This window comes from Hemiscyllium ocellatum, chromosome 45 (genome assembly GCF_020745735.1).
Source record: "Hemiscyllium ocellatum isolate sHemOce1 chromosome 45, sHemOce1.pat.X.cur, whole genome shotgun sequence".
Classification (NCBI taxonomy): Eukaryota; Metazoa; Chordata; class Chondrichthyes; order Orectolobiformes; family Hemiscylliidae; genus Hemiscyllium; species Hemiscyllium ocellatum.
Window position 1 is genome coordinate 26860877 of NC_083445.1, and position 72089 is coordinate 26932965.

Genomic DNA, 72089 nt, shown 5'->3' on the forward strand with positions numbered 1-72089 from the left:
GAAACTCTTTGCATTCACCTTAATCTTCTCAGGCAAGGTTATCTCTTGCCCACTTTGCTTCTTCCTGATTTCCTTCTTCAGTAAACTCCTGTATCATTATATATCTCCGCGGATTCTCTTGATCCCAGCTTCCTGCACCTGAGCCATGTCTCCTTGTCTTTTTTTCCTCTAGTCAGAGCATCAACATATCTTTTGATACAATGTTTCCTATTCCAAGAGCCAACCTTGCTCTTCATACACTCAGAAAAATACAGACCTTGAACGTTTAAAGGTCTTCCATTTGCCGGCAGTCCATTTGCCTTCATAGAAACTATTCCAATCAATTTGATTCCATCAAATTTTGACCTGACCCAATTAAGATCTTTGAAGCTATTTCCCAGTACATGCTCGTGTGTTGTCCCTTCCCGAGGATAACCCTTTATGCACTGCTTGAGGAAACATTCCTGAACACACTGAATAAATTCGAACCCCATCCATGCCTTTAATGCCCTGGCAGTCCCAATCTATGTTAGGAAATCTAAAAGCCCCCAGACTGACAACCCCATTACGCCTGCAAGCCGCTCCAGTTTCTCTGTATTATTGGTCTTCAAATTCCTGTTTATTATTTGGTGGCATTTGTACCACTCTGATAACGTCACCATCCCTTTCTTCTTTCTCAGCTACACCCACAAAGCCTCAATGGATGACCCTTCCATTATTCCATGTCAAACTACTGCTTTCATACTCACCTTAATCAAAAATGGAACTGCTCCTCCCCTCTTTGAACCACCTTTCTTCTACCTAAAGCTCATGTGCCCTGGCACATTAAGCTGTCATTCCTGTTCCTCCCTGAGCCATGTTTCTGTAATGGTGATAATATTCCATAAATAGTTGATCCATAGTTGGCAGCTGGGCACTTCGACAAGTAATATTACTCAACTCAATTTTATGTTACGAAATGCTAGAGAAAAAAATGTGTAGATCTTTTCATTTCTTTCATAAAGTATGATGCATCAAGTTGTTTTCAAGTCTTAATTGATCATACATAATTCAGCTTTTTTATACACTTAATATCTCATCGATGAAAAACAAAATAAGCAATTAAAGAAATTAGAAGAAACAAATGTTTAATAAAGTCGATTTGGATTTGCTGATTTCTGTAGGCTTCTTTATTCTTTTCTTTGTGATTCATTGTGTAATTTCATGAATACATTTTTGTCTGTTTTAAAATCAAGTAGTCAACTTAGCTAACTTAATCTGGATAATTTTCACTGTATACTTATCGAAACAAGTTGCAAAGTTATGGTTGGAGCTGCCGGCTTAAGAATGTTTTGAGTGCTCTGGCTTAGTCCATAACAGATTGGGGCTCTTTGCGGGATTTTAAACAGCGATTAGTCAGTGCTCGTGTCTTTATTTCGGGTGTGGTTTGTTTGAGTAGACAGAGCTTGGAATAGGAAATGGCTCTTTCAGTCGCGAAAAATTTTCCTGTTCCTGAGTGAATACTGACGAAAAGTATTCATTCAGTGTCTCCCCAATCTCTTCAGCCTCCACAAGCAACTGCAATCATTTATAAACTTCCAAGTACAAGTTGGCAGCAGACAAGTCCCTTCAATACTCCCTCACTCCCACCCCCAACATACCTTCCATTCCTCAATAGCCACAAAACAGTCTGGGGTTACTCTGCACCTTAATGCGATCTCCAATAAACCACCTCCCCTTGATACAGTGACTTGAACAACAGGAAAAGTGTCATCCAATCAGACGGAGCTGAACATACTGATCTGCCTGTGTGGGGTCAGTTCCCTGAATGGTCATTCCCAACCAGCACAGGGTTTAGTCAGAAATAACTTTGCACAAAGTGAACACAGACGAACAGTCTTTCCCACTCACCTCCACTTTCCAATCATCCAGGGAACAAGGAGCATGTGACAACATTCCAAAGGGGCGGAGTGGCTAAAATTAGATGGTGAGGTCTTGCATTGATGTAACTACAACAAGTCCCGTAATAACTGTTGGAATGTGTATATCCATCTAAATCCGTCCCTTCGGTGTCAATCACAATCACTGTTTGGACAGGCATCCTGTGTGCCAATCAGTACAACGATGGTCCATGCCTGAGGATATATCACCGTCTAAAGATTAATCCTATCCTTTTGGTAGTGTGTTGCTGATGGACTATGGATCAACTGGTGACCCTGATATAGATCCAACTCGCCAAGTCCCTCAATACTGAACATCAGGTCAGCTGGAGATCACAGTAACAGGGCTGGCTTTTCCTCCTTATGGTCTGATGTTCTTGATCCTGATTGGATCTGTGGAGTAACACCACCATATCAAATATCTGAAATTGCGCATAATTCACCACAAACCAACTTGTTTTCATCAGCAAAACAATCCTGTTGTATCACCCAATCTCCAGCGTTCTTAGCCCTGTGGAGCAGGACAAGAACAGAGATTTCCCAAAGCTGACAGAGTACTGCACTCCATGGTGTGACACTATGGCCTCACAGTGAATCGGTCTCAAAATATATCCAGGGGATTCATCTCCAAAATGTCAGTGTCAACTAAATAACCGCAGTGATAATCGAACATAATTATCCAAATCGATATCCAAAGACCTAAGTTACATTCCAAAACGAAGGCACATGAGAGGCCCTGCACAGAGACCACTATCGTGCAGGGAACATCAAAGGGTTTCAACAACAAAGGGCAGGGAGGGAAACCTGCAGTTGGACAAAGATGTTTGATCCTCTGTGGGAGAGCTGCTACTCCCACACTCCAGATCTCAGTGTTTCTCCTGTTGGACAGTACGGTGCATCTTTTCACAAATGACACAACTTACATGTCTGTCTGACAATCAAATAATGGAACAGTACACATCACAATTGGAACCCTGTGCTCAACAACCCTCGCAGTGATCTGTCCTCACAAATATTGTGTCCGCATCCAACCACTGATTTTTGAAACTCACAGGGTAGTGAATGCATTCTGTGCTGATGCTCATTGATCACTCAATAATGACCTGTCCCATGCAATTATTGCCTACATTATATCTGGGCACCCATATAGAACAAGCTGCCTGAGCAAGATCCACCAACACAATACCTTGGTATCAAGGAATGGGGAACACCAGGTTCAGAGAGCTGGGTTGTCACAAACCCATTTGACAGATACCAGGCTTTGAACTCCCACAGAGAGAGAGAGAGAGAGAGAGAGAGAGGGGTTTTTCTAAACACTTCCTAGACCAGCCAGGGCCGGTGCTCAGCCAAACCCCATCAACGTGGCCTCAGTACAAACCCATTGGGCACAGAGCAGAGAAACAGACAATGCTGCACATTACTGAGGGGCCTCCTCATTGACAACCTCTTCACTTCAAACTCAGTAAGTGAGGACACTGTCACCTGGCATCAGGATTTCCCTTGCTAAAAGGAAAAAAAAAATACTTATCAGTCATTGAGTGGAAATAGGTATGAACCAACACAGAGTATTATACACGTTGATTTGTTGCAAGACTTACCAGGAATACCAACAACAGCAAGGATGGTGCAGTATACTTTAGCGACCATTTGTCTTGGATGATGCAGTCTGTTCCTGCTGCTGGCAATCTGTCAGAATGGGGGATCTCTTTTGGAGCTGAAGCTGATACCGCTCCAGTGTCTTTATTTTATATTGTGTGGTATCCCCACTGTGAAACTATGATTACACCTGCCTTTTTAAAATCATTTTGAACAAACAGATTACGATAACAAGTTTCTTTTAATGATATTATATCATTGAGATTCAAGCTCGTAATTGAATCCCACGAAGACTGGATTAATCTTATCCTGTTAGGTCTCATTTGTTAATCACAATTTGTCTTCAAACATCACTCCTTACATTATTTCACATTTTATCCATCCCGCCAATATCTAAATATCATTTGATATCCTTTTCCATGATGCCCTTCATTTTGCTGAGGCCGTTCAGTTATTCAATCCCCCATGTTGTCGAGCTTCTTGAGAGCTGTTCTACTGCACAGTGTTATCCCATTTCTTTCCTTGTTCATTCAGTTTTCCAACTCATTTGGGAAATTCTGTCCATAAACGAGCACTCTGACAAAAAAGCTGAAGCTGATACTGACCACATCAGTAGCTGGAACTTACACGAGGTAACATTTCTTCAAATCAGAGACAAACACAGAAACTAATTCTGAAACTGCACTTCAGAATTCTAGAAAGCCAGAATCATACAGAACACTAGAGGCACTGTGGCCTGTCATGGTTTCCCAGCCAAATATACACTAAATTTACATCAGTCCCAATTTCCAGCGTTTGGACCATAGCCTTCAATGTTAAACCATTTCAAGTGCTCATCCAATAACTTTTCTGAGTTTTCCCATCTGAATTGCAGGTTCCTATCATTCTCGAGGTGAGAAGATCTTGCCTTGTGTCCCCTCGAAACCTCCTGCCTTTCTGCCTCAAATGATGTTCCCTTGTCATTGGCCTTTGGACGAAACGGTGTATCTGCTTTCTATTCACCCTGCCCATGCCCCTTCCAGTCTAAGAAATCCCTGTCTCATTTATAAAGAAAGCAGCCTGTGCTTATCCAGCCTCCCTCTTCCCAGATAAACTCCCACAGTCCAAGCAACGTTCTGAAAAATTCTTCAATACTATCATATCCTCCCTGTGGTGCTATGACCAGAATTGTACACAATACTCCAACTGTGGCCTAGCCAAAGACATGTACAACTCCAACATCACCTCCCTGCCCTTACAATATTTCCCTCAGCTAATAAAGGCAACTGCCCCATGTGTCTTCTTAACTACACTATTAACCTTATCTTTCAGCTGCAGGGATCTGTTAACAAGCTCCTCAAGATCTTTCCGTTTCTCTGAGCTTCTTCATGTCCCACCATTAATTGAGTGCTCCCTTGTCTTGTTACTTCTGTTAACGCCCATCACTCACACTTACCAGAATTAAATACCATCCCCTGCTTATCTGTCCATTTGATCAATCTGTCTGTATCTCTCTGTCACCTCAGGCTTTATTCCTCACTGAGCACTGTGTCAATATTTGTATCATCCACAAATTTGCCCATCATCCCCAGCTACACGCCACCTGTATCCAAATACACACAAACTCTCACACACACATTCTCCTTTTCACACACGCACGTGCACACTCTCTCTCACATACATGCACACGCGCACATATATCCACACAATGTACAGACACATACGCACAACTGCACACACATGTTAGTACATGACCACATGTACACAACGCTTTCACACTCATGCACTCACCCACTGTCTTTCTCACACACACCCAGGCACACATGCACACATTCTTTCTCTCTCTCTCACACACACACACATATGCACTCACACATACACACACATACAGTCACATACACACACAAACACACACACAAACTACAACATCTTTTTAAGAATATCACAAGCAAGAAGCATCTGGTACAGACCCTGTGGTACATCACTCGATATCCGCCTCTAACTACACAAACAGTCTTCTACCAACATCTCTGACTGGGCAAATATTGGAGCAAACTGACCAATTTAATCTCGATGCCATGCACTTGTCCCTTCATTATCAATCTCCCATGTGGTGCCCTGTCAAAGGCTTTGCTGAAATCCATATAAACAACGTCATTTGCCCTATCTTCATCGATACAGCTGGTCAACTCCACGAAAATCTCCACCAGATTTGTTAAGCATGACCTTCCTCTGACAAGGCCACACTGACTATCCCTAACTGGCATGAACTTTTCCAGATGGATATTAAAATTCTCTCCTTCAGAACTGTTCCCTAACACTGATGCTACACTCACTGGTCTGCTACTCCTGTTCTATCTCTGCCATCCTCCTTGAAAAGTGGAACCACATCAGCTGTCCTCCCGTCCTCTGGCACATCCTCCGTGGGCAGTGAGTATTTAAGCATTTGGGTCAGTGTCACTGTAATTTCCTCACTCATCTCATTGGTTATAGCTCCTCTGCAACTCAAGATTAGTCCACTTTTAAGCTCACCAAACCTACGATACATGGCCACATGTATAAATCTGCTCAAGCGAGACTGAAAGCAAGGTTGTTTATTTTTGCAGTAACCCTTCCCAAAGCTGTTACAGGATGGGTTGGAACTGCAGCCCACCACTCTCTGGATTAGTCACTCTGTTCAGGTGCACATCTTTCCTGATGGATGCAGGAAAAGGTTTGATGCAGCACCCAAACAAGGCAGGAGTGAGGGGGCAGGCCTGCCTGCTTTTCTGATTCCTATCCATTGTGCGAGACTGCACAAACAATGTTTGTGTAGAGCGGTCAGAGACAATTGAGGAATCCCATCCTCAAAGCCCATTTTGGAGACCACATCCCATGTGCGATATCCTTCTCCGGGTACAGGCTGATGAGGCAGGCGTCATCTTTTTTAAATCAACGATGTACTTTATTAATTAAAAATCTATTTGTACAGAAACATAGTCACAAAGGCAGTTCAGTTCTTCACAGTTTCATATCAAATAAACAAACAAAACATTAGTATTCAACTCTATCCAAAACCCCAAAGACCTCTCTTAAAAAAATAATACTAATATTTACATGGAGTTGAGACAGTGGGAGGGTCCAATAACTGAACGGACTTTCCCCACTGCAGATGGCAGCAGCTGCTCCAAGCTTTAGTGCGTCCCTCAGCACGGAGTCCGGGATCTTCACATGTGCCAGCCTGGAACACTCAGTCACGCCCAACTCTCTGTTTTGGAAGACCAACATGCTTTGGGCAGATCAAAGAGCGTACTGCATTGTATTGTTGGTCGTCTCGTTCCGGTTGGTGTTTGTCTTGGTCCCCCGGGAAACAGGCCATCGAGCACAGAGTCCTGCAGCACAGAGCAAGCCTCAGCAAAAACCACTGCATCTTTCTCCAAACTGACATTGCAAAGGCACATGGGGCAGGGGGCACATTTTTGAAGTAATTATTTCAATAGACCTTCGTAACCAATTGCTTATAAAAGTTTTTGTGTACTGTTTATATCCTTGAGCCTATGCTTGGATGAGACTTAGTGGATAATCTGAAGTTCAGATTCTCAGAAATTACGGTGGGAGATTTGTTACCAAGTTGTTTCTGCCATCATATAACTGTAGACAATTCTTTTCGTAAGTAAGGTTAGTATGGATATGGGTTAAATTTTAATTCTTTAACTGCTCCTTAGGGCCTACATGATTAAACCTTACCTACAAAAGTCAGGTCTTGAAAGAGATCTAGCAATTTCATCTCAAACAGACCCTGACCAGATTGTGCATTCTTTGGGCAGTTCTTAGCTTCCACTGTATTGTCCTTGACCACTTCAACAAAACTAATTGGCTTATCTCGTTTCCCCACAGCCTTTTCCTCACCCACAATGCTGTGACTTCAAGTGGTCTACTTTATAACCATGAAAGCATCTGAGCATTTTAATTCTCTTTCTCCCTTAGGGGTTTCCATTTTCTCCTGTGATAAGCCTACTTTACTATCTTCAATGAGGTCTCCTGTTCCCTTACCAACTGAGAATTTCTCTTTTCCCACATTTCTATTCTTCACAAATTGAAATTGATGTTGGAAGAATCATTGATTCATGAACCAAATCATAACCATCAGCCATTTCAGTTGCTAATCTCACCATCTTTAATTTTCTGTGCATTTTCAGCTCCTCAGGAAGTAAATTTTGTGAACTTCTCCAAAGTAATCGTCTCTCGAGGAGCATCATATGATGGATCTAATTTCAATGCCGTTATCAAAATCAAAACTATCAGAATTACTTTGTTTGATCCTTTCAAACTAAATATACATTTGACCACTTCCCTGCTTAGTTCCTGAAATGCTGTCTGTAGACTTCTGGTCCTAGCTCATGTGCACTGAAGATGGCATTTTTTACCTCCTCATACTCCCTGATACCTGCTCTGAATGTGATGCAAATGCCTCACCAGCTCTATCTGCCAACCTTGCTTGAATCAACAATGCACAAATAAAAGGACAGGGTTGACGAAGATAAACCATTTCCAGTGATTGAGGATTCTAGAAGTAGGGAGCAATGACTGAGAATTGGGTCCAGACAAGGTAAGGACTGGAGAGATATGAGGAAGCATTTCTACACACAAAGAGTGGTTAATGTTTAGAAATCTTTTCCACAATGCCAGTGGATGCTGGATAAGTTGGTGATAATAAATATGAGATAGGTTCCTTTTTGTTCTACAAAGGTGTTAAAGGGCTATAGGCCATAAGCTGGTGTGTGGAGTTAGGCCACACTTGGATGGAACAGGCTCGGGAATGCATAACTAACTCATTTTTATATTCCTCACTGGGATGTGGGTGACACTGGCTTATATGAGATGTATTGACCATCCCTAATTGCCCAGAAGTGTTTGGAGCATGCATAGGCCAGGGCAGATAAGAACAACAGCTTCTGTCCCAAAAGAACATTAATGAACCAAATAGATGATTCCCCAAAACAATCGTTGCTAAACTCTTAATTCCAGATGTTTTGCTCAGTTGAGTTTAGATTTTAATTGGTGGGATTCAAACCCAGCTCCCAGAAAATGACCTGGGTTTCTAGATTAATAGTCTTGTGATAACATCGCTACATCATGCCGCCTGACCCCCACCCCGCACCCGTATCGCTAACACTCTGTAAATTGTAATTCTATTGAGGTACGTGAAGGTATACACTGGATTGATAACAACTGATTCACTTTACGTTGATTATTATTAACTTTGAATTGAATTTAATGTCTTTTAAAAAATTAAATCGAAACTATATATTCTTATCACATAGAGTCTGTGTGTGTCTGTGAGTGAGTAATTGCCTTTTTCGTTGTGGTAAATAATTATAATTTGTAGAGTCATAATGTTATATAGAATGGAAACAGACCCATTAATCTAACTCATAGGATCCAAACATGTATCCTAAACCAGTCTATTCCCATTTGCCAACATTTGGCCGAAATCCCTCGGAACCTTTCTTATTCATGTATCCAGGCAGATCACTACCTCCTCTGGCACCTCATTCCATCCATGTACCAAGGGGAATCAGCAAAAAGGGAGGATTCTGGCATATTTCATTTTGATTACACTTTCTGGATTGAAAGAGATCACCCAAATAGCGATGACAGTCGGAGCATCAGGGATTTATGAACATTGAAGGTTTGGAGGGCTTGAAACAGTTTAGAGAGAGGGGAATAGTTTAGAGCTCATAGCAGGTTACACAGAGGGAGCGTATTGATGTGCTGATTTACAAAGAATGGGAGGGTTTCAGGGAGTGGGGGAACAACATTTAAAACACATCTGGATGGGTGTGTGAATATGAAGGGTTTGGAGGGATTTGGGCTGGATGCTGGCAGGTGGGACTAGATTGGGTTGGGACATTTGTTCGACATAGACACGTTGTACCGAAGGATCCGTTTCCGTCCTGTCCATCTCTATGAATCCATGACTTTGTGACTCACCACATAAACACAGCGGCTACACAAGCAGGTCAGAGGCTAGAAGTAATGTCACAGGAAGCACCCCTCCTGACTCCTCGCAACCTGGCCATTATTTGTAAGGCACAAGTCAGCAGTGTGATGGAATACTCCCCACTTGCATGGATGGGTACAGCGATACTAAAGAAGCTCAGCACCATCAAAGACAAAGCAACCTGCTCAATGTGCACCATGTCTACAAACATCCTCTCCCTCCACCAATAACGCTCGATCGCATAAGTACGAACCATCTGCAGGCTGCACGGCAGAAACTCAGCAACAATCCTCATACAGCACCTTCCAAATTCATGATGACTGAAATCTTGAACCAAGAACAATACAGTACAGCACCAGGTCCTTTGGCACTCCAAGCCTGCCCTTCGTATTAACACTGTCTCCACTTCCAGGATCTTTACCCTTCTATCACCTTCCTATTTATGGATTCGTACAGGTATTTATTGAATGATGTTGCCGTGTCCGCTCCCACCAACTCCTTTGGCAGTACATTTTGGGCAACCACACTTGGAATTTTGTGTTCAGTTCTGGTCACTTCATTGTAGAAAAGATGTGGAAGCTTTATAGAGTGAACAGAGGAGATTTACCCGAATACTGGCTAGACCGGAGGGCATGTCTTTTGACGAAAGGTTGAGGCAGCCTGGGCTTTTTTTACTGGAGTGAAAAGGGATGAGAGACGGATTAATAGAGGTGTACAAGATGTTAAGTGACGTAGATAGAGTGAACAGAGAGAAACGTGTTCCCATGACAAAAATATCTATCATGGGGGGATATAATTTTAAGGTAATTGGAGGAATTCTTGGGGGGAGATGTCAGAGGTAAGTTCTTTACTCAGAGAGTGGTAGGTGCGAGGTATGAACTGCCAGCAGTGGTTGTAGAGTCAGATATATTAGTGACATTTTAGCGACTCTTGATTAGGCACATGGAGGCTAGTACAATGATGGTTTTGTATGTTAGTCTGATCTTAGAGTAGGATAAAAAAAACAGCACAACGTCGAGGGCTGAATGGCCTCCACTGCGTCGTACTTTTCTATGTTCTATATTGGACAGACATGCAATTGAACATTTGCGAGTGAGGGGTGGAAATGAAGCATTTCTGTTGCAGCATTATTGTTACTCTGCCGTGAAATATGGGAAGTTTGGAAAAGTCAGGTTGCACCTGAACTTCAACAAAACCAGCGGGGAATGTTCCAATGTTGATTGCGTGCAATAGGATAAAGATGTCGAGGTACAATAGCTGACGAAGCCCAGAGAATGTAGAAGAAAAGGCAAGTCCGTCTTACAGGCAGAGCATATGTAATCAAGTTAAGACAGATGTGACTTCAGAAGCTTCGATAATATTTACTTCAATGCATGTCTAACGAATAAGATGGATGGTTTAAGGGGGCTGACTATCACAAGTGGATATGACAACAGAGTTATCAAAAAAATGTTTCATAGAGGGGCAGCACTGGCCGCTCAGTATTCGATGCCATAGAATCTTCAGGCAAAATTTGAAAGCAGCAGTGGCTTCGCATATTTGTCAAAGATGCAATAAGAACAATAATGAAGAATTGTATCTTCGAAGGCTTTTCAATTAAATCCAGATGGTTAGAGCTCAACAATAAACAGGAAAAATCACAGGTGTTATGTATGTACTATAGACGCCCAAACAGTCAGGAAGAGACAGAGTCAGATATGTGGGCACATGTTGCAGATGTGTCAAAATAATACAACAGTGACAGGAGGGAAATTGTTATTCTCAATAGTAACTTGAACAGATAAAATCCAAAAAACCTTAGCGGGCCTATTGTTTTTTTTAAATCCCCCCAGGAGGGCTTCTCAGTTCAACTTGCAGTAATTCAACGAAGAGAGTGGATGGTACCAAACAAGTGGGAGAAGTGTCAGTCGGAGAGTATTCCAGGGAAAGTGAACTTCAAACTATAGGATATAAGGTACTCTTATGAAAAGGGCTGTTACATCAAAGGAGACCATTATTTCATCCTCGTCGATCTTAGTGGCTTTGATGGTTTTCAGGAATTCTTGGGTCGAGTGGATGGAGTGGCGTGAGTCTTCTCCTAAGTGTTTTAGTTTTTGGTATAGCTCTTTGGTCAATCTGTAAGTTGGTGTTCCAGATAGCACGACTATGGGTCTGAGGGAGGCTCATGGTTTATGACTTTTGGGTAATCATAGAAGCCTGATGTGTTGGATCTGTCTGGTTTCATTTATTTGAAGTCATTCTTCTTTATTTTTTTCTCCCAATTTCTGAAGGTTTTGGAGAAGGGCTGTGATTCGGTTCTCTACTTGTGGGGTCGGGTCTATCGCCACTTGTTGGTAAGTGTTGGCATCTGCAAGTAGTGTGTTCGCTTTTTCAAAGTAGTGTATTTGATTTAAATTGGCTGTCAAGTATCCTTTGCCTGCAGGTAGGATAACAATGTTCTTATCCTTTTTTTAATCTTTCCGTATTTTCCTTCCTTGTGTATTGAGTGTGTTTCAATCATTTTGTCTGCTTAATGTTGGTGTGATTACCCCTCTGATAGTTTACTCTGTTTCTTCTGTGAGTTGGTTGTCTTTTAGTGTTGTTTCTAATGCTGTTTAGAAATCTTTCTTGTCCGCATCCATAATCCTCTTACTGAGACGGCTTTTTCAGTGTCTGTCATGGGTCAGTCAGATAAGTCTTTTTTAATCCATGCTTCTGTGTTTTCAGTGTTGCTACTTTGTATAAGTTTGTCTAGTTTTTTTTCTGCAGGTGTAGTTTCTTTTCATTTTCGGTGATGTCGCTGTCTAATATCGATGGCTTGTTGTACTCGGTCTGTCCATTCATGGCCTTTTGCATGATAAAGTAAAGATTTTTGATGAAACATTTCCTGGTTGTATTTATGGAGGCTGTTTAGAGCATCATTAATCATTTCTCTCAGCATTCTGCGGCCGTTTTGCTCTGCCTATCTTTTGGTTAGTGGGGTGTATTGATGACTTTTGTATTTAAGGCATTTAGGTAGTACCTGTTTTCTTCGTCATTTGTGCAGGAAGTACAACTGTGTGCAGGTGACACTGTCGGATGGCATTCCTTTCCCAATTTTGGGCCATTTCACTAAAGAGGAGGAAAACAACAACAAACTGCCATTCCTGGATGACACAGTCGAGTGAACAGCCAATGGGGAACTTCAAACCAGCGTCTACAGAGAAAACAAAACACATATGAACCAAATATGAACTGCAGAAGCAATTATCCCAACATCCAGAAGCAAAGCTCCATCAGAGCAATATTTCAATGAGCGAACACACAATGCAGCACCGAGGAACTACGCAGAGCAGAGGAAAATCACATATTATCCATTCAAAAAGAATAGGTACCCAGTGAACACAGTCAGCTGATTTCTTAACAACAAACCCAAACAAGCAGACAAAACACATCCAAGACCCTTGGCTACTCTCCCCTACATCAAAGACATCTCAGAAATGACTGCCAGAAAACTCAGATCCCTTGGCATCATGGTAGCCCACAAACCCACAAACATAATAAACCAGCAGCTAATGAACTTGAAAGAACCTATACAGACAACAAACAAAATTAATGTCAGTTACAAAATACCTGTAACAAACATTTCATGGGACAAGCAGGCAGCTACAAGGATACAAGAACGTCGACTAGCCACAAAAGGGTATGACCCTCTCTCACTAGTATCCTTACATCCAGTTAAGGAAGGACACCACTTCGACTGGGACAGCACATCCATCCTAGGACAAGCCAAACAGGGGCATGCATGAGAATTACTAGAAGCATGGCATTCCAACCAGAACTCTATCAACAAACATGTCGAGTTAGACCCCATCTACCACCCCTGGGAAAAAGAGCAGGAAATGACATCACCACAGGAAGCAACATCACCAATCCAAAGAACCCAACCAGATAAATAGAAAGCAAGAATCATCAGCAGTGCTTCGTCTGGAGGCCCACTGAAGTTATTACCTAGTAAGGTGATGAAACGTCTGGAAATGAACTTACCAGCTCAGCAAGCAAACCTACATCCATGTTCCACCCTCTGATGCCCATTAGGTACTTTTTAAGTTTTTTCCCCTCTCAACATACACCTATATCCACTGACACCACCAGCTGAGGAAAAGACCTTGACTATTCGCCATCTTAATGACCCTCATGTTTTTACAAAACTCAATGAGGTCATCCAGAAAATAATTGCAGGTGGATGTCATTGCTCTAAACTGTTGCTGAAGAAATGTGTAACTGGGAGAAGAAACATAGCTGGGTTAGCATTAAAGCAATTGTCTCCCTCCAACCACCAAATCCCCACCCCCATCCCACAGAGGAAATTGAAAATTGCAACTTGACGATCCCAACGCAGAAGGTCTGTTTGAGGATTCTCCCGATTTGTGCTTCTTCCGGAGAGGCCACAGTCAGGCGTTTACCACAGACCCTCCTCAATGGGCTCATCTGATTGATTCACCCTGAGGCTGAATAAATTCCAAACGTGTTAAGACCCGAACTTACTTCCTCGATCCTGCTTGTGTTTCAGGAAATGCGATGAATGTAACCATGAAATGAAATGGTCTGGGGCAGCCATTTCAATTCATTGTACCGGGGATCGAATGGTGCATGTACCCTGTCATTTCTCCCTGTCTCCATCTTTGACCCTGAATGAAGGAAGCACAGAGAGAGAGAGAGAGAGAGAGAGAGAGAGAGAGAAAGTAAAAGTGAAATAGAGAGGGAGAGACAAGCAAGTGAGAAAAAAAAGAGTGATGATGGAGGGATACTCTACTGATACTGCAGAGTCAACATAGGTGTTCTCAATGATTGGAAGGACAACAGGATGCTTAGAAGAACAGAGCGATTTTGGGGTGTTTGTCCAAATTTCTCTGAAGGTGACAGGCAGGGCTGATTAGTAGGCTAGCTCAGAGGTCAGTGCTGGCACCACATTTATGTACAGTAGACATCAGAGACTTGGGCGAAAGACGTGAAAGAACTCCAGTCAAGTTTGTGGATGGCACAAAAATGCGTTGGAAGGCCAGTGATGAGGATGCTTCGGGTAATAAACAGGTTAAACGAGGGGGCCAGGACTTATCAATTAGAATATAATTTGGGAAAGTGTAAGGTTGTGCAATTTAGCAGGAAGAACAGCGGAGAACAATAGAATGCCTTGATATCAACCAAGTATCCTAGAATTGGGCCTGAGGGTATACAGGCCTCAGATTCCATCTGACCCCAGTCATCTGAAGCATGACACACTGATGAAATCTATTTGTCACTGATTAGCCAAATACTGGCCAAAACATTTCTTTTGCCTGTGAAAGTAATGTTTGAATGTAACAGACTGATGTAATTTCAATTCTGTTGGATTCTTCAATACCACATTTAACATGCAGAGTTGTTATACACCCCGTGGGATCACATGACCATTGATACATCAGGTCCACATGTCTATATGAGAACAACATGCATGTCATGGCTATCAATGCAGGCACTTTGTCAGGAAAATCAACGGAACATCAACGAATTTGGGGATTCATCATGCTCATTTCCTGTGAACAAAACAGAGAGAGCTAATTGCTTTCTGCTTAAATATAACTTATTTCAAGCTAATAGAAATTCTTAGCCACTAACTTGCAAACACATGCGAGGATGAAGATGACAGTCCTGTACTGAGGCAATGAACAAACTGTTTTTCTCTTCCCATGAAACAATAGGACTGTAAGGATACTGTTCTGATTTTGTTTTAAAGAATGTTTAATGTTGAATGTAATAGTTTAATTTCCTGACAGCATGGCTACTAAGCTGTCCTGAAAAGAATTCACATACCAATTCACTTAAAAGACTGGTTTCGATGATATCAAGCCTTCCCTATATCCTGGGAATGGTTCAGCCGTTTCCCCTTTCCAAAACATCATGGAGGGAGAGAGAAATCTGGGAGGGATCAGCATTCTGCATTTGGAGCAAACATCAGCTTGTGACTAAAACGGCCAAATACAAAGTCTCAATTTTGAGATGACAAGTCTGCATTTCTTAAACTGACTTTTTTCCATTCTTCCAAGTTCAGGAAAACAGGAAATAGAAAGAATGAGAAGAAAAGATACCGAAACAGTTAAACAACACTTTTTTTTAAATATAAAAGCAATGATCTTTGACAATTAATATGAGACACTTAGATAGGGAATGAGTAGTCAATGATAGTTTTACTGATTTAGAACTTTTCAAAAATAAGTATTGTTATGAAGGTGTAGGCGTTTACTGTCCCTTTAAGAGTGACAGCAAGCTGGCAAGGACTTAAAAAGCACAGAGTCTGCTGAAAAATGTAAAAATGTAACATTTGGCTGTGAAACAAATAGCTGATCTGAGTTGCTACAGTACACAACAAATTCGAATTTGGCCAATCAGTTCAAATTATACTCCAAGATATCAAAATCAAATCGAAGTTGAATTTTACTGTTTTGATGACATCAAACCAATGAGACATTTCTGATGTTTTGTGGTAAAAAAAATCATACAGTTTTAACAGTTCACGAGAGCATCAAAGAGCACCATACTGTCTCAGACGCTCTCTCTGAAAGGTGCCTTTTCATGTGAGATCTGTGCAGCAGAACACCGAAGACAAGACAACAATGGAAAACCTATGGAGGAAAATACAACGGGAAGGCCGACAGCTGGCGGGTTTTGAAATGTGTTTTTTTTAAAACTTAATCGGGATTTTATCAGATGTGTATATTGTTGTCGCGTTGGAGGTAGATAAATCAATCAGGCAAAGGAGATTTAATATTCTCCTTTTTCTTGGAGTTAAGAAATAACTTGTAACTATTTTTCTTTTAGAAATGGTATTTGAGGTAGTTCTTTGTCACTCATACCTTTACAGACTACGAGGTAAGGTGATCTGTTCTGTGGTTCTGGACTAAATTAGCAGAGGATTTACCCGGTTTTGTAACAGTATGGAATTTTATTTTCAGCTCAGATGACCGGTGATTGCAAGCGGAGAGTTCAGAAATGGTTACTTGTCACCAGCAAAGGGGAGAATTAACATGTCCAGATTTTCTATGGATGCACGAAAAGTTCCAGAAGATTAGATCTATTTGTTATTTCCTTGTGTGAGGTGGACATCACCAACTGAGGCAGCATTTAATGGCTATTCCAAGATTTATTTTAATTCATTTGTGTGTCATGGTCATCATTGGTTGGGTCAGCATTTATCATCTGTCTCGTTGCCATCTAGAAGGTGGTGGTAAAGTGCTTTCCTGAACTGCTGCAGTCCATATGCTGTCGTATATCTGCAGCAAATTCCAGGATTTTGACCAAGCAACACTGAAGGAATGACGATATATTTTTAAGTCAAAATGGTGAGTCGCATGGAGGGAAAATAACAGGGGGCAGCATTCCCATGTATCTCCTTCCACTAGCCATCTGGATGGAAATGGTCAAGGGGTGTGCTGTCTGTGAATCTTTGGTGATATTCTGCAGTACATCTTGTAGATAGGACACACTGCTGCTACTAAGTGTCAGTGGTTGAGGGGGTGGAAGTTTCTGGAATGTGCTGCTGATCAAGCAGGTTGTTTTGTCGTCAGAAGCATAAGTTTCATGATTAATGCATTACAACTCATGTCATAAAGACAGAAACCCCAGAAATCTATTGAATAGTTTGTGGGAAGATGCTGGAAGAAAGCGCTGGGTGCGACGTTCCACAAGAGGAACTATCAGAGGGGTACCTTGATTTAGTAACTGCCTCTCTCCACAGCTAAACCCACATGGACGTAAGGAGCAGAATGACTAGTTTTAGGTACAGGCCCATGCTATTGTCCAGTCAGTGAAGCACACACCGCAGCAAAACCTGTGATGGGTGCCATTTGTCACTACTACTCAAAACTGTGCAGAATTTCTTGAAATCTCTAAATCATGTGGCAGCACATAGGGCATTGGTCACTTGTGGCTTCAACGGCCGAGTTAGACCCGAGAACAAAACACAAGTCATACATATAATGGTAGAACACCACAAGAGGCAAAGAAGTTGTTTAGGAGTTGCACAAATAACGTCACATCAATGACGTTCAGAGCTGATCAAACCTCTGGCAGTGACCAAGCTTTCAAAATGACAATCTCCACCGAACTGAAAATGTTGACTCAGTTTCCCTCTCAGCAGATACTGCCTGGTTTTTCTCCCGCAATCTCTGCATTTCCATGGCGTTAGCCTCACACACCATATTAACAGTGTACAAAGGTTTTGCAACCATAACATCACGTGTCCTGTCAAGGGATGACAAAATCTGAAATCAGGAGAAAAGCTGGTGCCAGAGTATTATCATTCAACATAACCATCAAACCACAAGAAATAGGAACAGGTCGAGGCCGTTCAGCCCCTCCAGCTTGCTCTTCCATTCAATCAGGTTAGCATGGAGATTTGCCCCCTTCCATTAAAGCAGACTTCACACTGGTAAAAAGGGAGCATGGAGAATATGTAAGTGACAGAGTAAATAGAAAGTTTGATTGGGAAGGATCTGTATGTGAAGGTAACACATCCATTAAAAAAGAAAGACAAGACAGAGTCAGAGTATGTAGTAACTCTGAAGAACTAAATTGCATTTATTTCAATGTTAGGGGTCTTATCGATAAGGCTAATGAACTCAGGATATGTTCAAGGACATGGGATTTGGACATCATAGCTGTCACAGAAACCTGGCTGAGAGATGAACAAGACTAGCAGGTCAATGTTCTGGATTTTAGATGTTACAAAAAAGGAAACAAGAAAGGAGGGCTGGGTCGGGGAGTGGCGTTTTTGAGCAAGGAATGCCTTACCTATGTAACTGGAGAACATATTTCTGAAATTTCGCCCAGGGACAACATATGTGTCGAGATTAGAAATTAAAAAAAGTAAAGATCACCTTGATGGGATTGTAGTAGAGGCTCCCCAATAGTCAGAGAGAGATTGGAAAACAAATATGTAGGAGGGATCTCAGATATATAAGGGGATCTCAGATATGTAAGGGGATCTCAGATATGTAATGGGACCTCAGATATGTATGGGGACATCAAGTATGTAAGGGGATCTCAGATATATAAGGGGATCTCAGATATGTAAAGGGGCCTCAGAAATGTAGGGGGATATCAGATATGTGTAAGCACAATAAAGTTGCAATAATGTGGGATTTAAATTTTCCAAACATTGACTGGGAGTACCATAGTGTTAAAGGTCTTGATGTGAAAAATGCGTTCAAGACTATTTTCCATCAATATGTGAATGACCCTACTAGAGAAGCAGCCAAACTAGATCATCATTCGAGCAATACGTCAGGGCAGGTGACTGAAGTCAGAGTGAGGGAACGCTATGGGTCTAGCGATCATAATTCTATTATGTTCAAAATAGTTATGGAAAAGGATAAGCCTTCCATAAAAGTTAAAGTTTTTAACTGGAGTAAGACAAATTTTAATCGTGAAACACGAACTATCATAATCTGATTGGAGTAGACTCTTTGCAGAGAAAAGGACGTGTGCCCAGTGGGAGGCTTTCAAGAATGTGAGACGAGAGTTCAGAGATATTATGTTCCTGTTCGAGTGAAGGGTAGGGCAGTTAAGATTAAGGAATAATGGATAAATAACGATATTGACATTCCAGTGAAGAACAAAAGAAAATCATATTTTAGATATAGACAAATTGGTTTAATTACAAAGGGATCTTGATCAAATAGGTCAATCAGCTGAAAATGGCAGATGGAGTTCAGTCTGGATAAATGTGAAGTATTATATTTTGGTACAATAAACAAGGATAGGGTTTATACAATAATCATCAGGCCATGCGTAGTGTTGTAGAACAGAGGGACCTAGGGCTTCAGGTACACGGTTCTTTGAAGTTTACATCACATACAGACATTGGTTAAAAAGACATTTCGTATGCTTGTATTTGTTTAGGTCTTTAAACATAGAAGTTGGGAAGTCATGTTGAGATTGAACAGGACATTGATGAGACCTCTTCCAGAATATCGTGTACAGTTCCGGTCACCCAATTATAGGAAGGATATCATTAAGCTGGAGAGGGTTCAGAAGACATTTACCAAGCTGTTGCCAGGCATGCAGGCTTGAGATACAAAGAAAAGCTGGATAGGCTGGGACATTTTTCTCTTGGAGCATAAAAGGTAGTGAGGCGTATAGATAGAGTTAATGGTCGTGTTCTTTTCCTCTGGTTTTCCTCTGCACCACTCTGGTTTCCAGTATCTGCAGTCCCCACTTTTGCCGAGATTCTCTCTCAGCACTGCCATGATGTATTTCCCAATCAAAAACACCTCTCCTCATTCTTTCTTGCGCCACCTTCTACCTTAACTATAAACAAATATTGGGGCTTGATTTTAGAGTTCCATAACAAACTGGTTCTGATGAAGGGTCCCTGGACTTGAAACATTACCTCTGTTTTCCCTCCATAGACATTGCCAGACCTGTTGAATTTATCCAGCAATTTTGGTTGTGTTCTCCCCAGTTTAGTTCACGTTATTTCTTCAGCTCTTTTCTCCTGCTATGACAGCATTGTTCGGATATATCTGCTATTGACCCATTTAATTGTTGTCAATAATGACACTGCACTGCCTGAAGCCATCTCCAGATGCCATCTTTTCCTGCTCATTTCTTCAAGAATCCGCTTGGATAAACATGAGCAGCTATCGGGAAGCAGGATGTGAGGAAGTGAATTCCGAGGTAACTATGGGAGGGGGTGAATTTGTAATGGATATTGGTGTGCTCCTTTCTCCTGAACTAGAATCACAGAAATCAGGAATGGGAAAAGTTAGAAATGGATGAGTTGGCCATGAAAGAAGCAGAGAAATTGGAAGTAATTTGACTTTCTTTTCTCATTCTGGCAAGAGCAAGAAGAGCACAAATTGATTCACTGATATATTGAACAAAGCTGTGGGTGGAGCTTGAACTTGTTCTGGAAAAACGAATATTCCACAGATTCCAAAAAGAGACAGATACAGCTGGGACGGTGCAGGGAGACAGAACCATCCCTTTAACATGGAGATAGTGAGTCAAGTTAAAGAAAAAAATTACAAATTAGCTCGACCTGGCAAAAGTGGATGTTGATGGAGGGGGACTGTTCAGGGCTCTTATTGAGGGACAAGTGGAAACAAATTCAGACCATCTGATGGCAGACAGATGTCCAGAGGGATTGCTCAACTATGATAACAATGAGGCAGCTAGAGATAAAAAAAATTGGAAATAGTACATTTAACTTAAAGATTAAGAAGATTTATGATTTCCACTAAAACCTCAAACTTTTTCTTCCTGTCATGATCATTTCTGTGTCACCTTATTGTAAAACAATTAAGCTCAGCATAGAATCAGATGAGCTGGAAGGTTCATTTCCTCACCCTACTCGGTAACATGATTACCGAACCTCTGGTGAAGTGCAAGTGTTATGTCCTGCTTTCTACTTATGTGTTTAGATTAGTCACGGAGCCATAGAGATGTACAGCACAGAAACAGTCCCTTTAGTCCAACCCATCCCTGCTGATCAGATATCCCAAACCAATCTTGTCCCACCTGCCAGCACCCAGCCCATATCCCTCCAAACACTTCCTGTTCATATACCCATCCAATGCCTCTTAAATGTTGCAATTGTACCAGCCTTCACCACTTCCTCTGGTAGCTCAATCCATACACACACAACCCTCTGTTAAAATGTTTGCCCTTAGGTCTCTTATATCTTTCTCTTCTCACCCTAAACATTTGCCTGCTGGCTCTGGGCTTCCTCACCCCAGGGAAGAGATTGGTCTATTTACCCTATCCATGCCCCTCATGATTTTATAAATCACAAACACTCCTGGATAAACAGCCCTAGCCTATTCAACCTCTTCCTATAGCTCCAATCCCCCTACCCTGGCAACATCCTTGTAAATTTTTGTGAACCCTTTCAAGTTCCACAACACCTTTCCGATAGGAAAGAGACCAGAATAGAACACAATATTCCAAAAGTGTCCGAACCAATGTCCTGCACAGTGACAACATAACCTTTCATTTCCTGTACTCAATCTTTGACCAATAAAGAAAAAGCTTAGCGAACGCCTTCTTCACTATCCTATCTACCTACTCCACTTTCAAGGAGCTATGAACCTGCACTCCAAGGTCTCTTTGTTCAGTAACACTCCCTAGGACATTACCATTAAATGTATAACTCCTGCTAAGATTTGCTTTCTCAAAGTGTAGCAGCTAGCATTTATATAATTTAAACTCCATCTGCCACTCCTCAGCCCATTGGCCCATCTGATCAAAATCCCATTGGAATCTGAAGTAACCTTTGCTGTCCACTACACCTCCAATTTTGGCATCATCTGCAAATGTACTAACTATTTCTCTTCTAGAACATAGAACAGTACAGCACAGAACAGGCCCTTCAGCCCATGATGTTGCGCCAACCACTGATTCTCATGTATGCACCCTCAAATTTCTGTATCCTGAAGCATGTTCAGTAGTCTCTTAAATGTCCCCAATGACCTCGCTTCCACAACTGCTGCTGGCAACGCATTCCATGCTCTCACAACTGTGTAAAGAATCCACCTCTGACATCCCCTCTATACTTTCCTCCAACCAGCTTAAAACTATGATCCCTCGTGTTAGTCATTTCTGCCCTGGGAAATAGTTTCTGGCTATCGACTCTATCTATGCCTCTCATTATCTTGTAAACCTCAATTAGGTCCCCTCTTCTCCTACTTTTCTCCAATGAAAAAATTCCAAGCTCAGTCAACCTCTCTTCATAAGATAAGCCCTCCAGTCCAGGCAGCATCCTGGTAAACCTCCTCTGAACCCTCTCCAAAGCATCCACATCTTTCCTATAATAGGACGATCAGAACTGCTCGCAGTATTCAAGTGCGGTCTAACCAAAGTTTTATACATCTGCAACAAGATCTCACGACTCTTAAACTCAATCCCCTGTTAATGAAATCCAAAACACCATATGCTCTCTTAACAACCCTGTCCACTTGGATGGCCATTTTAAGGGATCGATGTATATGCACATCAAGATCCCTCAGTTCCTCCACACTGCCAAGAATCCTATCCTTAATCCTGTACTCAGCTTTCAAATTCGACCTTCCAAAATGTATCACCTCGCATTTGTCCAGATTGAACTCCATCTGCCACCTCTCAGCCCATCTCTGCATCCTGTCAATGTCACGCCGCAGCCTACAGCAGTCCTCGAAACTGTCAATGACATCTCCAACCTTTGTATCATCTGCAAATTGCTGACCCATCCTTCAATCCCCTCATCCAAGTCATTAATAAAAATTACAAACAGAAGAGGCCCAAGGACAGAGCCAAATAGAACACCACTCACCATAGAACGTAGAACATAGAACAATACAGCACGGAACAGGCCCTTCGGCCCACAATGTTGTGCCGAACATTTGTCCTCGTGAAAGCACCTATCCATGTACCTATCCAATTGGTGCTTAAAGGTCACCAATGATTATGACTCTGCCACTCCCTCAGGCAGCACATTCCATGCCCCCACCACTCTCTGGGTAAAGAACCTACCCCTGATATCCCTCCTATTCCTTCCACCCTTCACCTTAAAATTATGTCCCCTTTTAAAACTGTTGTACCCTGGGAAAAATTCTCTGACTGTCTACTCTATCTATTTCCCTGATCAACTTATAAACCTCTATCAATTCACCCCTCATCCTTCGCCGTTCCAATGAGAAAAGGCCTAGCACTCTCAATCTATCCCCGTACAACCTATTCTCCATTCCAGGCAACATCCTGGTAAATCTTCTCTGCACCCTCTCCAAAGTTTGCACATCTTTCCTAAAATGAGGAGACCAGAACTGCACACAGTACTCCAAATGTGGCCTTACCAAGGTCCTATACAGCTGCACCATCACCTCACGACTCTTGAATTCAATCCCTCTGCTAATGAACGCTGATACACTATCGGCCTTCTTACAAGCTCTATCCACCTGAGTGGCAACTTTCAAAGATCAATATATCTAAGTCCCTTTGCAGCTGACAACAGCCCTCCTCACTATCCACAACTCCACCAATCTTTTTATCATCTGCAAATTTACTGACCCACCCTTCGGCTCCCTCTTCCAAGACATTAATAAAAATTACAAACTGCAGAGGACCCAGAACTGATCCCTGTGGAACTCCACTTGTAACTGGGCTCCAGGGTGAATATTTACCATCTACCACCACTCTGACTTCGACCGGTCAGCCAGTCCTCTATCCAACTGGCCAAACTTCCCACTGTCCCATGCCTCCTGACTTTCCGCATAAGCCTACCATGGGGAACCTGATCAAATGCCTTACTAAAATCCATGTACACTACATCCACTGCTCTATCCTCATCCACATGCTTGGTCACCTCCTCAAAGAATTCAATAAGACTTGTAAGGCAAGACCTACCCCTCACAAATCCATGCTGGTTGTCCCTAATCAAGCAGTGTCTTTCCAGATACTCATAAATCCTATCCCTCAGTACCCTTTCCATTACTTTGCCTCCCACCAAAGTAACACTAACTGGCCTGTAATTGCCAGGGTTACCCCATTCCCTTTTTTGATCAGGGGCACAACATTCGCCACTCTCCAGTCCCCTGGCACCACCCCCATTGACAGTGAAGACGAAGAGATCATTGCCAACGTTATGCAATTTCCTCTCTTGCTTCCCACATAATCCTAGGATATATCCCATCAGGCACGGGGGACTTGTCCATCCTCAGATTTTTAAAAATGCCCAACACATCTTCCTTCTTAACAATTATCTCCTCTTGCTTACCAGTCCGTTTCATACTCTCCTCTTCACCAATACGGTCCCTCTCATTTGTAAATACTGAAGAAAAGTACTCATTCAAGACCTCTCCTATCTCTTCCAATTCAATACACAGTCTCCCACTACTGTCCTTGATCGGAACTACCCGCGTTCTCGTCATTCTCATGTTTCTCACATATGGATAAAAGACCTTGGGGTTATCCTTGATCCTACCCGCCAAAGATTTTTCATGCCCTTTTAGCTATCCTAATCCATTTCTTCAGCTCCCTCCTGGCTCTCCTGTATCCCTCCAACGCTCTGTTTGAATCTTGGTTCCTCAACCTTATGTAAGCCTCCTTCTTCCTCCTTACAAGATATTCAACCTCCGTCATCAACCAAGGTTCCCTCACACGACCATCTCTTTCCTGTCTGACAGGTACATAAATATCATGGACACGTCGTATCTGTTCCTTGAAAAAGTTCCACAATTCAACGACATCCTTCGCTGACAGCCTGTGCTCCCAATTTATGCTCCTCAGATCCTGTCTTGCAGCATCGTATTTTCCCTTCCCCCAATTGTAAAACCTACCCTGTTGCACGCACCTATCTCTCTCCATAACCAAGGTGAAAGTCACAGAATTTTGGTCACCATCACCAAAATGTTCACCCACTAACAAGCCCATCACTTGTCCCGGTTCATTACCGAGTACCAAATCCAATATGGCCTCCCCTCTGGTCGGACAATCTACATACTGAGTTAGAAAAGCTTCCTGGACACTGCACAAACACAGCCCCGGCCAATCCACTTGATCTAAAGAGCTTCCAATCAATATTTGGGAAGTTGAAATCGCCCATGACTACTACCCTGTGGCTTCTGCACCTTTCCAAAATCTGTTTCCCAATCTGTTTCTCCACATCTCTGCTGCTATTGGGGGGCCTATAGTAAACACCCAACAAGGTGACTGCTCCTTTCCTATTTCTGACTTCAGCCCATACTACCTCCAAAGGCAGATCACCCTCGAAATGTCTGTCTGCAGCCGTTATACCATGTCTAATTGCAACGCCACACCCCTTCTTTTACCACCCCCCCCCCAATCTTACTGAAACATCTGTAACCAGATGCAAATGTGTTGCTGGTCAAAGCACAGCAGGCCAGGCAGCATCTCAGGAATAGAGAATTTGACGTTTCGAGCATAAGCCCTTCATCAGGAATAAGAGAGAGAGCCAAGCAGGCTGAGATAAAAGGTAGGGAGGAGGGACTAGGGGGAGGGGCGATGTAGGTGGGATAGGTGGAAGGAGGTCAAGGTCCTTGAAGAAGCTCTCTTCCTCCCTCAACAAATCACCCTCACCTTGACCTCCTTCCACCTATCCCACCTCCATCGCCCCTCCCCCTAGTCCCTCCTCCCTACCTTTTATCTCAGCCTGCTTGGCTCTCTCTCTTATTCCTGATGAAGGGCTTATGCTCGAAACGTCGAATTCTCTATTCCTGAGATGCTGCCTGGCCTGCTGTGCTTTGACCAGCAACACATTTGCAGCTATGATCTCCAGCATCTGCAGACCTCATTTTTCACTCGAAGATTTTAACCTACTGCGAATCCTCTTACAAGGATGCCTTCCTTGAAGAAGCTCTCTTCCTCCCTCTACAAGATCACCCTCACCTTGACCTCCTTCCACCTATCCCACCTCCATCGCCCCTCCCCCTAGTCCCTCCTCCCTACTTTTTATCTCAGCCTGCTTGGCTCTCTCTCTTATTCCTGATGAAGGGCTTATGCTCGAAACGTCGAATTCTCTATTCCTGAGATGCTGCCTGGCCTGCTGTGCTTTGACCAGCAACACATTTGCAGCTGTGATCTCCAGCATCTGCAGACCTCATTTTTTACTCGAAGATCTGTAACCAGGAACCTCCAACAACCATTCCTGTCCCTCTTCTATCCACATTTCCGTGATGGCCGCAACATCGTAGTCCCAAGTACCGATCCACGCCTAAAGTTCACCCACCTTATTTCTGATACTCCTTGAGTTGAAGTATACACACTTGAGCCCATCTCTGTGTCCACAAGTATTCTCTGTCAGTGCTACCTTCTCCACAGCCTCCCTACATTCTTGGACATCCTTAAAAACAGCTAACCTACTTGCTGGACTACAAGTCTGGATCCCATCCCCCTGCCAAATTAGTTTAAACCCCCCCGAAGAGTGCTAGCAAACCTACCCCCAGGATATTGGTGCCCTTCTGGTTCAGGTGCAACCTGTCCTGCTAGTACAGGTCTCACCTTCCCCAGAATACAGTCCAATTGTCCAAATACCTGAAGCCCTCCCTCCTACACCATCCTTGCAGCCACACGTTCAACTGCACTCTCTCCCTATTCCTTTCCTCACTGTCACGTGGCACCGACAACAACCCAGAGATGACGACTCTGTCCGTCCTCGCTTTTAGCTTCCAGCCTAACTCCGAGCTCCTGAATGACCTCCCCACCCCTCTTCCTACCTATGTCGTTGGTGTCAATGTGCATCACAACTTCTGGCTGCACACCCTCCCCCTTAAGGATCCTGAAGGCACGGTCCAAGACGTCTCAGACCTTGGCACCCGGGAGGCAACAAACCATTCGATAGTCGCGCCCATATCCACAGAACCGCCTATCTGTCCCTCTAACTATAGAGTTTCCTATAACTAGTGCTCTCCACCCCTCCCTCTTTCCATTTTGGGCCTCAGAGCCAGACCTTGTGCCAGAGACCTGGTCACTGCAGCTTACCCCTGCTAGACTGTCCCCCCCAACAGTATCCAAAGCGGTATACTTATTATTGAGGGGAACGACCACAGGGGATCCCTGCACTGCCTACTTCCTCCCCTTCCCACCTCTAACTTTACCCAGCTACTTCTGTTCTCTGACGTAACTATGTCCCTGTAGCTTCTATCATACTCTGGAATAATCCTCAGTTCATCCAACTCCAGCTCCAGTTCCCTAACCCGGTCAGTGAGGAGCTGGAGCTGGCTACACTTCCTGCAGGTGAAGTCAGCAGGAGCATCGGTGGTCACCCCGACCTCAAACATCCTGCAGGAGGAACATTGCACTGCCTGCGCTGCCATAACTCTACACTTAGTCTCCAAAACAAGAACAATAAGTAGCTTACTTGTTCAGCCGACTGAGTCCTTTTTATTAGGTTAGGGGAGGAGGGAGGGTGGGAGACACTACACGTGTAGTGTCTCGGGTTCCTTCTCCACTCAAACCTCTTACCTTCCCAGAAGCCTCTGTTGACGACTTCTGTGTTCCCGCTCCTAGTTGAAAAAAACACAGACTGCAAAAAGAAAAATGTAATTTTAAACTGGTCTCCGCTTACCTCCCAGCTCCCCTCTCTGTGCGCCCGCTGTAGCACTGAGGTTGAAAACTCGGAGGTACGGGCTTTTAAATCAAACTTCTTACTTTCCCAGAAGCCTCTGTTGATGATTTCTGGGTTCCCGCTCCTAGTTTAAAAAAACACAGAATGCGAAAATAAAAATGTTAATTTAAACTGGTCTCCACTTACCTTCCGACTCCCCTCTCTATGCGCCCGCTGTAGCACTTCCGGGCACAATATTTTCCTTCTCCTACCACTCCTACCTGTCTTCTGTTGGCCAGCCAATTCTGTATCCAGACAGCTAGGTTTCCCTGTATCTCATTCCGCCTGACCTTCTGAATGAGCCTACCATGGGGAACCTTATCAAATGCCTTGCTGAAGTCCATATACACTCCATCCACAGCTCGACCCTCATCAAATTTTCTAGTCACATCCTCAAAGAACTCGATAGGTTTGTGAGGCATGACCAGCCCCTCACAAAATCGTGTTGACTGCATTTAATCAAGCCATGCTCTTCAAGATGGTCATCAATCCTATCCCTCAGAATCCTTTCTAACACCTTGCAGACGACAGATGTGAGACTTACTGGTCTGCAATTGCTGGGGATCTCCCTATTTCCTTTCTTGAAGAGAGGAATTACATTTGCCTCTCTCCAGTCCTCAGGTACGAATCCAGTGGAGAGCGAGGATGCAAAGACCTTCGCAAGTGGCAAAACAATTGCATTTCTTGTTTCCCAAAGCAGCCGAGGACAAATCTGCTCCGGGCCTGGCGACTTGTCAATCTTAATGTTTGACAAAATTTTCAGCACATCAGCTTCCTCGATCTCTATCCATTCCAGCATGCACACCTGCTCTTCAAAGGTTTCATTCACTACAAAGTTCATTTCTTTTGTAAAGACATAATCAAAAAACTCATTTAGGGCTACCTCCTCAGACTCCACACACAAATTCCTTACGCTATCCCTGATCGGCCCTACTCTTTCTTTGACCATTCTCTTATTCCTCACAGAAGTGTAAAATGCTTTTGTGATCTCCCTAATCCGTTCTGCCAAGCCTTTCTCGTGCCCCCTCCTGGCTCTCCTCAGACCATTTTTGAGCTCCTTCCTTGCCTGCTTGTAATCCTCTCGAGCTGAACTTGACCCTAGTTTCCTCCACCTTATGTAAGCTACTTTTTTCCTTTTGACGAGAAGCTCCACCGCTCTCGTCATCCAAGGTTCCTTTATCTTATCACTTCTTGCCTTTCTCATAGGGACATATTTTTTCATCACTTGCAACAACTGTTCCTTAAACAATCTCCACATGTCTATAGTGCCTTTACCATGGAACAATTGCTCCCAATCCATGCTTCCTAACTCAGGTCTAATCGCATCATACTTTCCTCTTCCCCAATTAAATATCCTCCCATTTTGCCTCATCCTCTCCTTCTCCAAATCTATGTAGAATGTGAGGCAGTTGTGGTCACTATCACCAAAATGCTCTCCCACCACAAGATCTGATACCTGCCCCGGCTCGTTTCCGAACACCAAGTCTAGAATGGCCTCTCCCCTCGTCGGCCTGTCAATGTACTGTGTTAGGAAACCCTCCTGAACACACCTTACAAAAACAGATCCTTCCAAACCATCTGCTCGAAGGAGGTTCCAATCAATATTGGGAAAGTTAAATTCACCCGTTACAACAACCCTACTACGTCCACACTTTTCCAAACTCTGCCGAACTATGCTTTCTTCCATCTCCCTGCTGCTATTGGGGGGACTGTAGTAAACCCCTAACGAGGTGACTGCTCCCTTGCTGTTCCTAATTTCCACCCATACTGACTCACATCCATTAAATAAGTGATGAAAAGTAGTCGATACAGCACCGATCTTCTGGTTCTCCACTGGTCACAGGTCTCCAATCTATAAAATTACCCTTCACCATCACCCTCTGTCTTCTATCTTCGAGCCCGTTCTGTCTCCAAATGGCTCATTTTCCCTGTATTCCGTGAGAGATAGCCTTGCTAACCAATCTCCCATGGACGGCTTACTGAAGTCCACATATATCACATCCACCGGTCTGCCCTTATCAATCCTCTTCGTTATTTCTTCAAAATGCTCAATCAAGTTTGTGTGACATGATTTCCCACGCACAAAGCCATGTTGACTATCCCTAATCAGTCCTTGCCTTTCCAAATACAGATACACCTTAGCGAGGTTTGAGAAGATGTGTAGCTCAGATTGAGGTTATGGATGTAGGTTTGCTGGCTGAGTTGGAAGGTTCATTCCCAGACGTTTCGTCACCATACTAGGTAACATCTACAGTGGGCCTCAGGCGAAGCGGTGTACATGATTCCTTCTTTCTATTTATATGTTTGAGTTTCTGTGGGTGTATATCCTATCCCTCAGGATTCCCTCCAACAACTTGCCCATCATTGACTTCAGGCTCACTGGTCTGTATTTCCCTGGCTTGTACTTACCACCCTTCTTAAACAGTGGAATCTCATTAGCCAACATTCAATCTTTTGCCACTAACCTGTGACTATCGATGACACAAATATCTCAGCAAGGGCCCCAACGATCACTTCTCTAGTTTCCCACAGAGTTCTAGGGTACACCTGATCAGGTCCTTGGGATTTATCCACCTTTTGTGTTGAAAGATATCCAGCACTTCCTCCTCTGTAATATGGACATTTATCAAGATGTCACCATTTATATCCCTACATTCTATATTTCCCATGTCGTTGTCCACAGTAAGTACTGATGCAAAATGCTTGTTTAGTATCTTCCCCATCTCCTGCAGCTCCACAGAAAGGCCGCCTTGTTGATCTTTGAGGAGCCCTATTCTCTCCCCAGTTACCCATTTGTCCTTAATGTATTTGTAATAAACCTTTGGATTCTCCTTAATTCTGTGTGCCAAAGCCAACTCGTGTTCCATTTTTGGACTCTGGATTTCCCTCTTAAGTATATTTCAACTGCCTTTATACTCTTTTAAGCATTCACTTTTTTCTCCTGTCTATACTTTAGATATGCCTCCTTCTTTCTCTTAAGCAAACACTCAATTTTTTTAGTCATACAGCATTTCCTATAGCTACCAATCTTTCCTTTCACCCTAGCAGGAATATACTGTCTCTGGCCTCTCATTATCTCATTTTCGAAGGCTTCTCATTTTCCAGCTGTGCCTTTACGAAATCAGCTTTCGAAAGTTCTTGTCTAATACTGTCAAAATTAGCCTTCCTCCAATTTAGAGCTTCAACTTTTAGATGTGGTCTATCCTCTTCCATCATTATTTTAAAACCAGTCGAATTATGGTCGTTGGCACCAACATACTCCCCCACTGACACCTCAGTCACATGTCCTGCCTTATTTCCCAAGAATATGTTAAGCGTTGAACATTCTCTAGTAAGTACATCCACATATTGAATCAGAAAATTTTCTTGTCCGCACATAATAAATTCCTCTCCATCTAAACCCTTCACGGGAAGGCAGTCCCAGTCTATGTTTGGAAAGTTAAAATCACCGACCATAACCACCCTATTATTCTTACAGATAAAGAGATCTCCACATAAATTTATTTCTCGTTTTCCATCTGACTATTATGGGATCTCTAATGCATTCCCAATAAGGTGATCATCCATTTCTTATTTGTCCGTTCAACACAAACAACTTCCCTGGATGTATTTCCGGGAATATCCTCCCTCAGCACAGCTGTAATGCAACCCCTTATTATAAACGGCACCACCCGCTCCTCTCCTGCCTCCCTTTCTGCCTTTTCTCTAGCAATTGGTTTGGAATAACTGCCAGCATGCCTATCCCCACAGGAAAGGAGATGGAAACTCTTCCCAAATGATTGGCCTTTGTATGCTCTTGACCCAGCCCTCGCTCCCTCTCTCCTTCACATCAGTACTTTTGATATCATACCCTTACACTGACAGTGATGAAACATTGTCACTTTAAATCTGAAACAGCACACTCTAAAATTTACTGTGCTCTCCTGATACTTCTGTTATCCCAGAGTTACAACAAGGATAGCAATATTCTTCGAATACAATTAAAGTTTCTGTGCTGGTTCCAGAACACAGTCGCGTTGCAATTACAGGAACCATTTTGCTGTGTTGTTCACAAGGGCATTATGCTTTGTTCCTGTCAAACACAAACACTGACCAATCTTGGATCACTTGCTGTATATTTACATCTGAGACACAAGGACTGACCAAACATCATATTCCTGTATTATTCAGGAGGGGAGACAATCACTAGACTGTCACTAGACTGTTAATGCAGAGACCCAGGTAATGTTCAGTGGAACTGGGTTTGAATCCCACCATGGCAGATGGTGCAATTTGGAATCAGTGTAATCTGGAATTAAAAGTCTAATGATGATCATGAATCCATGGTCGATTGTTGAAAAAATCCATCTGGTTCACTAATGTCCTTTAGAGAAGGAGTCTGTCATCCTTACCCAGTCTGTCCTGCACGTGACGCCAGACCCACAGCAATGTAGTTAACTATTAGCTGCCCTCTGGACAATTAGGGATGGGCAATAAATGCTGACCTGGCCAGTGCTGCCCACATCCCGTCAATGAATGAATAAACCAAATTATAAAAAATATACAATTTGCTTTGGGCAGCAAGAAATTCATGACCTGCTACATACACTAACCACTCCCTGGTAGTTCTGTTTTAAAATGCGAAACAGTTCAGAAACTTTTCAAAGAAACTTCAGCCAACGTTGCTCTCTGCCCCATGTTTGTTACTGTGGGTAAAACGTGGCTGAACTGAATATTTGACAATTTGATGAATTCGCTTATAGCAATGGTTATACCCTTTCCAGTCCAAACACCCACACAGCATCCATTCAAAAATATCTGCCAAATGTTACACACTCAATAATTTGATTTATAAATTTGTTGGAATTGTTTTTCAGCCATAATCTTGGTTGTCAATATGTTCTTTTTCTTAATCAGATGTATTGCTTTAATTAATGAAGGGGACGTGACTGCAATGGCTGGGCCAAAGCGGATTTTCGTTGAGACTGTGCTGGTAGCTGCTTTCCTGTATCACTGCAGTCCTGCTGGTGATGGAACAATTGTACAGTAGAGTGAAGGGGAGAGGGATTTTCCAGGATTCCGACAGATGGACACTGAAGGAATTGACTTAGTTCCAGAGGGCTGTTCTCTCATAGAAAGACAAACGATGGTGGGTCTAACCTAAGGATCACCTTGCCTCCCTACATCTCACACCAGCCATCAAGCCAATTGTGCTAACTGACTCCGCCCACCGCTCCCCCGCAGCAGGGTGATTGGACTGTTGGTTTGTGATGTAGAGTGACACCAACAGCGCAGGTTCAATCCTCACACTGTCAGATCACCAGGAGCATTCCACCTTCTCAACCTCACCCCTCCCTGAGGTATGGTGATCCTCAGGTTAAAACATCGACCCGTCGTGTCTCACTGATGGGAAAGCAGCTCTAGAGTTCACTGGGACTATGGTAACATTACTGAAGGAATACATATGCCCAAGTCAGGATGGTGAGGGACTTGGAAGAAAACAGGCAGGTCGAGTTGGTCTCATGTATCTACTGCCTTAGTCTTTAGGATGGGAGTGACCTGGAAGATGCTGTCTAAGGTGCATTGGTGAATTTCTGCAGTGCATATTGTCCATGAAATTCAATGCTGCTGCTGTCCATCGCTGGAAGGTGGACTGCATGCTTGTAGGTATGCCAACTAAACTGATTACATTGCTGTTCAACAGAAAGTTCTGAAGGAGCTTAGCAGGGCTGGTTTAACGGTAAAGAGAGAGATAATGAATGTTTCAAATCCGACACGATTCTGTTGAATTCAGCACTGCTCTGAAATTATTTGGACACAAACGGTTAACTCTGCATTTCTCTCCACATATAGTGTGAGGTTTGTTCAATTTCTCTGGTACTTTTTGCTTTCGTTTTAGATTCCAAGTGTCCGTAGCGTTGTCCTTTTACATGGTGCTTTGTCATGTTTTTCTGCCATTTCTTGAATTTGTTAGAGACAACTACGTTTGTGCATGACACAAACCCTGACCAGATTGTTGGCAGTGAGGAAAGCAGTCTCAGGTTACAGAGAGAACTAAACAGATTTGTCAGATGAGGAGATCAATGGCAAATGAAATTTAACGCTGACAAAACGTGAGAGGATGTGCTGCAGCAGAAGTCACAAGACAAACAGTACTCAATGAATGGTAGGACACGAGGAAGCTTTGGGAATATAAACTGAGATGTTTACTTACAGAATCCTGCATGTGACAGGACAGCTTAATAGGATAGCTAAGAAGGCATACAGGATGTGTGTCTTTACCAATTGAGGCACAGATTCTCAGAGCAGGGAGACACTGTTGGAGCTGTAGAGGACTTTGTGTAGGCCACAGTTAGAGTGTTGAATGCAGTTCTGATCACTGTCCCTTAGAAAAGATGTGACTGCATTGGAGGGAGTACAAAGACGATTCATCAGAATGTTGCTTTATCAACAACAATTCAGCTGTGAAGAGGGAGACTGGGTAAACACGGGTTCCTTTCTCCAGAGCAGAAATCAGGTATATCAGACTACGAGCAGCTTGGACAGGGTGAATAGAAAACAGTTGTTCCTCTCAGGCAAAGTACCAACAACCATGTGGCGTAATTTGAAGCTGAAAGGGAGAATGTTTCGAAGGGACATGAGGAAAATGCTTCTCACCGAGAGGATGGTAATGGCCTGCAATGCACTGCCTGGCTGGAATTTGAAACGGAAAACCACACAAACTTTAAAAGAAATTCTTACATGAGCACTTGCAATCATACGGTTCAAGGCTATGGGCCAGGTGCTGTAAAGTAGGACAGAGGTAGATTTAGTCTAATTTTGACAGGACAAACACGATGGGCCAAAGTGCTTCTTGTGTTCTATATGTTTCTGTCATTCTAGAATTCTAAAGTTAAATTCCTGAATCAGTTTATTTCCATTTGCACTAGTGTCTAGGAAATATTACCCAGGGTAAGTTTTAGCTGTTTTTGTGGTCAGTATCATCCTCATGTTCTGTGTTAGAGTACTCATTCACAGAGAAAATTTCCGCAATGAGCTGTATAAAAGAATTAACCAGAAAAGCAATGCTAGAACAGCGTCCAGTGAAACATCTCTGAAGGAGGTCTACAACATGAGGTAATGAATGACTGAAAGGCCTCCGCAAAATGAAGGTCGTCACTGACAGGAATATCAAAAGATGTTTAGGTATTGATGGGACTGCTAGTGTGTGAAAGAATGCCAGCATTGTTGTTTGAAGATAAATTGCAATTAACGTTTGAGACCTAATAGGATCAGATTAATTCAGTCTTTGGGGTTTTCACTGACAGACGTAAACCTCAATGACATCATTTCATTAAAATAGACCTGTTGTCGTAATCTGTTTGTTCAAAGTGGTTTTAACAATTGAAAATGTAATCACTGTTTCCCATTATATATACCACACAATACAAAATAATAACTCTAGTACGGTGTCAGCTCCAACTCTGAGAGAATTCCCCCGTTCCAACAGATTGCCAGCAGCAGGAACAGAGGGATTGTTTCACAAACAACAAAATGCATCTTCCAAGGCAAATGGTCGCTAAAGTATCCTACACCATCCTTGCTGTTGTTGGTATTCCCAGTAAGTCTTCGAACAAATCAACGTGCATAATACTTTGCGTTGGTTCATACCTATTTCCACTCGACGACTGATAAGTATTTTACTTCCTTTTAGCAAGGGAAATCCTGATGCCAGGTGACAGTGTCCTCACTTACTGAGTTTAAAGTGAAGAGGTTGTCAATGAGGAGGCCCTCAGTAATGTGCAGCATTGTCTGTTTCTCTGCTCTGTGCCCAATGGGTTTGTACTGAGGCCACGTTGAAGGAGTTTGGCTGAGTACCGGGCCAGGCTGGTCTAGGAAGTGTTTAGAAAGACCTCTCTCTCTCTCTCTCTCTCTCTCTCTGTGGGAGTTAAAAGCCTGCTATCTGTCAGATTTTGTAACAACCTGATTAGTGACTCCTGATATTTCCCATTACTTGATGTCAAGGTATTGTGTTTGTGCGTCTTGCGCAGGCAGTTTGTTCTAAATGTGCCAGATACAATGTGGGCAATGGGTGGGTGGAACAGGTAACTATGGGGTGTTACGCCTTCGTCAGCATAGAGAGCATTGAATGTTCTGCTGGGTATCTGTAATGCAGCATTTTACTAAATGTTGTGGTTCTGTTCGCCGAGCTGGAAGTTTTTGCTGCAAACGTTTCGTTCCCTGGCTAGGGAACATCATCAGTGCTATTGGAGCCTCCTGTGAAGCGCTGCTTTGATGTTTCTTCCGGTATTTATAGTGGTTTGTTCTTGCCGCTTCCGGGTGTCAGTTTCAGCTGTAGTAGTTTGTATGTGGGGTCCAGGTCGATGTGTCTGTTGATGGATGTTCTTGCCGCTTCCGGGTATCAGTTTCAGCTGTAGTGGTTTGTACATGGGGTCCAGGTCCATGTGTCTGTTAATGGAGTTTGTGGATGAATGCCATGCCTCTAGGAATTCCCTGGCTGTTCTCTGTCTGGCTTGTCCTGTGATGGTAGTGTTTTCCCAGTCAAATTCATGTTCCTGGTTGTCTGAGTGTATGGCTACTAGGGATAGCTGGTTGTGTCGTTTTTTGGCTAGCTGATGTTCATGGATGCGGAATGTTAGCTGTCTTTCTGTTTGTCCTATATAGTGTTTTGTGCAGTCCTTGCATGGTATTTTGTAAACTACGTTAGTTTGGCTCGTGCTGGCTATTGGGTCCTTTGTTCTAGTGAGTTGTTGTCTGAGTGTGGAAGTTGGCTTGTGTGCTGTTATGAGTCCTAAGGGTCGCAGTAGTCTGGCTGTCAGTTCTGAGACGCTCCTGACGTATGGTAGTGTGGCTAGTCCTTTTGGTTGTGGCATGTCCTCGTTCCGTGGTCTATCTCTTAGGCATCTGGTGATAAAGTTGCGTGGGTATCCGTTTTTGGCGAATACCTTGTATAGGTGTTCCTCTTCCTCTTTTCGCAGTTCTGGTGTACTGCAGTGTGTTGTGGCTCTTTTGAATAGTGTCCTGATGCAGCTTCGTTTGTGTGTGTTGGGGTGGTTACTTTCATAGTTTAGGACTTGGTCTGTGTGTGTTGGTTTCCTGTGTACCCTTGTGGTGAATTCTCCGTTGGGTGTTCTCTCTACTAACACGTCTAGGAACGGGAGTTGGCTATCCTTTTCCTCTTCTCTCGTGAATCGTATTCCTGTGAGTGTGGCGTTGATGATTCGGTGTGTTTTTTCTATTTCTGTGTTTTTGACGATTACAAAGGTGTCATTGACGTATCTGATCCAGAGTTTGGGTTGGAAAAGGATAGCCAACTCCCATTCCTAGACGTGTTAGTAGAGAGAACACCCAACGGAGAATTCACCACAAGGGTACACAGGAAACCAACACACACAGACCAAGTCCTAAACTATGAAAGTAACCACCCCAACACACACAAACGAAGCTGCATCAGGACACTATTCAAAAGAGCCACAACACACTGCAGTACACCAGAACTGCGAAAAGAGGAAGAGGAACACCTATACAAGGTATTCGCCAAAAACGGATACCCACGCAACTTTATCACCAGATGCCTAAGAGATAGACCACGGAACGAGGACATGCCACAACCAAAAGGACTAGCCACACTACCATACGTCAGGAGCGTCTCAGAACTGACAGCCAGACTACTGCGACCCTTAGGACTCATAACAGCACACAAGCCAACTTCCACACTCAGACATCAACTCACTAGAACAAAGGACCCAATAGCCAGCACGAGCCAAACTAACGTAGTTTACAAAATACCATGCAAGGACTGCACAAAACACTATATAGGACAAACAGGAAGACAGCTAACATTCCGCATCCATGAACATCAGCTAGCCACAAAACGACACAACCAGCTATCCCTAGTAGCGATACACTCAGACAACCAGGAACATGAATTTGACTGGGAAAACACTACCATTATAGGACAAGCCAGACAGAGAACAGCCAGGGAATTCCTAGAGGCATGGCATTCATCCACAAACTCCATTAACAGACACATGGACCTGGACCCCATGTACAAACCACTACAGCTGAAACTGATACCCGGAAGCGGCAAGAACATCCATCAACAGACACATCGACCTGGACCCCACATACAAACTACTACAGCTGAAACTGACACCCGGAAGCGGCAAGAACAAACCACTATAAATACCGGAAGAAACATCAAAGCAGCGCTTCACAGGAGGCTCCAATAGCACTGATGATGTTCCCTAGCCAGGGAACGAAACGTTTGCAGCAAAAACTTCCAGCTCGGCGAACAGAACCACAACAACGGACACCCAAGCTACAAATCTTCAATCAGACTTTAAATTTTACTAAATGTGGAGCATTAACCTAAGAATCTCAATGTTTCCAATTGCAAGTTTTACTGGGAATACCGTTCACTGTAGAACTGTATTATGTGTGGGTCAATAATCTGGTGGGAACACCAGATTTCAGTGGCAATGTGATTCAGTGAACATCTTTCATTTAGAATTTTAGCGAGTGTGGGTTTCTAGCCAAAGAATAATAACTAACCCCAGTGTCCAAGTGTTACTGGGAGCATCTCTCAAAGTAAAATTACACTGAGTTTGGTTTACTAATTGGAGGGGAAAAACTGACCCCAGTGGCCTTGCACAAGGAGGAACATCTCTGACTGTAGAATGTAACTGTTTGTGGGGAACAGAATGAAAGGGAATGTCTGACCGCAGTGGTAATGAGGACCATAATGTAATTGAAGCCATGCAATGCATCGCTTATATTACATTTGTCATTTTGATCTGTTTTGATTATTGTCCCTGTGGAAATAATCACAGTTGATTGAATAGATTCGGTACTAATTTTACAAAGTTTAATCATTGTAGATTAAAAAAATGACTTTTTGCATGAAGTAAAAATACCAGAGTAACAGTGTCAATTCAATCAATTGTTTCATAGACTAATTATGTTTGCATAAATCATATTTTTGGTTATGATTAATCTGTCAGCAAAGCTGTAGGACATTGCTTCTCGAATTCATTTTCTCGACATTAATAAATTTGCAGGTAAAAGGGCACCTAACAGTTAGGAAGCTTTTAAAATTGTGCTGACTCGCGTTCCAAGACATTTTCTTCCTGTTTAAGCGAAGGGTGAGGTTGGTAAGATTAAGGGACAATGGAAGAATATATGTATTGAGATTTTAGCCAAGAATAAAAGAGAATCGTATTTGAGATATGCTCAACTTAGTCTGGTTGAATCTCCTAATCAATATAAGCAGTGCATGGGTATTCTTAAGAAAAATATCAGGAATGCAAAGAGGGGATATCGATCAGATTGGCAGGTAAAGTCAAGGATAATCTAAAGAGATTCTACAAATACATGAAGAGTAAGACGGTAACTGGAGAGAAGGTAGGTCCCACTGAAGATCAAGGAGGTCATTTTTGGGTGGAACCCCAGGAGATGGGCGAGATACTGAGTGAATATTCTGCGCTAGTTTTTAACGTGGAGGAAGAAATGGAGACTATACAACGCAGAGGAACACATTTTGATGTTTCAAAACAGTTCCCAATCCTGAAGAGGTCTTCGAGAATATAAAGGTGAATAAATCTCTGGCACCTGATCTAATGTATCCCAGAATGTTATGTAAAGTAAGGGAGGAAATTACGAGACCCCTTGCAGAAATATTTGCATCATATATATCTACAGGTGAGGGGGCTGATGACTGGTGGGTGGCTAGTGTTTTACCTTTGTTTGAGAAAGATTTTAAGGAGAAATTGGGGAAATATAGACCTGTAAGTCTGATTTTGTCTGGGGATAAATTGGAGGTGATTTTTAAAAGATAAGATTTATGGATATTAAGGGAGGCAAGTATTGATTAATGATGGTCACTAATGAGTTTGTCCAAGAAACATCGTGTATCACAAACATTAAATTTTTTTAGGAAGTTATTACAAAGATTGATGATGGCAGAGCAGTAGACATTGTACACTTGGAGTTTAGTGAAACCTTTGACAAGCCTCCACACGGTGGATTAATTAGTAAAGTTACATCACATGGGATTCAGTGTAAGTTTAAAATCAACTAGGCAAAACTGAGGATTACAGATGCTGGAGATCAGAGTCAAGATTAGAGTGGTGCTGGAAAAGCACAGTCGGTCAGGCAGTACCCGAGGAGCAGGAAAATCCATGTTTCGGGCAAAAGCCCATCATCAAGAATGGCTTTTGCCTGAAAGGTCGATGTTCCTGCTCCTCAGAAGCTGCCTGATCTGCTGGACTTTTCCCGCACCACTCTAATCTAGACACATGGGATTCAGACTGAGCCTGACCATTGGGAACTTAATAACTTATTGGCAGGCAGCAGAAAGTGGTGGTGGAGTTTTATTAGTTTGACTGGAGGCCTGTCATCAGCGGTGATCCGCAGGAATCTGCTGTGGATCCATTTTTGTTCATCATTTATATCAATGGTTTGGGCCAACATAAAGATTTCATGCTTAGTAATTTCCGCACAACATCAACATTGGTGGCATAGTAGACAGTGAACACGTTTGTCGAAGCTTACAGAGGGATCTTGATCAAATGGGTTAATGGGCTGGAAAATGGCAGATGGAGTACAATCTGGATAAATGCAAGGTATTGCACTTTGGTACAACAAGCAAGGGCAGGGCTTTGGATAGTGGTGTAGAGCAGAGTGACCTAGGGGTGCAGGCTCATTATTCTTTGAAGTTCACATTTCATATGGACAGGGTGGTTAATAAGGTGTTTATTATGTTTGCCTTCATTGCTCAGTCGTTTGAATATAGGGGTTTGGAAGTCATGTAAAGGATATACTTGACATTGACAAGGTCTCTTCTGGAATGTTGTGTCCACGTCTGGTCGCCCAGTTGTAAGAAGGATATGATCATGCTGGAGATGAGTAGTAAGAGATTTAACAGGATGCTGCTGAGTACGGAAGAGTTGGGTTATGAAGAAAGGCTGGATTGGCTGGGAGTTGCTTCCGTGGAGCGTAACAGGCAAACGTAAAGAGGCTTATGAAATATTGAGAGGTACAGACAAGTTTAATGGTAGTTATGTGTTTTACTAGAATGGTGCTTTCAAAACTGGGGCACATTTTTTAAAGTGAGAGGAGAGAGACTTTTTGAAGAAAAGTGAGGGACTTTCTTTTACCCCGAGTAGTATGAACTTCCTGAGGAAGTGGTGGATGTGAGGACAGTTAAAACGTTTCAAAGATATTTAGATAAGCACATTAATAGGAAGGGTTTGGAGGTATATGGGACAGGAGCAGGCTGGTGGGACTATTTTAATTTGGAATTATGTTTGATATCGACTGGTTGGAGTGAAGGGTCTGTTTCCGTTCTGTATGAGACTATGACTCGAAGGATGGATGTAGAACTAGAATTGTTGACACCGTTTAAGGACTGTACCTGAATTAGATTTTGACTAACAATATTTCAATCTTCAATTCGTAATCTATCCACAGTTAATTTTCCAGTTGTCGCTTTGTGATGCATGTCCACTTTGGCGGAAGGGATATCGATGAGCTACGCGCATCAATCAGTTTTAACATAGTGTCTAAAATGTGCCGGAGTTGGGGGTATGTTAGCTGAGCTGGGAAGTTGATTTGCAGACGTTTTGTTCCCTGTCTAAGTGAGATCTTCAGTGCTTTCGAGCCTCCTTTGAAGTGCTGCTGTACTGTGTCTTCCAGGAATGATCTGTTTCCGTTCCTACTGCTTCTGATTACCGGTTGCAGTTGTTCCCTCTAATGGCGGTATATTGGGTCTAGTTCTATGTGTTTGTTGATGTAGTCCGTGGCTGAATGCCATGCTTCTAGAAATTCTTTGGCTGTCCACTGTTTAGCTTGTCCTATGATCATTGTGTTGTCCCAGTCGAATTTGTGGTCCTTGTATGGCTACAAGGGACAGCTGATGGTGGTGTTTAGTGGCTAGTTGGTGTTCGTGGGTGTGGATAGCTCGTTGTCTGTCTGTTGGTCCTACTCAGTGTTTCGTGCAGTCTTTGCATGGTAGTCTAACCAGAACTCCATGATTAAACACATCGATTTAGGTCTGAGCTACCTTCCCTTCAAAACAATAGAACCAAAAATGACCTCACCCACAGAAAAAAACTAGACCCATTAATCGATAGGGGGCCATGGCACCTGCGCTTCACCAGAGACTCTCACTGATGATGTTACTCAGAACAATAATGAAACATCTGAAAACAAATCTTCCAGCTCAGCATGCTAGCTTACATAGTTATGGTTATGGCTGTTGGAGGTCAATCATCTCAGTCATTGTATATCTCTGCCGCAATTCTTCAAAGTCATGTCCTCAGCCCCAATATATAATGTTCACTCATTACTGCCATTCCCTACGTCACTATTTCCGAAGTGAAGAGGTTTTCTCCTGATTGCACAATGTTCTGTACAATTTATGACACCTTAGATACTGAAAAGGTCCGTGCCCAGATACAGCAAGGTAACATCCAGCTTGGGCCAATCGTTGACAAAGACCATTTGCATCTCACAGGCACCCAGCAATGACAATCTCCAAAAATTGAGAATCTTCCAATCTCCCATTGACTTACGTTGACATCACCATCACTGACAGCAACCTGGACCAACCATTGGCAAGACATTGGTCTGGTACAACCATACAAGATGCTGAAGCCACAGGAGTGTGTCAGACATTGTTTACTGTGGCAATAAGTCCCTGCCTGCCTCTCTAATCCATGTCCACCATCCAGAATACATTGGTCAGGGGTGAGATAGAGCGTTCTCCATGTATCTGTCTTACCGAAGCTCAATTGCAACCCTCACAAAGCTCCACATTGTGCTGGGTAAATAGTCGATTGATTAGTGTGCCAATCACCACATTAAGTAATCACTCCCTTCACCAATGACAAGCATGACCAACAGTGAATACTACCTACAAGTTGCAAACTAGGAACACCCCAAATCTTTCTCAACAATGCCTCCTAAACACATGACCCATGATCAAGGGCAGCAGATGCACAGAAATACCATTAAATGCCAGATCCCTTTCAAGCCAAATTTCATCCCAGCTTGGAAACCTATCATTGTATCATTATTGTTGCTGGGTAACAATTCGGCAACTCTCCCCCAAAAACACTGTGGGTTTCTCTGCAGCACAGGCAATAAAGCTATTCAAAAGGCATCATTCACAATGGTGATTACAGCTGGACAATGAATATGGGCCTGGTCACTGAAGCTTACATTAATGTGTACGTTTCAAAATAGTTACTATTACTGTTTCTGCAAGAGGATATGTGTGAACTGAAGAATGGTTCGTATGTAAGGGAGTTTCCTGAATGGCAGAGAATAGGAGGAATACTCAAAGTGAATGGATGGATGCTTGGTGCTGCGGTCTTGCTGAATTCAGGGCATCACTCTCCCTCGAGGAAAGTCAGTGCCACATCTTACTTTGTTGATTCCATGAATTTCCAAACTCTTGCTAGTCTCAAAACCATGAGAGACATCCTTTGCCCTGGTTGTCTGTGCTGGGTTATGGTCTACATGTTGGTGTTCCATATTCCAGAAAACTATGTTGAATCAAGTGGGAGATATCTTATCTTTAAATGTGTATGGGGAGCACAGTTTCTGTTATTTATTTGATGGATTTTGGCATCATTGACATGACCCCGAATTACCAAATTGCCCGTAGTGTTAGGTAAAGGGGTAAATCTAGGGGAATGGGTGGGCTGCGCTTCAGTGGGTCGGTGTGGACTAGTTGGGCTGAAGTGTCTGTTTCGACACTGTAAGTAATCTAATCTAATCTAATCTAATCTAAAAGTTATTTGCTTCTCATGCAAATTCCTATAATATTTACAAGTGCAATGATTCATTTGACAGTGGTAACTGTCATATGACACAGAACACTAATCATCTTTGTGCTAAAATCAGTTAGGCACAGAGAATATTTAATAAGTAACTTCAAGTCTTTTTTTTCCCAATTTCTCTCTTACAGTTAGTCTAGCGGCGATTATATTCTTGTCGAGGGGCAAGTGTGGTCTGTCAAAATGCACCACTCGCTACCTGGTCACGATGGCAATGTCTGATCTAATTTACATTATTCTTGATGTCATACTTTATGAGTTTACTTACTATTACTATCCACGGTCTTTCCTGGACGTCACTTCTGTTTGTAGTGTGAACCAGGCCCTGATTGACTTCACAATTGATTGTTCTGTCTGGTTCACTGTCGCTTTTTCTTTTGATCGATTTGTCGCCATTTGTTTTCATCAGATGAAATCTCAGTATTGCACAGAGAAAACTGCACTGAGAGTTCTGGCAACAATCTGTATTTTCTTTTCTGTAAAGAACATTCCCAACTACTTCCGATTTGAATCTGGAAGGATCATCAGCAATGTTCAATGGTACTGTTATACCCGGGACAGTTACTTTACTGAACCTCTGTGGGTGAGTTTTAAATGTGTTGAATCATTTTTAACACCGCTTCTCCCTTTCACTTTTTGTCTCTTTCTCAATGTTCTGACCGTCAGACACATCTTCGAGGCCAATAAGACACGTAAGGTACTGAGGGGTCAGCGAAAGACAGAGAATGACCCCGAGACAGAGAGCAGAAAGAAATCTGCGACTTTACTGTTTGCTATATCTGCCAGCTTCATACTACTCTGGTTGGTGTATGTTATTTATATATTTGATATTGGTTATTACTTGGAGGACTCAGATCTCTTTGCACAAGTTGCATATATGTTGCGGAATCTAAGCTGCTGCTCAAATGCATTTATTTATGTGGTAACGCAAAAAAGGTTCAGAGACCAGTTAAAGGATGCAGTGAAATATCCCGTTCTAAAAATAACTCAATTGATGAATCAAGCTAAGTAACTGAGAGGCAACATGAAATGCAGTAGAGAATGGTATGAAGAGTTCTTGTGAATGGACTGAAAAGAGAATGAGCACAGCAATGTGGTAACACTCCTTTTCTCATGGGTAAGGAATGATTCCATCTCAGGAGCAAAACAGAGACTGCAGGAGCAAAGCCGGTGACAAATGCTTTTAGCAATTAGCAACGGCTCGTAGAAAGCTGAACAACAAAAACACAAAGGAAAGAGGAATTAAACATGCACAAAAGACACACTAATCCCAAATAATCAGTACTCAGTGAGTGACACGGATACAGAAAAAATGACCTGGAGGAAAGGGTCAGTGTTAACTTCAGAGGCCTGGATGGGAAACACAATGACAGGCACCTGTCCACTCATCCTCACGGAATTCCCTGAGATATACATCTGGAAAGAAGTACAAAAACAAAAAGTTCCTATTAGAGAGAGTAAAAATCTAACATAAACTGTAAACATTTTGCATTTTTATTAGAAAAGTATTTTCATCAATAATTTACATAGTCTGTTTCCATTAAATCCACCCTGCCTTGGTGACCACTATCAGTTCCTGCGTTTCTTTGTTTCTTTCCACACTCTGTCTTTTCACAAACACTAATATGATGGATGGGGAGTCCAAGGACCAATCAAAAAGCTGAGTGGCAGAGAGGATCCGAAGCTCAGGAACCGGATTGGATGTGGGAGTTGAGCCGACATCCTCAGTGCTTCCATGAAAATGTTTTGTGGATCTCACTGACTCCATCGAACTCAGCAGGAACTGAATCTGGATGAACCCTGTTTGTTTGTAACTTGATATTGGAGTCTGAGATCAAATCAAAAAGATACTTGCGTCATCACCAAGACTTATTGTTTCCAGCCACAAAACAGCTCCGACATCCATCACTGCCTCTGATCATAATTGATGAAACAATCATTTATTTTACTGTTAACTCTGGACACTCATAACCAGCACCAAATCGGCTGAGTACCAGGTTATGGTCTCCATATATTTACTTTGTCCACATTTCTTCCACCCTCCTAATTTGCATTTCCAACAAATACCAGTATTCCCTGATCATCCAGTGACCACCGGAAGACCACAGGCACATTGACGTTCAAATTCTCGATTTGAAATTCTCACTCGTGTATTCCATGTTTGTTCACTGATTTCTTTATTGAGTTAGACTTGTTTTATATCCAGACAATGAAAGTGTTCAGTGTTCTGCTGTGCTGTACATGTTCCTAGCTGGTGTAATGGTGAAATATGTTACAAATTGCACTGCAGTCAATCAAACGAAATTGCTGCTAAGAATGCCAGAAACTATGGTGGGTCTGACGATTGGGAACAATTTCGGATGCAGCAAAGGCAGACCCAGAAACTGACCAGGGAGGGAGACAATATGAATATAGTCTTCCCTTGAAACCAAGCACCCTCTGACTTTCCCAGGCAATTTCCTATCTTGTTTGTCACCTCCCCAACAGCACTTGCAAACCTATTTGTGTGGTTCATCATTCTGGTTCTGCCAAGATGCAAACCATCCATCTTGTTGGGAATGATCCTGCTCCAGAGCTGGTCCCATTTCCTCTGAAACACGCTGCCTGACCTCCTGAACCAGTTTCCCAGCCACATGTCCAACCATCCAATTACTCCACTCCAATTTTCAACAGCACACGGGACTGGCAGTGATTCTGAAATTAGTCCTGCCTATCACTTTTAGGCTTTTCTGTCTACATTCTGTGTTATGGACCTACAGAGGTGTTTGACAGGGACATAGGCCACTACTTTGCCCTTTTGATCCTGTTCCAGCAGAGTTACTGGCAGAATCCAATGACTGAGTGAGTGAGCTGATCCCCATGGTTTCTGGAGGGATTTAATTTTGTTTTGTAATATTCAGTGGAACAGACAAGGTCAGGCGAGAACTATGTTTGTGGATTTAGCTTTAAGACCGAGAAGTAAATTAAATCCAGCGATTCCAGCATTGAAAGTAAAGACAATTCTGCAACAAACAATGCTGGATCACTCGGGCTCACTTCAGTACCTGGCCATTCCTGCTGGATTCATTGTTTTATTTTAAATCTGAGAAGAGTTGAGTTCAGTGAAATGAGGATGTGAAGAATTCTGACAATTATGGAAAATGGAACAAATGGGGGTGTTGGTCAATGAACCCACCATCACTGAATAACAGAACAGACTCCTGTAACTAAAGTGTCTCAGCAACTGCAAAGCTCTAGGAAGAGAACTTCATCTTCTCAGGGGATCATTTCAGAAACTCAAGCTCTAAATTAAATCTTTTCTCGATTTGAATTTTAGCTTCTGCGCTGTCCCACTCTCACATTCATTTATTTGCTGCTCTGAGTTTTTAAAATATCTTTATTTCCCCTTATTGCACTGAGACACATTTATGCGGTCATTCACAAATATGAGCTTTTTTAAACACATTCCTACTGTTGCATCATAACACATTCTGTCTCGTGCCCTCCGGCATCAGAGTCCTATTCTTTTCAACACACCATCGCCTCCTACACTTTTGGTTTAAATCTTGTTGTACTTCCAACTTCCTTCAGTTGAGATGAAAAGTTACCAGTTTGAACCAATCAGTCTGTTAGTCTGCATCTATTCTCTCTGTCCTGCTGAGTGCCCACAGTTTTCTGCTTTCTTTTTATTAATGTAACAGATTTTAAGAATGTAATAATCTCAATAAAAATAAAAATGACAAACAATGAGAACTGGAAATGCTCACACTATCTGATCCGCTCCAATATAATCGCCTTGATTCTGTAGAGATAGAAGCAGCCACTATTCCACACTTCCCGAAACCGTTGAGGGAAATTAGACAAAAGATAGGTCATGATGTGGAGGGGCTGCTGTTGTGGTGGACAAAGTTAAAAATCCCACAAAATCAGGTTCCAGTCCAACAGGTTCATTTGGAAGCACCAGATTTCAGAGCGCTGCTCCTTCATCAGGTAGCTGTGGGGCAGGAACATAAGATTGTTGCATGGAACCAACACCAGACAGAGATGTTCCGTCTCAGTCGCAGCACATTTCAGTGGTCAGGGACACTCGGCCTCGGATCTTCAAGTGAACCTCCTCCAAGGCAGACTTCAGGACAGGTAACAATACACAGTGGCCAAGCAGAGGCTGATAGCCAGGATCGGTATGCATGGGAATGGCCTCAAACCTGACCTTGGGTTCATTTCACAGTACAGGTGACCCCATTGTACTATACGCATGTGCACGTGCACACACACAGACACACACACACACACCCAGACACACACGCACACGCACACAGTCAGACAGACACGTACATGCACCAACATACATACACGGACCCACACACACACTTTTACATACTCACATATTCACGCAGACCATCTCTCTTAAACACACACACCCACAACCCCCACATTCACACTCATGCACGCACCCACTCACAGGCTTATCTTCCATCACCCTCACACACACGCTTTACCAAGCATGCAGACACGCAAACACACACTCTCTCACGTGCATGCACACACTTAGTCTCTTTCTCTATCTCATGCTTTTATGTCAATGGGTTGAATTTATATTTGCAGAATGATATTTGGAGATACATTGATTTTGCTCCAAAAAGGAGCAATCTGCAGGCAGTGAATCCATGCAATATTATATAAATACCACTTCGGAAATAGAATCAGTCTGACTGAAGATCGGGACACAGATAGACTCTAACCTCACATCTTTAATGCATTGTCTGAGCTGAGATGTCACTTTTATCTTTAAAACTTTCAGCTATCTTGAGCATGTGACAGAAAAGAAGTTCTGGGATTTACATATTAATGATCAGAAGCCTCAGCTCATTCTAAAAGGTTAAAGTCTTCACAGCTGTCTAGGTTTGTTCAATAGATCTTTTCAGTAGCATAACACTGTCATCTTTTGTGATATATTCTGTATCTTATGGTCCTGCTCCACAGCCTACCTGATGAAGGAGCAGCACTCCGAAAGCTAATGCTTCCAAATAAACCTGTTGGACTATAACCTGGTGTTGTGTGATATTTTTTTTAAAAAAGATAGGTCATACAGTAAAATTCCACGATCACTTACAAAAGAAGGTGAAAAAATTCTGGAGGAACAAGAACTTCAGAAGAGAAATGCAGGAGAAGAAATGGGATTGGTGAATGAATGTGAATATGTGTGCCTACATGAGGATAGTATCTCACATATTAGTAGGAATACAATTAGTATTGGCTCTGTCCTGGGAAGCATAGGCTGCAGATCCTGTTAATGCTACACGCTAAAGAAAAAAGAATGGGTCCTGGTAAGAGAACAACAGAAACTGCCAACAATACAAATAACTGGATATATTGCTTTGATAACCTGACCAAGATTCCTCAAATCATGTCACTGTCCAGCAGGAATGAAGCAAGGAATACCAGGCCTGGAAACAGTCAGCAAAAATTGGTTAAAAGCCTTTGGTTGACAGCTCTTCCCAAAAAGGGGGAAGCTGTTGGAGATGTTTTTGGCTGAAAGCAGCACAAAATAACCAAAAGGGTTTCTCAGTTGGCAGAAGATGACTGAGAAGATTGTTAACTCGAATAGTACCTTGGTTGGCTTCGTATCAAAAGGTAAATAATTATCGAGAACAATCAGAACTTTGTAGACAGAATATATCCAAGGTACGATAGCATGCAGATTGTCTAACAATAGTTATAAAGTAGATGTTGACTCCCCTCTAAGAATTAAAAACCAAAACACCCAAACAATGTGGAAAAGGAATGGGAAAAGTAGTCCAACCTGCTTTTCAGCAATATCTAGTGGTTAAATAAAAGAAAATGTTTTACACTTACTTTAAAAACAACAAGTAACAATTGATTTATCTAACTCTAACAGTGGACAATTAACTGAACTATTAACAAACAGAATAAATCCCTGCAAATGGCTACCTTTCCGAATAAAGCAAGATTCTAATGATATGCTGAAACAATAAATATAAATTCCACTCATATAACAAGAACAGAGTTTAGTATCTCAAATTTACAGCCAAGTCACGTGTCTTCCAGAATGTTCTGTGTTTTCTCCATTGATTCTTCTGTCAGGAATACCTTCTCCATCTATGACAGCATTGTTATTTCAGTTATGCTTTCTCTGAGACATAACTGACTCTGAGAGCCAATTTCTCTTGTGAGAGAGCAAGAGAGAGAGAGAGAGAGAGAGAGAGAGATAGCTGTTAGCCCAGACAGATGGCAGTTAGCTCTGGTGGATGGCAGCGTCCCTTACACCCTTGATGACATGCCTTTATTCCTTACAACAGGATCGGTCCTATATTATCAAAACCATCAAAATTAAATTGAGTATGTTTTTGGTACCAACGTGCCTGGATCAAATTGATTGCCTAAATTGAAAGGTCTGTTGTCTTGGTTAAATAATACTATTGTTTGGCCTGCTAATTGTACAGCCTTTCGTTACAAAAGTTTCAGTTCGGGTTCTCTTTGTACTTGCACTTTAAATCTCCAAGCACAGAAAAAGCACAATCTTTTAAAAGAGACCGTACAACACTCTTCTCATTTTACAATTTTACAACACCAAACTCTGACTTCTCACCTTCCAGTTTGCATTTACTCTACCCAACTACACAAAACAATGTCTGTATGAAGGTTCCTGCTGAAAACAAACACCTGCAGCTGTTTATGCACAGACAGCTGGATAATGACATCCTGAAGTATGCTCATATAAAAATTCCACACCCATTTGATTCAAAGTCTGAGATCCAACACAAGATGGAAGGGAAGACTCTATCTATCCTCAGATCATTATTGCCATATATTTTGAATATAACATGTTTACAAAAGTGTTTTAAAATGTAACAGACATTAAGAGATTGAACTGAATTGGCATGGACAGAGAGCCCTCGATTGTCGGGAAAAGCTCCCATCCTGTAACCAGTGAGAACTAAATACCAAATGCAGAGTCAGCAGTGTTGGAATGTGGCTGAATAAGACACTTTGTGAAAGCCCACGGATAGGTGACATGGGAGTCTGGGAAACACCATGATGTTACGGGAAGCCCTGGAATTGTCCATCTTTTCATACAATCGCATGATTTATTTGACTAGATGTGAATGGAATCAATTAAAAATAAAATTGGTTTGTAATTGCTGGAGTGGTGTTAAAATAAAATGTATCAAGACGTATGTTTTCATTCGCTCAGTGAAGAACATTCTTAGTCCCCAGAGGCTTATTCCCACTGGTGTAACATCATTAAACGTTAATGCTTGAAGAGGAATCCAGGTTTTGTGTGACTTATTTAGTCATTTCAATCTAACACATGTTAAACAGAAGGAGGCCATTGGCCCTATCACACCTGTGTAAACTATCTAAAAGGTGTGTCAAATTAGCACGACTCTCCTACCTTTCTCCACAACGCTGTAACCTCCCAACAACAACTATTTACTGAAATCTATGATGAAAGCTATTATTGTATTTGCATCCTTTCAGGCAGTAAATTTCGAATCAAAACATTCCACTGTAGCACGGAAACCCTTCTAATTTCCACCCTGGATTAGGTTGTCAATTCTCTATCTTTTGCTTCCTATTTCTCTTTTCAATAGGAACAGGTTACTCTCATTCACCTCAGCATGTCTTCAGCTCAATGAAAGGTCCTGCAAACACTTTCTTCTCAAAAGGAGAACACTCCAGCTTCCTGCTCTTTCTACATCGGTGCAGTCCCCCATCTTGGAGGATGGTGTTTGGTTCCAAACCATGGTCATGGTGTGTGTGTGTTGTGTGTGTGCACGCACGGGGGGGCGGGTGTGGTGGACAAGAAAGACAGAGAAGCGATGAGCAAAAGGGAGAGAATAAAAGGAAGTGAGCGAACTGGAGACACTTAGAGAAAGGGGCAGACCTACAAAAAGAGAGCGAAGGAGAATGAGGGAGACGAAGGGAGAGACTGCCCATGGGTGACTGTGTTTGTGTGTGTGTGTGTGTGTGTGTGTGCGCGCGCGTGCGCGTGCACGTGTGAGAGAGAGAGAGAGAGAGGGAGAGAGAGAGAGTGAGATGGAGTGAGCAAGTAAAGGAGAGGCTGCCAATGAGAAAGAAAGAGAGGCAGGAGGAGAGACTGCGAGAGAAACAGACAAAGAGAAAAATTGATGAAGAAAAATAGAGCAGAAAACAAGAAAGAGAGAGTAAACGGGAGATGTCAGTCAGTTCAGGGAAAACACAAAGAATCTGAAAAGGTTAGACTCACCACGGCAGAGGGTCCAAGCCCTCTCTCACTCTCTCTTTCTCTCTCGAGGGTTTCTCACTCCGTTGAGAGAGGCAAGCTTTGATCACGGATAATCAGCATGATCTCAGATGTATTACATGGCTAACAGATAGGATTGGTTGTGTTTGAGGAGGTCATTTATATGTTTTTTTTCAACAAGGCCTTTGACAAAGTCCCACATGGGAAATTGACAAAGAAAGTAAAATCTCATAACATCAAGGGTAACTTGGCAAGTGACATCCAACATTGCCTTAATGGTAGGAGAAAGAGGCTGATGGTTGAATGCTGTTTGTGTGACTGGAGACCAGTGTCCCTGGTGTATCGCAGGGATCAGTGCTGTGTCCCTTATTATTTGCAGTATTCTTTATGATGTACATGTGAATGTGGAGGGGATGGGGAGTGAATGTGATCAGGAAGTTTCCATTTGACACAAAGATAATCCAGGTGGTTGGAGTGAGGAGTGAGGAATAAGGAGTTAAATCGTTTGTTACAGGAAGATACAGGTTGAATGATCAGATAGGCAGATCAATGGCAGCTGGAATCGAAACCTAATGAATATGAAGTGATGCACTTAGGAAGAAGGAAGCAGACAGGGGCGTACACAATGAATGTCAGCACAAAAGGAAACGCAAAGGGTGCTGCTCCCAACATCCCTCATTTAGACTTGTGCTGTAAATGAACTGTTAATTATTTAAATGCAGTTGACCACTGCAAAAGCCATTCTTGGTAACATTCAATCTTTCGGTACACAAGGATATCTTCCTGACATAGTTGGCATACAGTCTGTTTGCTCAGGATCGCACAGGGACACTGTCCATTCTAGTGCATCAATGCTGGCAATGGCAAAGCCACACAGCAGGTCAAGTTCGATTGTTATCATCCCCGCCCTTGCATGGTTGGAGAACGCAAAGTGTCCATTGTAATAGAGTATCAATGATTTCCTCCTTGTATATAAGTATATACAATATACATGTATTCAATTAAAATAGGCGGCAGCAAATAAGGAACACAAACTATTCTAGTAGAGGTCACCCATATTCTGGTTTGAGTATTGGGGGAGTACCTTATTTGAGGCCATAATTTGTGCTCTTCAGTAGGTTAGAAGGCCTAAGATCAATTTTGAAATAAGTAATTCTCAAATTAATCAAACTCAAGTGACCCACTGGAGTGAATATATTGGACCTACTGGCAAAAAGCTCGTTCATTTCAAACTATACATTGGAGATTCCATTCTTACCCATTATTTTCTTATTTTATATGGAAAATCCCAGGCACGGGCGAATTAAGCAAACCTATTTTTATAAATACAGCATTGCTGGGATGTAATACTTTGAAATTTTTCTACTAAAACATGCACATTATCTAAAATTTACATGACTTCTGCAATATATTGTATTCTCATTTTAAAGCTATCATTAACCTTGTGCCCAATTCAATGGCCTGATCTACAGCTGTAGTTACCAGCATTTAGAATTAAATGTAGAAACCAGATAATGATTTTGAGCAGAAAAGTTGGTAATGAGTATTGACTGGAGGGAAATGCTGTTCCCAAATTATGGTAACATGACACAAAGCTTTCAAGCTACGCTGATATTTTTTCTAATATTGAGCTAACACTAGAGTTTAGATATTGGTACAGTCTTAAAATTATAAACCATCACTGTTCAGTATTAAACACCTTCGTGAAGATAATAGCTCAGCTAGACACTCCTTCTTTGATCTAACAGCCCAATCCAAAAGTAAACCAAACAAACAATGCATATTCTTATAAGCTCCAGACACAAAGCAAAGATATTCCGGCTTAGCGTTCATGCATGAAATCAAATGACTTCATCATTCAGTCAGTAGTATATTGTAGTAATGGAAATTTGCAAATTACTTCCAAATTTCAAAACAATATTGAAAGCAATCCAAACACTAAAACTGTATGATTACAGTTAGTAAGCAATAGAGAAATCACCCTCTACACTGTGAATTGGCACTGAACAGACAGTCTCATTCCCCCGTCAGGTTTGTACCTGACCCATGTCTGGCACACCCGCCCTTATACTGGATCGAACCGTGTTTTGCTGGGGACCCAATGGTATCAGGTGTTTGGGGCGTAGAGCTGCGTGCTTGGCAGCTGCATATACTGCCCATTACTTTAGAAAAAGTTTCAGTTTCATCAGCATGAGCCAAACATCTTAATAACCTCCAGATTGATTGAACGAAATAGCATTAATATAACACTGCCTCCTTGGGGATTAAAATATTCAAAGTTCCCACAAGGCTCCAAAATCGTGGATCATATTAAAAGCACAGTGAAGCGTCGGTGTATATTTTCCTTTTGCAGGAATGAATGCATATCGATTTCCAACGTCAGTTCCGAGGTAACATTAAAAACACATTACTTCCCATTGGCGACATGTCAACAGTTAAAGCAAGGGCCAGGCATTTGCCCCCAGGTCTTTTTTTGATGTCTTGTTGCCAGTCTCAGAGATGAAATGCCGGGGTCTACCTGTCCCCATTTTCAGGATCCCCACATGAAAAGGTTGTCCCACAGTGGTCGGTGACTGAGCACAAGAGTTAGGTTTCACCCCCAGTGGATATCCTGGTTCCAATCAATCCTATCTGGGCTGGCATACGGCATTTGGGATCGCGAGGGCGGTGGATATAATGTGTTTTACCTGTAACTTGCATCATGGTTCAGTCCGGTTCTGGCTATCCCAATAGAAAAACCACCACTCTCCTCATTTGCGACTGGAAATTCCTGGACTGGTTTGTTCTGTTGGTCAGGATCATGTCCGTGACTCCAGGCAGAAAACATTGTGAAAGTATAGGGTTAAATAAATGTAATTGGGCTTCTTGATTATTGTTCAATTCTTTGTCACTTCCATCAGACAGGTAGGCATTTCTTTCTGTCTTGTAACACAAGGCATTCGTGTTCAGGCTGCTCCCAGAATGTTACTGCATTTACATCAGTATCACACTTGGACACACTGAGCAAATGTGGGGAGTTGGGTCTTGCAGTCAGGGGCATGCTTCATTAACATAACTCTAGTTCCTGGGATCGGACCCGGTTTGGGTTGGTGCAGGTCACTCATTCCCATGATATCACCTATGAAGGCTGGATGCTGCATTTTCAAATGAAGGAAAAGTTTCAACAAGTGGATGGTTCGAATGAAGGCTGGAGATGATTAGATTCCCTACAATGTGGAAAAAGGCCCAACGAGTCCACACCGATGCTACGAAGAATAACTCACCTGCACCCATTTCCCTCGACGAATGCGGCTTTGGGCAATTTAGCATGGCCAATTCACCTGACCTGCACATATTTTGACTGTGGGAAGAAACCGGAGCACCTGGAGGAAACCCAAACAGTTATCCAAGGCTGGAATTAAACCCGGGACCCGGGCATTGTGAGGCAGCAGTGCTAACCACTGAGCCACCGGGCTCTGCAGGGAAACAGGAACAACATCCCACTTCTCAAATAGGGTCGGTATGCCAGACATAGGCTCGCGATTCCCAGTAGAATCTAAGTTTCTTTTCATTTTACGGTAGTTTTGCTTTAACCTTGTTTATATATTCCTCAACCTTACTGGCCTTACATTGTTTTCTCGTGTCATTTTTTTTAATATACACATATATACACATTCACAGCCACCTCCTCAGCTTTTGGGAGTTTTATCTGCCATATATATATCTATCCTATCTGCCAATCATATGCAGAATTTCTTCAACTGGTCAGTAATGTGGCTATCCATTCTTTAATTAACAATGAATAAATGCATTCATGGTTTAAATTAACCATTAAACAATATGACAGGTCACTGACAATGTGTGAAGTAATCCTGCCAATTAATTTTGTTTCAAGCTAATACAATTGATTTATTATAAATATTAATCATATAAATAATATGTAATTAGTAATAAACATTTATAATAAATAAAAAAATCATTATCCATAATTGGAAACCCAACAAGTGACTAAAACATTTGTAAAAACTGTACTCTGCAGCTTTATCCTTCTTATTGCATCATTCTCCTCCCTTTTGTAGTTGATCTCCATGCCTCTATTTTCATTTTAACCTCATTTAACCAATTTATCAATTTATGCCTGTCTAACTTTAAAGCATCTTCTTAACTATACGTTGTGTATCCTTAATTGTCATAATCTGAAAGCTCGTTTTGGATTTGAATTTTCAACTCATCAAAAATTGCACGAGGAGAATAATTAAAACAGATGTTTTGTCTCATTCACTTGTCCTGGTCACGGAATCACATGGCTCTGACATTATGGAGCTTGCCAACTCCATGGCAATGGGGCAGTGATGCTTCAAAAGAAAGTGATTGATACACCATCCTATTCCTCGATACGTTTGGCTGGCCCGATTTTCCAAGGATGGAATGCTGGGTGACAGCAGTGCCTGTTTAATTCAGGCAGTAGTCCTTTTTTTTTATCTGTTAGGTACACCTAATGATATGGATAGAATTCCGTTTGAATTTAGGAGAGAGCACTGAATGGCCTGGTACCAAGCATACGTTATACATTACTGAGCGGGGATCCAGCTGAAGAAGATTATGGGAAATAAGTTATCAATTATTTTTGTGGATACTGGAAGTTCACCAGAACTTAGTTATCATTGTCTTTTTTGGAGATCAGATGTCCCCTTTGGTAATATCGCAGTGGTCATTATGTTTTACAATATACCTGAGTAACATACAATATTTTATTTTCTTATACAATTTATAAATATATATTTAGATATATTATTTATAATTTGGAAATTTATTTATTCAGTATTCAATATTTGAAATGTAAACTACATACAATCCCCAACTTTGAAATCCACTATAATTACCCGGTTTTATGCCCTTAATATCAATCCAAAATTAGGTTTCTTAAGTAGGCCTGACCAGTTATTGCTCTATTACAATGTTAGAGGCCGTGAAATAATCAGAGCTGCCTTAAAATGACTTGTCTATTCAAGTTAAAAAAAATTAATACACGAATAGTGGCCGAATCCAAGGACACAGATATTAACCATAGGATATTAATTTTTGATGATTTATCACAAAATAATGTTGAACTGAAACTTCAACTGTTATCGAGGGACGGGACTTCCTGAATAAAGCTACAGCTGGCACATCATAATCACCAGTGAAATACATCAGTCTTAAAAGTAAGTGGAAACAAACGAGTCTGAAACACAAAAATAAAGTTATAATGTTGTCTTCCTCCGTATTAGAATCGAATAAGGTTGGCTTTCTTGCAAGGATCAAAGGGGTTAGTTTGAAACTGACAGTAAGGCAGTCATGACCTGTAAAAAGAACAGGAGTTAATATTTTATTTCATAATCACTGAAGAATCCTTAACCTTAACAGAAATCATGTTAAATTTCCAAAATACAAATCAGATTCAAAACCGTCCCGGATCTCAAGCGCCAGGGAAGAATGCACAAACTTTCAATCATCAACAAACAAATGTGCATTCAAACCGAATTACAAAGGGTTAAACTTTCTACTCGCTGTAATACTCTTTTTTCTCTCTCTGTCTTTCGCACAACAGTTTTTAGCTTGGGAGTTTAGTCTGATAAATACTGGTTGTGGCACATCGTTGCTTACCCAAGTGTGCAGGAATTGTTACCGCTGGCATGCCTTATCATTTAACACATCATGAAAGAACAATGGGCACCCTCCATATTCCATAAACAGAGAACAATCACCAAAACGAACAAAAAAAAAGCAAACAAACAACAAAGCAAGACAAGCCAAGCTGAACAGACACAGCAGGTACAACAAACAACAAAACTAATGAGTGGCCAACCATCGAAACTTCGACTGGGGAGAAGGGATAATTTTGTGAAAAACTGTTGATTCGTCCTCTGCCTCTTGCTTGTAGTGGAGGATGATTGGAATTAAGAGGTTTAGCCCAAGTGTCATCGGAGTTTTAAGGGCAATTCTCATGAAAACTTCCTTGGTTCCCCTGTGTGGCCTTTCTCGGCCACTTAGAGATACAATGGTGGGGACTGCCGCCAGTCAGACAGTATCCAGTCGGCAGTCACGGGCCCATTGATACAGACTGTTACAATTAAAACAGGCCGGGAACCGACGCCGAGGGGGAGTCCCTCTGCCACACCAACGATTGGAGCCTTGAATGTGTGCAGGTCCACTGTTATGACGCCCGGATAATTGTTGAGGTACCTCCTCTTGAAATACAAATTCTAATTTTACACGGATTGGTCATCTGCTGATACCACAAGGCGCTAATAGAACGATGGAGTTGATTAGGGGTGCTTTCAGCACAGTCTAGGTTGTTTGTTTTGACTGCTGTAACTACAGAGGGCGGCAGGCAATTTAATAGCATAGAATTCTACTCTGCATTAATAACATTTAAATTCCAAGCCCGTTCGCCGGAATAGGACTCATAACACTCCCTGAAATGCTCCAAAAAGCCTCAGCTTCTCCTTATTTTGGGGCAAAGTTCAAGGGTACGAGTAAAGTCAATAGACTTTGCTAGTATAGCAGATGCAGCAGCGAGAATTTTATCTGGTCGCTGTTGTTTCTGGACTACAACATTAGTGAAAGCAGGAAAGTTGTTGAGAATTAAGTGAAACGGCTGTACATTCCAAAGACTGATCAGCATGTAAGGAAGAGATTGAAATGGGAGCCGCAAAAAAGAATCCCACTCATCTAAATCCGAATTATCATTGTCTTCCTCGTTAAAACTAAAGCCAACCATCGAACTGAGCAGTTCAGTTTGTTTACCAGTCACTTGTGACTTTTCCTTTTATTTCTGTCATTGTTTTGATCGAGCACATTGACTTTTAAGAACCTCAACAGATTCCATCGCACCATTTGCAGTTAATTCAATCCCCAATTTGGTGGCAGGATCCTGCTCCGAGCGCAAAACGGATTCATTGTACCACTCACCACAATACTGTCACCATAGTCCGATTAACCCTTTTGTTCCCACTCCGCCGTTCCGTCGCCAAATTAATTGCTGAGCTGATGAAGGGCTTTTGCCCGAAACGTCGATTTCGCTGCACTTTGGATGCTGCCTGAACTGCTGTGCTCTTCCAGCACCACTGATCCAGAATCCACATTAATTGCTGAGCTGATGTAACCAATGGAACAGCTGTTGGCCCACCTCATGGCCATTCTTCACCACCCAATGTTTTGTTGAGACCTCCATACAGTTTTCTAAAGGCCTCAGGCTTTTCGGGATATTTTCCACATAATGTCACTAACGTTGATGATGGATCATCGGTTCTGTTTATGTCATTACCCATTTTAAAATTACCTCACTTTTATAACAACTTTTAAAAAAATTATTATTCCCTGATCAGACTTCCACAAACCCTAATCAATTTCACAAACTTTTTGAAAACATTTTTATTATAAAATATCGTGACATTTCTTTTCATTAAAAAAAACTTCAGTATTTATTTTTTATTATTATTCACTATTACTTTTTATTATTAGGTATTATATTTTATTATATTAATAATAACCTATTAATCATAATTCTGGGCCGCTTGCCTCCCTTAAAAACTTCAAATATCGAATATTAATACCTGCCTGTTTGAAGCTGTTGAGGACAACAGTCTCTGTACAAACATCCGATATTTAGAACCTGGAAATATACAAGGCTCGGGAGATCGAAGTTTCTTTTTATAAACGGAAATTAACACATTTCCAGAGATGGAATTTTTTTAAAACCCGAAAATTAACGAAGTTCAAGTGATTGAAGTTTTTTTTAAACCCGAAACTTAACGACGTTCGAGAGATCGAAGGTTTTTTTTTAAAAGGGTGGAAATTAACAAATTTCGGGAGATGGATTTATTTTTATTTCGGAAATCAACGAAGCCCGTGAGATAGATTTTTTTTTAAAAAGCCCGAAATTAACAAGGCTTGGGAATTCAGATTTCAACCCTCCCCTCGGAGTTCAGCATTTTTCGAAGACCACTCTCCGTAAGTACCAAAGCTCCCTCAACTTCAGTTACTCTCTCCCCCTTTTTTGTACCATTTAAAACGTCCCCCAGACCCAATCCTTGCTAAGACCGATCCTTTCGGGCTGGTCTGGAAAACAAACACTGAGGGGTCACATCAGACACCAGTTGAATGAGAGGGAAACCAAACGCTCTTAAAATACTCCGGTCTGGCCGGGCCGAATTCCTCAACACTCAATAGTGTGGACATTTATCTCTTACACCGCTGCTCACAATATGTCCATGCCGAAAATGAGTCACGGCATGAAAATGAAGAACTATGACCCCTCAAGAGGGGCCTCTTGTTTCGAGATCGGTCAAAAGAACCGACAAGTGCGGTCTGTACAAAAGTAAGGGTCCTGAGTTTATTGAATTAAGGTCCCTTTTTGCCATTCTATCCCGCAACACAGAGGGGGAAGCTTCTGCTTTCGGTGGGGAAGTTACGCAATTACATTTGAAAATTCACATTATTTACATGATTTTAAGACATGGTATCCCCTTAGTTACTAGAAAGACTTGATCACATACAATAAGGTGACATGATTTACAGCAAGTTAATCCAAAGATATTTCCTGGGAAAGGTTTCTTAATTACAAGACAAGTCCAATCAACTGTAATATGGTGACATGATTGAAGACAGCCTAATCCAATGGTATTCTTTGGAAAATATACCTTATTTACTATAATTGTCATGCCATGTATCAGTTCGGTGTTAGTTCAAATGGTCAATTAATGTGTCAGTATTCAATTCATGAAAACTCTATTGTCCTGTTATCTTTGAATTTCAGCTTAATTCAACAAATCAGCAATACAGGTTCATAGGGCATTTCTTTTTAAATCGAGAAACCATTTTCTGATAAATAAAAATCTACATACACTTGTTGCCTAAATTTAAATTTTAGATCTTCAAAGTGACGAACAATATTGATGAGGGCAGGGTGGTAGATATCGTCTTCATGGACATCAGTAAGGTCTTTGATAAGCTTTTACATGGTGGGCTGCACTGGAAGGTTAGATTGCATGGATCCCAGGGCGAGCTGGCCAATTGGATACACCATTTGTTTGATGGTAGGAAGCAGAGCGTAATAGTGGAATGATGCTTGTTGGACTGGAGACGTGTTGGATGCTTGTTGGACTGGAGACTTGTTGGATGCTTGTTGGACTGGAGTCGTGTTGGATGCTTGTTGGACTGGACACTTGTGACCAGGAGAGTACCTCAGGGGTCGGTACAAGGACCATTGCTGTTTCTTTTCCAATCAGTGATTTGGTTGAGAATGTATAAGGCATGATTAGTAAGGTTGCAGAGGAGAGTAAAATAGGCAGTATCATGGACAGTGAGGAAAGTTATCAAAATTGCAGCAGAACCTCGATCAGCTGGGGAAGTGGACCGATAAAGGGCAAATGGAGTTTAATACAGATGAGATGGAGTGACAGGTCGACAGGGTGGTGAAAAAGGTTTTCGGCACACTTGTCTTCATGAGTCAGGGCATTGAGTATTGAAGTTGGGAAGTCTTGCCGCATTTGGAGTATTTGTTTTCGCTTTTAGTTACCTTTCTAAAGGAAGAATGTTATTAAACTGGAAAGACTGCAGAAGACATTTACAATAATGTTGTCAGAACTCAACAGCCTGAGATATAAGGAGAGTTTGGATTTATTTATATTTAGAAAAGAATGAGGTTATCAGTGATAGGCAACATGGTCTTGTGCAGGGAGATCTTGCCTCACCAACTTAATAGAGTTCTTCAAAAAGTGACCGAGTTGTTCGATGAAGGAAGGGCTGTTAATGTCATATACATGGACATTAGTGAGGCATTTGATAAGGTTCCCCATTGTAGATTAAAGGACAATGTGAAGTCACATGGTGTGCAGGGTGTTCTAGCTAGGTGGATAAAGAATGGTTGAGCAACAGGAGACAGAGAGTAGTAGTTGAAGGGAGTTTCTCGAAATGGAGAAAGGTGACCAGTGGTCTTCCACAGGGGTCAGTGTTGAGTCCACTGTTGTTTGTAATATACATAAATGATCTCGAAGAGGGCAGTGTTGGTATGATCAGCAAGCTTGAAGATGACACAAAGCTTGGTGGAGTAGCAGAAAGCATAATGGACTGTCAGAGAATACAAGAGGATATAAATAGACTGGAGAGTTGGGCGGAAAAGTAGCAGATGGCTTTCAATCCAGACAAATGTGAGATGATGCATTTAGGCAAGTGAATTTCTCGAGCGAATGATACAATGAATGGGAGCGCCTTGGGAAAAGTTGATGGACAGAGAGATCTGGGAGTGCAGGTCCATTGTACCCTGAAGGTAGCTGCACAGGTGGGTAAAGTGATCAAGAAAGCCTATAGTATGCTTACCTTCATTGGACGGGGTATTGAGTATAAGAGCTGGCAAGTCATATTAAAGTTGTACAAAACATTGGTTTAGCCGCATTTAGATTATTGTGTATAATTCAGTTCGCCACATTACCAAAAGGATATTGATGCTTTGGAGAGGGTGCAGAGAAGGTTTACGAGGTATGGAAGGTGCTAGCTATGAAAAGAGGTTGATTACGTTAGGTTTATTCGCACTAGAAAAAATGAGATTGATGGTGGACCTGATTGAGTCCACTTAATCATGAAGGATATAGACAGGGTGGATAGAGACAAGCTTTTTTCCCAGGGTGAAGGATTCAATATCCAGAGGTCATGCTTTCAAGTTGTGAGGTGGAAAGTTTAAGGGGGATACACGCGTCAAGCACTTCACACAGCGGGTGGTGTGTGTTTGGAACGTGTAGCCAGCAGAGGTGATTGAGGCAGGCAGGGTAGATTCATTTAAGATGCGTCTGGACAGATGCAAGAGTAGGTGGGGAGAAGAAGAATGCAAATACTTAGGAATTGACCAACAGGTTTAGTCAGTAGATATGGATCAGCTCAGGCCTGAAGGGCCGAAGGGCCTGTTCCTGGGCTGTAAATTTTCTTTGTTCTTTTGTTCACCTGTGCATAACTAACCTCGATCCTTTCTGGTCTAATATCTTGTACCTCCTTCTTCTCCTCTATAATATTCTCCTTTACCTGAGTGAACACCAATGAGAAATGTTGACTTAGCACCTTCCTGGTCTCGACAGTGTCCCCACACTCAACTTCCCACTTCAGTCTTTGACTGACCCTATTCTTACCCTAATCATGCTTTTATTCCTCATATACCTATAGAAAGCTTTAGGATTCTCCTTTATTCTATTTGCTAAAGATTGCTCGTGTCCTCTCTTTGCTCTTCTTAACTCTCTCTTTAAAACCTTCCTAGCTGATCTGCAACTCTCCATCGCCTCATCAGGACCATCTTGCCTCATCAACATATTAGCCTCCATATTATTCTTTACAAGAGATGCAATATCTGTAGTAAACCACGGTTTCCTTACCTTATCATTTCTTCCCTGCCTGACAGGGTCATACCAATAAGAGATACAATATCTGTTCCTTAATCCAGTTCCACATTTCGATTGTCTGCATCCCCTGCATGTTGCTACCCAATTCTATACTTCCTAATTCTTACCTAATCGCATTATAATTGCAGTTTCCACATCGATAACTCTTGACCTGTGGTATATACCTATCCCTTTCCATCGCTACACTAAATGTAATTGAATTATGGTCACTCTCTCCAAAGTGCTCACCTACAACTAAATCAAACACGTGGCCTGGTTCATTACCCAGCACCAGATCCAGTGTAGGGTCCCCACTTGTCGGCCCTTCGATATACCGTGTCAGGAAACCCTCCTGTACACATCGTACAAAAACTGATCCATCCGGCGTTCTGGAACTATAACATTTCCATCAATGTTGGGGAATTTGAAGTCCCCCATAAGACCAACCTGTTCCTTTCACTCCTACTCAGAATAATTTTGCTAATCCTCTCTTCCACCTCCCTGTAACTCTGTGAAGGCCTGTACAAACTCCAAGCAGTGTGACCTCTCCTCTCCTGTTTCTAACCTCAGCCCACACTATCTCAGTAGACGAGAAGACACCGCCTTACATCGCAGAACAGACATTAAAATAACAAGTCCCTCCTTTCTCAGAAACCTCTGCTCTCTGACTTCAAATTTAAAAGCACAAATTAGTGTCTCACTGCTCCCAGCAGGCATCTAGTGCCAGCTCCCGCCCTTCTAGTTGGACCTGCCGCTGAAAAACAGAAATGGAGGACTCCTGCTATCGTGGTAAATTTTTAAGGGCAAAAGCCAATGTCTCACTTCTCCCGGCAGGCCCCAGGTGCAAGCTCCCACCCATCGAGATGCTGCCACCGCTGAAAAACAGAAATGGAGGACTCCCATTCCATTCCATTCCATTCCAGACCAATACCTCTTGGGTTGCAGGAAAACACTGGCCATCCAAAAGATGAGTTACTCAGTGAAGACTTCTTGACTTCTTAATTTGTTCTTGTCGCTATCTGACTTTTGAGCACAGCTTGTGCTCAATGGTAATCCGGTGCAGTTGGTCAGTGTGGATTCAGTGGTGCTAATACAATTGAACATCAGAAGAAGATAGACACTTTCTCCAATTTGAAGATCATCATTGTTTGTCATTAAGTGCAACTCACATATGTGGCATGAATGCCCCTTGACAGTTGGCAGCCCAATGTTTAAATCTATCTTGGTCTTCACAGCTATGGACACGGACACAAGGGCTATCTCGTTTTTATTGTTTCCCATTGTCCTGTGCCTTTATTGGCATGTCTCTCTTTTTTCCTTTCGTTCAGTTCCTCACATATGCAGCCCGGTAGATACAAAATCAAATCTGTGTGACTATATTCTTTTCGATTCTCAAGTCTAAAGACATGAATTTCAGACGAGCCTCGATTTTATTGAATGGTGGATCAGGCTAGAAAGGCCGGGTGTCCTTTTCCTATTCGTCAACTGGACGTGCCTCAACTTTTTTATAGATTTGTTCACAAATAGTGATGCCCGACAGCTGCTTCACATTTTGTACCATCGGCAGTGAAGAAGTCATTTATTTCTTCGAAGCGAGGAAAACATTACAGGTGGTGTTGTGCCTGTGGACCTGCTGCATTTATATTTCTCCAAGGTTAAATCCATGCTTTTGCAATGTGCTGTCAATAGAGTCTTGGTAACTTGCAGCAGTGCTTCGTGTAGATATCTCACATTGTTGCTACACTTCATTAATAGTTGAGGATCTCAATGTGCTAGAACTTTATGAGTTGCCAATAAAGTGGGCGGCTTTGTCAAAGATGGTGTTTTTCTGTGGCTGTGGATTATTTCATAGTGATCCTGGCTTGTACTTTGTAGTCAATGGGGTCAGGCTGGTGTAAATACTTCTATGCTGTGGAATTTTTGTTTACAATTCGAGATAGGGACAATTTACAAACGTATGCATGCTTAAGAAGAAATGAGAGATTATTACTTTCTGTATTAATGCACTATCATTCTATTTGTTCTTCGACCTCTCTCGCCTCCATCAGAAATCTGGGATAGATCCCACCCGGTCCTGGGGATTTGTCCACCCTAATAACCTTTGCCATACCCAAAGCATCTTCCCTACTTATGTCAACGTGATCCAGATTAATCAAACTTCTATCTCTAACCTCAAGATTCATCCTGTTCCTCTCCTCAGTGAACACTGATGCAAAGTAATAATTCAGAACTTCACCCATTCTCTCAGGTTCGGCTCACAGCCTTCCTTCATTACCTTTTAGTGGACCAATCCTTTCTCTGGTTGCCTGCTTGCTTCTTATATAAGAATAAAATGCTTTAGGATTTCCCTTTATTATGCTCGCTAAAGCTATTTCATGACCCCGTTTAGCCCGCTTGATTCCTCGTTTTAACTTGCCCTACTCTTCCGATATTCCTCCAGGGCACGTTCTGTTCTGAGCTGCCGAGACCTTACGTACACATTCCTATTCCTCTTGGCTAGTCGTAAAATTTGTCCTGTGATCGCAATTCACGAATCTTGCCCTTCCTATCCTTTGCCTTAAATGGGACATGATTATCCTGCACTACCGTTTACCTATTTTGAAAGCCTCCCACATCTCAAACTTGGACTTCCCTTCAAATAGCTGTCTAATCCACATTTCCCAGTTCCTACCTAACTTTGATACAATTGGCCTTGGTCCAGTTTAGTACTCTTCCCTTAGGACCACTCTCTTCTTTATCTACGAGTAGTATAACACTTTTTGTGTTCACTGCTCCCAAAGAAATCCCCCACCGCAATATCTACCACTTGCCTTGGTTCGTTCCCCAGTAGCAGGTCCAATATGGTCCCTTCCATCGTCGGATGAGTGATATACTACTCTCGAAAACTCTATTGGATATTTCGTGCAAGTTCTATTCCATCCAGACCACTGACGCGAAGTATATCCCAGTCAATGTTGGGAAAATTAAAATCTCCCATCACCACTGCCTCTACATCTATTCATAATCTGTTTATCTATTTGTTCTTCTACCTCACACTCACTGTTGAGAGGTCTGTAATACATCCCCAACAACGTAACCGCACCCTTTTTATTTCTCAGCTTCACCCATAAAGCCTCACTGGCCAAGACCGCCATAGTGTCCTCCTTTAGCACAGTCGTGATATCATCTCTGACCAGCAATGCAACTCCACCCCCTCTTTTACTTCCCTCCCTGTCCTGACTGAAGCGTCTATATCTTGGAACATTTTGTTGCAAATCATCATCCCCTTCCTTCAACCAAGTCTCTGTGATGGCAATAACATCATGCTCCCAGGCACCAATCAAAGTCCTAAGTTCATCTGCCTTACACACTCTACTCCTTGCATTAAAGCTGCTGTATTTCAGGCCAACAGTTCTGTTGAACTCACTTGCTCTCTGCCTATTCTTCCCTTTATTAATGTTACCTTACATTCTTACATTCTTCAGTCTCTATCTCGCTGCCTACTTGTTTTCTCTTCTGGTTCCCAGACCCCTTCCACATTAGTTTAAAACCTTCCCAACAGCGGTAGCAATAACTCCCCAAAGAGCATTGATTCCGGTCTGGTTCAGATGTAGACTGTCTCTTTTGTAATAGTCCCACCTTCACTAGAACCGGACCCAATGTCCAACAAATTTGAATCCCTCCCTCCCACACCATCTCTCAAGCCACGTGTTCATCCTGCCCATTTTTTCATTTGTACGCTGGGTAAAACGTGGCACTGGCAATAATCCCGAGATCACTACCTTTGAGGTGCTTTCCTTTAACTTCTCTCCTAGATCCCTGAATTCTTCTTTCAGGACCTCATCTGTTATCAATTTTAGAAAGAGTGAAAGTGGGCAAGTCCTAGATTTTTCTGGGAAGCTAGGGCGGAGATAGGAGAGCCTTTGGCTTTGATATTTGAGTCGTTGTTATCTCCAGGTTTAGTACCTGAGGACTGGAGGATTGTAAATGTTCATGAAGGGCAGAAGAGGTGACCCAGGTAATTATAGACAAGAGAGCCTTATTTCTGTTGTTGGAAAGGTTTTGAAAAGGATTATACGAGATAAGTTATGTAATCATCTCGCAAGAAACCATTTGATTTCAGATCGTCAACATGGTTTCGTCAAGTGCAGGTCTGTCTCATAAACCTAATTGAGTTTCTTGAGAAGGTGACCAAGCAAAGAGATGAGGGTAGGGCAGTTGACGTGGTATATATGGACTTCAGTAAAGCCTTTGATAAGTTTCCACACGGTAGGCTAATGGAGAAAATGCAGAGGCATGGAATTGTGGGTGATTTAGCAGTTTGGATTAGAAACTGGCTTTCTGAAAGAAGGCAGCGAGTGGTGGTTGTTGGAAAATATTCAGTCTAGAATGCAGTTACTAGTGGTGTGCCACAATGATCTGTTTTGGGAACACTGCTGTTGGTTGTTTTTATAAACGATTCAGACGGAGGCATAGATGAATGGATTAGTAAATTTGCAGACGGCAATAAAGTTGGTGGAGTAGTGGACAGTTTGGAAGAATGTTACAAGTTGCAGGGGAACTGGGATAAACTGCAGAATAGGGCTGAGAGGTGGCAAATGGAGTTCTATGCAGCTGAATATGAGGGGAAGCACCTTGGGAAGAATAACAGGAAGGCACGGTGGCACAGTGGTTAACACTGCTGCCTCACAGCGCCAGGGACCTGGGTTCAATTTCCGCCTCAGATGACTGACTGTGTGGAGTTTGCACGTTCTCCCCGTATCTGCGTGGGTTTCCTCCGGGTGTTCCGGATAGTGCTGTTAAGAAGGCATAAGGTGTCCTACCTGCTAATGTAGTCAACTCAGCCACATTAGGGAGATTTAAACAATCCTTAAATGAGCACGTGGATGATTTTGGGATAGTGAAGGGGGACGAACTGAGAATAATTCACAGGTCGGCACAACATCGTGGGCCGAAGGGCCTGTCCTGCGTTGTATTGTTTTATTTTCTACTTTCTAATGCTCCCACTAACTGGATGAATGCACAGGCAAAAACATTCAAAAATCCTAAAGAAATGCACGAAATAAAGAGCTTGTTTGACGCCAGAAAATTAAGAGTTCTTCAGCACAATTGTTGATGTATCGTGGTAATGGTGCTGCCATCTGATAAAAGTGCTCTGCAGCAACTACAACAGCACCAAATGGGTGGCAAGGTAGCTCAATGGGCAGCACTGCTGCCTCCCAAAACCAAGGACCCGGATTCAATTTCAAACTTGGGTGCCGCTGGAGATTGCACCTCCTTCCTCCATCTGTGAAGGTTGTCATTCAGTGCACTGACTTCATCCACAATCCAAAGGCTGTGCAAGTCAGGTGCAGAGACCATACTCAATTGTCTGTAGTAACCAGGAATTAACCATAATAAATGCAGGAATATGGGTTAGGGTAGAGGGCTAATCTGAATGATTTACTGCCGATTAGGGATTCCATTTCGAATGCCGTTTCCAACCAAGTACTATACAAAAAAACTCGACGAGCGAGGAAATCATTCACAAACAAAAATATCAGCAACACACCCACTTGCATGCTTCCTGTGTAATGAAGGTGTGGGGGTACTGTACCTTTAAGAGAGCTGAAAAACTAGCAAGGACTGCCTGACAAAGCACACAGTGTTCTGAACAACTGAGGTAGAAGAAGGGCAATTGCACACTAATTGGAAGGGGACTAATATACTGGCAGGGAGATTTGCTAGAGCTGCTCAGGAGGATTTAAACTAGCAAGGTCTGGGGGTGGGACCCAGGGAGATAGTGAGGAAAGAGATCAATCTGAGACTGGTACAGGTGAGAACAGAAGCAAGCCACACAGTCAGGACAGGCAGGGACAGGTTAGGACTAATGAATTGAACTGCATTTATTTCAATGCAAGGGGCCAAACAGGGAAGGCAGATGAACTCATGGCTTGGTTCGGAACATGGGGCTCGGATATTATAGCAACTACAGAATCATGGCTCAGGGATGGGCAGAACTGGCAACTTAATGCTCCACAGTATAAATCCTACAGGAAGAATAGAAAGGGAGGCAAGTGAGGAAGGGATGTGGCGTTTTTGATCAGGGATAGCATTACAGCTGTGCTGATGGAGGATGTTCCTGGAAATACATCCAGACAAGTTATATGGGTGGAACTAAGAATTAAGAAAGGGATGATCACCTTATTGGGATTGCATTATACACAACCAGTGGTCAGAGGGAAATTGAGAAACAAACATGTAAGGAGATCGGAGCTGTCTGTAAGAATAATAGTGTGGTTATGGTTGGGGATTTTATTTTTCCAAACATACACTGGGACTGCCATAGTGTTCAGAGTTAAGATGGAGAGGAATTTATTAAGTGTGAAAAGAAAATTGTCTGATTCAGTGTGTGGATGTATCTACTAGAGAAGGTACACAACTTGTAGGAGAAAGTAAGGACTGCAGATGCTGGAGATCAGAGCTGAAAAATGTGTTGCTGGAAAAGCGCAGCAGGTCTGACAGCATCCAAAGAGCAGGAGAATCGATGTTTCGGGCATGAAAAAGGGCTTCAGGGCTTTCCTGAAATAGGGCTCATGCCCGAAATTCGATTCTCCTGCTGTTTGGATGCTGCCTGACCTGCTGCACTTTTCAAGGTACAAAACTTGACCTAGTCTTAGGAAATAGGGCAGGGCAGGTGACTGAGGTGTCAGTGAGGAAGCACTTTGGGGTCAGCGACCATAATTCTATTAGTTTTAAAATAGTGATGGAAAAGGATAGACCAGTTCTAAAAGTTGAAGTTCTAAATTGGAGAAAGGACAATTTTGATGGGATTAGGCAAGAACTTTCAAAAGCTGATTGGGGGTCGATGTTCGCAGTTAAATGGACGGCTGGAAAATGGGAAGCCTTCAAAAATGAGACAACGAGAATCTAAAGAAAGTATATTCCTGTCAGGGTGAAAGGAAAGGCTGGTAGGTATAGGGAATCCTGGATGCTTCAACAAATTGAGGGTTTGGTTAAGAAAAAGAAGGAAGCAGATGAAAGGTATAGATAGGATAGATCGAGTGAATCTTTGGAAGAGTATAAAGGCAGTAGGAGTAAAGGAGTTTACTCAAGAGGGAAATCAGGAGGGCAAAAAGGGAACAAGAGGTAGCTTTGGCAGTAGGAGTATACTTAAGAGGGAAATCAGGAGGGCAAAAAGAGGACACAGATAGCTTTGGCAAAAAGAATTAAGGATAATCCAAAGGGTTTTTCCAAATTCCTTAAGGACAAAAGGGTAACTAGGGAGAGAACCAGGCCCCTCAAAGATCAACAAGGCGGCCTTTGTGTGTAGCTGCAGAAAATGGGCAAGATAATAAACGAATACTTTTCATCAGTATTTACTGTGGAAAAGGATTTGTAATTTATAGAATATTGGAACATTGATAGTGACACCTTGCAAAATGTCCCCATTCAAGAGGTGGAAGTACTGGATGTTTTGAAGCACATAAAGGTGGATAAATCCCAGGACCTGATTAGTTGTGGGAACTCTGTGGGAAGCGAGAGAAGAGATTGCTGGATCACTTGCTGAGAAATTTGTATCATCGATAGTCATAGATGACGTGCCAGAAGACTGGAAGTTGGATAACATCGTGCCATGTTTAAGAAGGGTTGTAAGAACAAGCCAGGGGATGATAGACACATGAGCCTGACATTGGTGGTGAGCAAGTTGTTGGAAATAATCCTGAGGGACAGGACGTCCATGTTTTTGGAAAGGCAAGGACTGATTAGTGATAGTCAACATGGCTCTGTGCTTGGGAAATCATGTCTCACAACCTTGATTGAGTATTTTGAAGAAGTAACAAAGAGATCTCATGTGGGCAGAGAGTAGATGTGATGTATATGGACTTCAGTAAGGCATTCGACAAGGATCCCCGTGGAGGTTGGTTAGCAAAGTTAGATCTCACGGAATACAGGGAGAACTAGCCTTTGGATACAGAACTGGTGTAAAGGCAGAAGACAGAGGGAAGTGTTTGGAGGGCTGTTTATTAGACTAAAGACCTATGACCATTGGAGTACCAGAAGGATCGGTGCTGGGTCAACTACATTTCATCATTTACATAAATTATTTGGATGGAAGCATAAGAAGTACAGTTAGTAAGTTTGCAGATGACACCAAATTGGAGGTGTGGCGGACAGCGAAGAAGGTTACCTTAGATTACAACAGGACCTTGACCAGATGGGCCAATTTGCTGAGAAGTGGCAGATGGAGTTTAATTCAGATAAATGCAAAGTGCTGCTTTTTAGGAAAACAAGTTTTAACAGGACTTAGGGGAGGGGGCTGTGTTAGACATGGGTGGGGCGGTGTTGGATGGTGTGCGATAATGAACAGGGTGGGGGAGGTGTGTTGGACACTTTGGGGAATGGTGTTCGATGAGGGTGGGGATGGTGGCGGTATTGGGCAGGGTTGGGGGCGGTGTTGGACAGGGAAGGAGTGGTGGTGTTGGACAGGGCAGGGAACGGTGTTGGATGGGGACAGGGGTGGTGTTGGACACGGGCAGTGACGGGTGGGGGTGGCAGTGTTGTTTGGAGCAGGGGCAGTGTTGGACGGGGCGAGTTGTTTGTGTTTTACAGGGGCAGTGTTGGCATTGTCAGGGTGTAGGGCAGTGTTGGAACGGGTTGGGGGCAGTGTGGGATGGTGTGGGAGGGGTGTTGGAAGGGGCGTGGTGGCAGTGTTTGACAGGGTGGGAGGTTGGTGTTGGATGGAGGTGGGGGCAGTGTAGGACAGGGGTAGGATGTCATTGCTAGACAGGGGTGGGGGTGATGTTGGATGTGGGGGCGTGGTGTCGGATGGACGCGGGGGGTGTTTGAGGGGGGTGTAGACGTCAGTGTTGGATGGGGTGGGGGTTGGACAAGGTGGGGCTGGTGTTCGATGGGGAACGGGGGGACGGAGTTCGATGGGGTGGGGGTGGTGTTGGATGGGGAGGGTGACAGTGCTGGACGGGATGGGGATGGTGTTATACAGAGGCGGGAGGTCGGTGTTCGGGGTCAGAGGCGGTGTTGGATGTGTATGGGGGTCAGTGAATGATGGAGAGGGAGGGCGGGTTTCGGACTGGGGGTCGATGTTCGACGCGGGCGGGGTCATGTTGGACGGGGGCGGCGGTTAG